Below are 59722 nucleotides of genomic sequence, written 5' to 3'. Positions count from 1 at the left end.
AGTGAACATATCTGTTTGTGTCGATAGCTTTTCATCAATTAACACTCACCCTCACACTTGGGTCAGTCGCATTAGAAAGTTATCCACCGTTTGAGCTGTTTTAAATGGCCGTCAGGCTTCATTCTGCTCATCATATGATGGTGTTCCGTAATGGCTGCCAGGGTATATGGTGGTGCCGCTCCGATGGAGGAACAGATACAGGAGTGTCCAGGTTTCCGCTATGTTGCATCATCCATATTTCCACCAGTTCATTTGCGTCGCGTGCAGTTGCTACTGAGCAACTGCGGATCAGTCGCTTCTCTCCATCGCGCTAGAATGAGATCGACTTTTGCACCTGGCCGGGAGTCGGTGCTGGATCTCTGTAAAACATAGTGTTTGCGCTGCCACATTTTACCATCACACAGCAATGCAGCCTATGTTCCTCGGAGTCGGAGACTTCCGACGCCAAGTTCAATCAGCGAATAATTCATTCTCCGGATCATGCTGATGAGTTGCGTTCATAATTTCATTTGCTTTGACTATATCATCATGCGAGGGAGACTGGGCACTACAAGGTCTCGATGTGACAGCACATCGCCCGCCTCTGCAATTCGTTTTTCCCTCGTATCCTTGCAGTGATCGACTCGTCGTTGTTTCCATGTTGGAAATAGTCTTTGTTAGCCGGTCGCTAGTTCGGTCTTATACAGACACAATTTACAGAGAAGATCAAGAGCAGGTAAGTTTCGGTTGCCGTTCGTCGATGCCACATACTTAGTACATTGTTTCATTGCGTCATTTTTCTCGCACGAACTGAGAAGGGCTGAGAAGCAAGATTAGCAAATGCAGGCAAATCAAATTTGGCCCATGAGGCCGTACTAAGTGAAGCTGCGACTGTGACTCGGCGGATGTAGCAGTACCGTCTCGAACCAGACGTTTGGTACCTCCAAGTCGGCAATCTTCAAGCTGTTGGCTCGGAAAGTGCCAGCGGTGTTTGTATTCGACACCGCTTCCCAGGATGTCCAGTAGTATTACTAGCTAGTCGCAATCTGTGAGTTATAACTTATACGTGTAACGTAGCCAGGGTCTCTCTTCTAAATGGGTTTGCAGCCAGAACTCAGCGATCAGCGTTAGGATCAACCCAGCTGTCACGTGAGAACAGGAATTTGCCGACGCATATTGGTGGAGGGGGCCCCAGTAGTGGATACGCGTCCAGTGTCGCGACTCGCGCGCCTATTGCCAATCCTGCCTTTCGACGACAATTCATTGTGCAAATAAGGTAATCAGTGCCGATCAGCATCTGCCACGTGGAAATCCAAAGTTCTGATGGAAGATTATATCTGTCGTTCAAAGGTTGTCCAACGATTAGATATGACTCCATTTGTATCCCCCATCATCTAGCCAGCTATATAGGCTGAGCCTCTCTCCCGCAGTGCCGCCTTCGCAGCAAGTACTGCATTAATATTATCGCTCGATCTCAGTCTCTTCCAGCCAACTCTAGCCATCGTTCATTGGCTTCTGTCCACGATCCTTATTCACTTACCACAAGCTTATCGTTCTTCTTGAGCAGCTGCTTGCTAGTATGAGTTCACCATTGGGCTCTGTAGCTTGTCTGCTTCCTGCAGAAAATCTTCGCTGCATTCCTCTGAACCCCATTCAAATTCACACTCTTACCATACCTCCTGTTATCGGGCTCTTTTTCTCCCTGTTTTTGATTTATACGACTTGGAGATCGAGGAGGTGCGTCAGATTTAATTTTAGCTGAAAAAGCTTGGATATCGAGTCCAACGTTTCTGCACCGTTCCTCGCGACGATACCCTTTAATATCTATCACCATCTGTCACATTGATCGGCTAATGACTTCACATCTAGAGAGCACCTATTGCTAGCCGCAGATGGTGTTTTTTATTTTATCTTGGCGCTTGTCGACCAGTTATTGTATCTATTACCCGCTGCGCGGAATTCGGTTGCCACTTCTAGAATGGCCGAACTATTCCTTGGTATGTGACCATGCACACCAGAGAGCCTGAACGCTGAGACCCACACCTACTCTTCCATTGCTGCAGGATCTGTTTCTTTTGTTCCTATGCTATCATACACTTCCTATCTAGCCTGGCTGAGTCTTAGGGAATTCATCCCCTACCTCCCTCGCCGTCACCAAACTGTAGCCAAATATCTATTCACCGGTTTCGTTCCCGTGATTGGAGTGTTGAATTTCGCAGCATCGCTCGGAATGTCTATCCGTGAGAGATCTAATCCATTCGTGTTGTTCATGACTGATGTATCGTCAGAAAATTTATCCTTGCCACAGACCCCGCTCATGATCGACTTCACCAACAAAAACGAATCGCTATGGCTGAGTCTCTGCCAGCTGTCACTTGCACTGTATACGAACTATCAATGTCTAACAGCCTTTTTCGCGTTGTACCGGCTCTGTACAGCCTTGTTCGATCAACTGCGCATCGACACCCATAATACCGACGAACGCCATTTTTTCAACGGCACTGGGTGGATTGCTTTCGGAATCAAAGTAGGAGCTGTTGAAGGCATTATTGGATTTGCAGCGGGCGGTTTCGCTATTCCACTTTCCAGAAGAATCCTACGAATGGTTTCCAGGGTTTGCATGATTATTGGCATACTAAAGGGGTGGGTTTCCTCGGAATCACATTTGTTCAATTTACTAATATTCAATGCACAGAATGGACGAAAATGAAAACTTTGAGTTCCTCAACAAGGAGCTGGTCTTGTGGCGTCGTGGCAAGCCTATATCGACCTCCCACTCGCTCATAGCCAATCGACGTATGACCATACGGTCTTCACAAATCCCAGACCCGACTTGCGAACCCACTTTAATTGAAAAGGATATGGAACGAGGCGAGGCAGATCAACGGGTAACAGTGCACGATGAAGTTGGCGAGCCGCCGGTCTTGCACACAGGCATGCGCTTTTCCGCACTCCCTCCTCCCGAATGGGTTATCCATGCAGATGAATTGCGGAGGCGATCTGACCAGAACACATCTGCAGAAGTGCTTACATCCCGCAATGATGCCAGGCGCCAGTCTGCGCAGACTATCTTCGACGATGCAGGCGTTGTCCTTGGACTGACCCCTGACTTGCCCCCGGGCCTTACTGGCACGTATCCCCAGTCTATGCTCAGTCAAGGACACGGGGATGACAAGTTCGAGCTTCCAGCTCTTGACCAACAGAGCACGCGTCGTAATGCTGCACAGTCATATGGCGAAGAGGACGCAGCTATCGAATATGCAGCGCTCTATGCTAGAAAATCCATGGAACGCAAACCCAAATTTCCGCTTATATCCATTCCGCAGTCCACGCATGCGCGCGTGGAAGGATCCATGCCAGCATGGACAAGACCTGTATCACAACAGCACAGCGGAAAATATCCGGTCCGTTTTCCCACAAGACCAACACGGGCACGAATCACTATTCATGCCCCTACCGCTCAGCTAGGAGGCGAGAGCTCGGACTCACTGAAACGCCGCAATAGACAGCTGTCATCCCTTCACTTGCTTGAGCGTGCGAGCAAATCCCACAGTGATGTCACTACGCATTCTTCACAGTGGTCAACCGTCGCACGTTCCCAATCGCCTGCGAGTACCAGGATGTATGATGGTGGAATGGCAATCAATCCACAACGCGCATCTACTCATCCTGACGATTTGATGTCCCCATCGAGCGCAGAAACCTTGCGCGACGGTAGGCTGCAGATCGTCATCGATCGGATGCATATTACATCTGCGGACGCTGTCATACACGAGTTCGAGAGCCAGGCAGCGCTCAACCGAGAGAAAGCTTTGCGGAAATTGAACGGGGAAGTAGGTGTATGAGATTCAAGACAGAGATGTAGGGAGAAGACAGTTGAGGAGCGAAGACAGTGTTTGACCAGACGGTAATTTCTTGCTTGGTGACTGGATTCCGCACCGCGACAGCAAATTTGACAAAAAAAAAAAGAAAAAAAACTACCTTCAGAATCGATTAGTTTCGCTGTATCTGTATAACTTTCTTTTTTACCTCTGCTCTCCGTAATAGTGTCTCATTCCTGTATTGATAGAAACTGTCATGGATAGAATGCGTAAAATGCAGAAGCTAGCATCATTAAACGAGACTGCGAGTACAAGAATCATGTAGCGCAATATTGGTTTAGTTCTGCACGGGACAATTAGTCTGTGAAATACGACGCAAAATTTTGTAACGTACCTCTGGTATCCTAAATATCGTTATTTCCTGTTTGTTAAGGTCAGGTAAATGTAGAGCAATGGAAAATAACACAACATACCTGTTGTTTGAAGTACCGCCGATTCTCCTCATCGATAAGCACAAGATTCAGGTAGTAACGTGTGCTAAATTTCTTGTTCACTTCGCGAAACGTCGGTGTGAGATCAAAGCCACCGAGAAATAGTCGAATAGGGATGGTTTCTCCTAAGAGTCGGTCAGTAATGAGCGTAGAAAACTGTGTGTTCGCGCCTACCTCTGACAGGAGCGCCATCCATGATTTCAAACTTTGTGATTGTCTCACTCTCGTTGTACTGATTTGGTGGGGAGCCAGTTGTCTCGCGTCGTATTATAGAAAGCTCCATATGCTTGATTTTGATACGAACAAGCAAAAAATATATCTTGCCAACAATCACGTCCTTCAGGTGATACCTGACGTATGGTCAGTACTCTGGCTGGTTGTGTAATAAAACATAACATACTTTGACTTGTTGTATTCGAATTCAATGTGCAGACAATCCTCAATGCCGACCTCCATCTTGATGGAATTGTTACTGTCTGGAGGCATGCGATATGAGTGTACCCAGATATCTCTCTCCTTCGTAACATCCGCCATTCGCCTTGCAACAGATACTCGTATAAAGTAGCTTTAGAAAATGTCAATTGGCATCTGCATAGCGCGAGAGATGTCGCACCGTAGCTTGACGTTGATGCCCTGGTAACTCTCGAATTGCTTCTCGACATTCTTGAAGAGGAAGTCAAAAGTCTGAGCTTGGCGCAGGTCCCCAGGCGATGCCAATTCTTGAGATAATGATAAGAATTCATGATGGTGCCCCCGATCGTAGAACAACTCTAAAGCCAAACAGCAGTGAGATGTCAATGAATCATGACAGGTAGGTGAATGCCCACCAATGCTGCCAACAAACTCAACCTTGATGCCCTCATGAGTCATTCGCTTTCCATCGCGAACGCGAATGGTCACCTGCAGCGGCGTGAGCATCTTGGACGTAATCATCCGGCGAAGATGCAACACATACCTGCCCTGTCACTGAGTCGCCGTCATAATAGACTGGAGATGAGGCTGTGCGGTCCTTGTCAGTCTTTATGTCCACTTGCTTCCGCAGCTCTTCCCCTTCCAATTTGATGTCAACATCGACGGGGGATGCGAAAAAGTATGCCATTGCCTAAGTTCGCGGAGGAGGAAGTCCCGAATATTTACTGTCTCGACTTGAATCACAAAGACTAATGGCTAGCTATGAGTGGCTTAGCTAGACTATCAAAATTGATGTTAGTCGGACGCTGACGGTGTAGATAATGAGTTTGAAGGAGATGACGGGTCGTCCATTAGGCACAGTACCAGTGATGATTACAGCACAGTGCAATTACTTCCAAATAAGGCAAATGAGTTACACACTCTCACCCCTCTGTTAGGGGTCATTGTAAATACACAGCAACACAGTCGAACAGCTTTCGAAATTCGTACCACACTTTTGCTTCCTTACTTTTTCCACCATGTCCGACTTCGAAGGTGACTTCGATGATGAGCTCCTTGAGCTTGCTGGCGCCACTGAGAAAAAGCGTAAACACCAAGCATCAAGCTCTAGGGCTTTCGCAGCCAAGAAACGCAGAACGGAGTGAGCCTTCTCCTTGATCCGGCTCACCGCTGTGCTCATTACAATTGTCGGGGAACCACAGAGTCTCAGATGACAGTGACGCAGAGGATGGGCCGGAGAGTGAAGAGGAATCGGACGTAAAGTTCCCGCTTGAGGGCAAGTACATAGATGAGTCGGATAGGGAGCGGTGAGTACATCTTGAACACATGTGCAAGTGTAACTTTGACACTGCCTCCATCAATCTATTGCTACGTGCTAGGCTACTTTCTATGCCTGAGATTGAAAGAGAAGAAATTCTCGCTGGGCGGCAAGAGGAGTTGATGCGAATACAAGACAAGCGAAAGCTACATGAAATGCTTCAAGCACAATCTGGAGATCCTGAGAGTATTTCGAAAGCTGCAAAACGTACTCAGAGTGCTTTATGGTGCAGGCTTCCTCTGATGCTATTGTTTTGCAGGCCAACGTACTTCCCGAGGCGCCACAAAAGAAAAGTCTCGTACACTAGACGAACTCAAGGCTAGGCGAAAAGCAAAGGACGAGAAGAAGCGTGTGCGTATGCTGATCAACAGTGTACTCACATCTCTTATATTTCAAGCAGACGAAGACGCACTCTCCCAAGCGAGACCGGTCCTCCTCACCCAATGACATGGACATGTCTTCGGGTGAGGAAGAGGATGGTCAAATAACGCGCTACGAAGAGGAAGAAGAGAAAGACAGGAAGCTATTTTCAAGGCAGCCTGACCCTGCGGATGAGCCTTCGTCGCTGGAGGACCTGATGGGGTGCAGATTAACGCGAGACCAACTTGCGAAATATTGCATGGCTCCCTGGTTCGAGGACTATGTGAAGGGTGAGTGCTGCAGTAGTCTATAATGTGCTATATGCTCAAGAACAAAGGTGGCTGGGTTCGTTATCTTGTGGGCCAAGACGAAAAAGATCAGCCACAGTACAGGATTTGTGAGATACAAAGTGAGTGTCAGAAATTGGAGCGTGAATGTTTTGCCTTATTTGAGCCAGACCTAGGAGTAAATCTCACGAAGCCATATAAGATTAATGATGTCACGGTGAACCAGACGCTTGAGCTGAAGCATGGCAAGTCGCTCAAGGCGTTCCATATGGACAAGGTGTCAAATGCCCCGTTCACACAGGTTTGTTTTCCGTCGCCAGTGGCCGTTTGCATTCACTCTATTATGATCTAGCGAGAATTCGAACGTCTAGGGAAAGTGTGCCTTGCAGACGACGTCAAGTTACCATCCAAGCGCACCCTTGAGAAAAAGGTTGCGCAGATGTCCAAGTTGATCACGCAGCCTATGACAGAAGTATGAACTTTTCCATTACCTTTTCAAAGTTGTCACTGCTGAACTGGGCTTAGAGCGACATCACCGCCATGTTGGCAAGGAAAAGCCAGCTATCGAACTTACCATCTGGTGCATCCCTCACATTGCAGCGTTCATCACTTGTGCAGGCCAGGACACTTGCAATCCGGCGACAGGACTACGCCGAAGTTGCTGAAATTGACGTCAAGTTGGCAGAGCTGCCCGCGGTAGCCACTCCTCGGAATGGGGGTGAAGAGTCGCTCAACGACAAACTCGCGAAAGTGAATGAGCGTAATCGCAAGGCTAATTTAGAAGGAATCCGCAAAGCGGAAATGTTGGAGTCCGAACGGAAACGAAGGGAACGCAAATTGAATGCCTCAGGCACCGCAACCCCAGCGGACCCGAGTGCGAGATTAAAAACTGTCCCAAGGTTGTTCAACGACACAATATCAAGGTTTGTACTCACTATTATGGTTGGTGTCACTTGGTCATCTGTCTTGCCCTTGATTGCATTATGCTTCGCTTCTCTGGTCATCAACTTCAAATGCAAATGGAATGTCATACAGATCGGGCACACCGAATATAAATGGGACTGGTACGCCTGCACTGCAGGCCCATGATGGGGCCGGTGGACGATCAATATCGCCGCTCCCACCTTTAGCATTGTCGGACCCGCGAACAGGCACGAAGAAGGACAAGAGCCTGGAAGTGTCTGTCATCGAAATGATAGAGGTCGATCTTGGAGATTTTTAGAATTGTGTTTCAAGCTTTGTTGGATTATGATCATCATCTTGCATTTGGGACTGTTTGTTGTAAATAATATTATTGTTCAAATTATAACCACCTCTTCACAGTAAGGTCCCAAAACAAATTTTGTTTGTTGATTTATGTAAAAATCTAAAAGCATGGAGAGAGGATATTTATGTATGGAATATTTAAAGTTCAAGATGGAGGAGCACTCCCCACTGGTACACTGGTTCTTAATCTCATTGAAAATATCTGGATTGTCCTCTCCACACCTCACCCTCAAACCCAACTGTTCACTCATGCTCCTTCATAATATTGATCCTTCAAGTGACCTCTGCAATGGAACATGTATGGTGTTATTGGAAATTTGGATGAGAGTGTTGAAATATGTATAAGATTTGGTTGCAAAAATTATGTTTCAGTGGTATAGATGGCCACATACACATCGATACACGTCGATACCCGGCAGGTGTCGGGGACTGGCGCAGCCGAGCGCTGTTACGGTACAGGTATCGAAGACGCCCCAAAGGAGCGCTTTGCGCTCCGTTTCCTGTGGGCTATGTAGTTATCTAACAATTAGTTCCGCTATTCTATGTCACGTGAGACAAGACACGTGTGGATGAGATTGCGCACGGTCCAATTAAACTTCCATTTTCGGACGATCATCTTTGACCAGTGCTCGTCTTCTTGCTTGCTGTCGCCCATGATGACAGGCTCTCCAGCCTCACTTGAGTCATTGAGCTCGCCCTCTCCATCGCCACCGCCCCAAGAAGATTCGGGTGCCGGCTTGGATGCCGAGTCCGAGCTATCAGAGCTTACGGACGATGAGCTCGTCCAGGAGTCTCAGTCGCCCAAAAAGAAGACTAAGACATTCATTGACGGAGATGCTGAAGATGGTTCACGTCGTCGTCAACCCCGTCGCGGAGGAAGAAAAAAGCGTGGCGGCCTGGTCCCTGCCCCGATGTGGGACTGGGCATACAAATCGAAGAACTTCAACTCAAATTCAAATTCAAAGAGTGAAGGAAGTGCTACACCCGGGGTCGAGGAAGAGGAAGAAGAAGAGATGGCTGGTCCGCCTCGAGCTATGGAGGAGGAAGAGGATGACGAGAATGAAGATGATCCAAGGGACGACCTCGATGGCGACAGCCCCGACGGGGATGCCGACGCTGACGAGCCTCTTGACGATGTTGGCGTACTTATCAATGGACGTGCGAAAGATTATGACGATGAGGACGGTGCTGCTGACCCGCAAAATTCTACCTCTAATTCGGCATTGGACGAAGAACCAGAGCCCTATGCCTCTGACGAAGACGAGCTGGCACCTGTCCCTCCAAAGCGCCGTCGCGTCGACGACCCAATTTCCTCTCCAAAGCGTCGTAACCTCCTTGCCCTATCAAACGGATTGCTTAAAGTAGAAGCCGACGGAGATGATGATGACGATCCTCCCGCCCTCAACGACCACGAAAACGACACCGAATCTGAGGACAATGACGGGCCCCCAGATGCGGGCTTGGACATAGACGTGGATATCGAGGCAGAGCCGCCCTCAGCACCGGTCAAGACAGTCACAACTGTTCCGTTGATTCCCATTGACATCACAGCTCCGCTGCCAGCGTCCGTCGCGCCCATCGCAGCCGCCGCCGCCTCACATTCAATAATGGCAGGTTCAACAGTCATTCATCCGCCATCTCCTACTCCGTCTGCATCTTCTGTGTCTGGGTCCCGCTCACCCTCCTCTTCGCGTTCTCCGTCGCCCAAACCCGAGAACGGCAGACCGCAACGTAAGAGTAAACGAGGCAAGAAGGACAAGGATGAAGACTGCGACGCTGCGACATTAACAGCTCCAGACGCTGAGTCCGCTCTCCTTGAAGCAGAGGTGGACGATGAACTAGACATGGAGATGGAGTTAGAATTGCAGCCTGCTCACCGTGCAGAAGCTCTGGATGTGCTTGCGACTATCGAGCTGAAGTTTGCACTATTACGGGAGAAGGTGTATGTCGAGAAAATGGAGGGGCTCGCGTGGGAGGAGGCATTGGTTTCCGAGGGTGTGCATGTTTACCCGTTTCAAACTTGTCCATGCTGAAGACCTGCTTTAGGAGCACACCCGGAGCTCATACATCTGCAGGCCGAGCTGAATAAACGTCGCGACAAACGTCTTGCCCTTGCTTGCAGAAAGCGCGTGTATGAGGTTGTATCCGCCAACAAACGGCGGAGGACAAACGAAGACGCGGTCTGGAGTTGGTGGAAGGTGCGTTTGATGCGCGTCCTGTCCATACCCGCTACTCACATTGTGTTTGGTGATTCGACTTAGGTCGCACGAGATGACCTACAAACAGAGATGATTGCTGAGACCAACCGTAAACGCCGTAAATTGGAGCGCGAACGCAGAGCTATCGAGAGACCTCAACCAAGTAAGATTATTTTCTCTTGCTTGTGTCTGTACGGTTCATGAATGTTCTTTTCGCAGTGCGCCGCATTCCTAACGCAATCCCCGATCCACCTCCCGCACCCACCATTCGTCAAATTGCACAGATATTACCTCTCACAACATCCCGACGCCACGTGCTTGCGACTGCATACCCCGACTTGAACGCGCTCCCTCAAGCAGATGCGGCTGCAGATCTCGATTTCCTGCATCAGCACCGTATGATGAATGCACGCATGGTTATGGGCCCAATGTATGGCGCGCCTTCCATGGATACTCTAGCATTCCATGGTGGCCCAGACGTGCGCATGCCGCCTCCGCCCCCGCCACCTGTATTCCAACAACCCAGCCAGGCGTACCCATTGGGTGCACCAGGACGCCTACAGCGCTTGCCGTCCGGACCTGCCCCAGCACAGTATGATGGCCTCCCTCCTCCCGCATACGGCCCGGGAATGCCGCCACCTCCTCATTCAGAACAACAATTTTTGAATGCAGCACTACAGGATACAACGCGATTTGCAATGCCCAAGCCAGCAGGTGGGATGGATTGGAATGTAGGAGCGGAAGGGCGTCGCCGTGAGGAAGAACTGGATCGTGAGCACCACCATCGACACCCGCACCATACGCATGCCCCACCACATCATCATGTTGGCGGTCACCACCATCACCGTCACCACCACCACGTGGTGCATCATCACCACCCGCCCGAGCCGCAGCCGCAACCGCAACCACAGCCAGAAATGGTTAATCATAAGCAGCAGCACTGGAATAAACATGGGAGCCGTCCGTCATCCACTCATCCACCTTATGAAGAACGTGACCGACCTGTTGCAACGCCATTCGTGTTGGCACCGTCGCATAATAGCATTGCAGGCTCGGCCTCGGGTCCTGGATTGTCAAGCGGGCCTGCGCCATCACCAAGGCATGGCTGGATGCATCAGGATGACCGCGAGCGCCCGCCCCCATTCCAAGCTCCGCCAGACCGCTACCATTCCCCTGGACCTCATCGGTACGCAGGACCTTCGTCGAGTCACTCTCAACATACACAATCTACCCTATCCCGTCAAAACTCATCGGGAGTTTCTCCACCTCGCGCCCGACCCCTCCCTCCCAGTCCGTCATCAATACCGCACCCTGGGTTGCGTTCGCCGTCACGCTTTGAATCTCATGCGTCTACGGCTAGTAGCCCAGTGATGAAGCCCAGGCGACCATTGTCTCCACCTCCGATGTCTTCGTCAAAGCTTGGCATGCCGCCTATTGGTCCAGCATCCGGGTTTTCTCCTCGCCTCGCGGGTCCAGGAGCACCGCCTAGAGAGATGGAGGGTGGCATGAACGGTGTCGCGTCGTTATTTGGTGGGGGAAGCAGAACAGCTTCCCCCCTCATTTCATACTTGCCAGCCACTCAAGGTCCACGACCTGCTTCATCGAAAGTGAATGCTATGCAAATAGTAGATGGACCCTGATTCTATACGTATTCTTCACCTTTCATCTTGTTTACTACAGCTATATCATCTTGTTGGGCACCGTACATATTGCATTTTTTTCTCCTTTTCACGGTAATTATGCCACGGAAACCTGGAACTTTGTATATTCTCTTGGGTCTTATTACAGAGCCTGAGGCCAGGATGGATTTCGTGATAATGTATATATGGGTCTCTCACTTGCCGGGACTTGGGAGAACATCGGCCGAGCGTGGTCGAATTATGTAATAGGGCACAACTTGTGTTTGACTTTGCAATCACACTGCAGCTGATCCGACCTTCGTCCCTGGTCGTACCCTCGCACTGCCTCTTTATGACTTGCATGCGCCGCCGGATCATCCCTACGTGCGAACGCCGTACGCATATTCAGCGCTGGTACAGCTCTATGCGAGATCACGCCAACTGGACTCCGCGAGTGTACGGTTTGCCCGTATGGGAGACATATCACCGTGGTGCCAGTTTGGGTGTGAGTGTCTGGAAACGCCGCATCATCTATTTGTCAAGTGTCCTCGTTTCGCGGAATCGCGCAACAAGTCGTCGCAGGAAGTGGTAGATACAACTTCCATGCTTCTTTTTGAAGCAAAAACCACTGTTCAAACAACGGATGTTTATCTACACTCCACACGGCGCTTGTTCGTCGACGATGCTTCGGTGTGGCCTTTGCGCGAGACTCGCTATTACTTAGGAACTGTACCTGCGATTCAAACACCTGATCAAATATCCAGTGTGTTGGCGACAAAAATTGCGCACGTATGGCACGGTGCAAGTATTCGTTTGGCAGGGCAAATTTGGGGGATGTACAAGTGTACTACGAATCCATTGGTCGGAAAGGCTGAACGTGTGTTTGATTTGCCTAGACATTTGCGGCATTTACAGTCACTTTCATAACGGCTTTGTATTTCGAAGAGCTGGCGAGGCACTTCTATATGTAGTACCTGAGTTACATCAGTAACGTAGTCAGCCAATAAAAGATCGTTTATTGTTTATTGACAATAATGCCAAAAATCTCAATATTAATCTTGCCTTAACTGACATTATTTGCAATGCGGCTAGCCTTCACTTTGAACAGCCACGGTGGATGACCTGGGCGCAGGGTGGTGCACACAAAATCATTAATCCCACCATCCGCATCCTTGTCCGTGAGACACATCAATTAGGGCAACTGATCGCTGCGACACGTGCTCACTGCATCCCCAAGCTAGCCTCTAAGGCTCCTTGGGTTGTCAATTATCTTCATACTCACGGATGCATTCTTATTGCTCAAGGGGACCAGGCGCCCCAATTTCTGCAATATCTCCTGTCCCTACGTCGCACACTCGCTCGCATTCGTTACGTTGAGGGACGTAAAGAATTGCGAAGTCGAGCCCAACAGTCAGCACAAGGTCATATTTGAGCTGTGCTCATGGGATCCTCTGCAAAAAAACTCTATCCCCGAATATATCATGGTGGTCCGCCTCTCGCCCTTGCTCATCTGGGAGATAGGATGAAATTCTTCACGTCCGCCGAGGATATCCAACGGGAGACTCAGACATATTTCACTGACCTTTTTACTCGGCAGGATCATCCCACAGTGCAGAAGCCATGGCTGGAAACACTGTCCGCGCTATCCATCAAATCATGAACATCACAAGACCCCTTTACTTGGCCAGTGGCAATGACAGTCGAGTCCCTGCGAGCAACTTTGCGCAAAGGCAATCCTCGCCCGAGCCCTGGACCTGACAACTGGGAAAAGTGGTGTGTGAAGTCACTCAGTGACACTGCACTCCGTCTCGTGCTTCAGCTCATCAACTACGAAATTTGCAACTCACATTTTCCAGCATCGGTGAAACCAACCAACATGACAACTATTTACAAACGAGGCCCACGGACATCACTCGCCAACTACCGTGGAATCTGTTGCAGTAACTTCTTGCTCAACATCCCTTTCACATGGCTCAATTCACTTCTTATCCCTTACCTCGCTAGACTTCGTGTCCTTCCCAAAGGGCAGGTTGCAACACAACTGGGTGTTCAAGGAAGGGACCTGACATCCTTTCTTTCGCAGTTGGAATGTTGGTCAAATCGTCATCACACACCATTATTCCTCCTTCGCAGAGACCAACAGAAAGGCTTCGACAAACTCGAACCTCAAGGATTTTATGACGCCATCACTGCTTACGGTCTTCCACAAACCATCGTCGATTTCGACTCGTCAGCACAGTCGGAGGTTCTGTACTGCGTGCATACCGCATATGGACTAACCGAACCCTTGACTATTACTGGTGTAACAAAGCAAGGTGGCCCGATTTCTCCCCTCAAGTCAACACTCACAACCAGTCTTGGTAACCACTGGCTTCATGATCTCTTCCTTGCGCATCACGATGGAGTCACTGTCTCCTCCATCCAGCATATGGATCATAGGGAGCATGTCCCAGCTGACCGCCTATCACTTGCGCTTGCAATGTGCGAGGCAACAGATGACTCCTTGCTTTTTGCAGGGAGTCTACCATCACTCGAACGGTCTTGTTTGGCAATGGAGCGTTTTCAGGCTGCCTATGGATGGCTCACCAATTGGGACAAATCAGCGGTGTTTGTTCTCAATGTCCCTGATCCTCCGATGTCTCTTTCACTGCCCTCTGTGTGGCCCGCTGACCCGACTTCACCAACAGTGTGTATGCGCTCTGTTCGCGTGATTACATCTCACGTCGAATTTTTGCGTGTGTCTGTCAATGATCCACTCACACAGTTTGCAAAAATACGTGACATCATTGTTTCATTCAGTTTCCCTCGTATGCACTGCCAATTACCACTCACTGCTCTACGTCGCATTATATCACAGTGTCTCGTGTCTCGTATTCGCCCCCTTCTTGCCTTCCAGCCAGTAACAAGAATCCAAGCACAACAACTGGATCATATGATTGCACGACATGTGCACGACTACTACCGCTTCCCATTCCATTTCAATTCCACACTTCTCTCCTTGCCCACTGACCTCTTTGGCATGGGCTTTCCCTCCATCTCCCGTCTCAATGACACACTCGCACTCCAGGGTATGTTACGTGACCTTAATCACCACATCCCAGCCTTTCGTACCATGGCAGCGATTACGTTGTCCGACTGGATGTGCAGCCTGAACCACTGCATGTACCCTTTGGATGGGCCTTCTTTGCAGCGGAGTTTTATACGGCTGAAGCGTGCTTTACCTATGACTTGGATTATCGCACATGAGACTCTGCGGCACTCTGAGCTCAGTGTACCAACTACCGATCAGTCATTCCTGCTTGGCGACATCGCTCTTCGCCATCTTTCGCATGCATGTCCATCTTCTTCCTTTCCACTCTCCCCATATCTCATTTCAGTTCTTGAGACTGAAGGGTACTCGTGGCTTGGTGACCTCCTCACTGCCCAACCCGCGGACCTTCCTCGTCTTAGCCTGCGACTTTCTCCCGCGACAATTTGCATGCTTGGCGGTTGGCTACAATCTCTCAATCCAGGTGCCCTGTCCAATATCTATCTTGGCATCCAACCAAGTGCCATACCTTTGCCTGACCGAGCCTTGCTACTTATTCCACGGGCTGTTAGGCAACATTATGCTGAATTAGCCCTACTTGGTGCTGTACATGTTTCCCCCCAACTCCCACGTCAGCTTCTGCCAGATTCCCTGATCGCTTGTGATGGTTCAATGGTACCGCCCCATGCGAACTTCAATTGTGTATGTTCCGTAACTTTCGTAGTAACCGCCGCAACAGGCTCACTTGTGGGGTCTTTGGATAACTACGCTAACGGAGCAACCATCCTCCACGGGGAAGTGTACGGTCTTATCGTATCCGCTTTGTTGGCTCGTTCAGGTGGTGTGCCAAACACCACAATTCACAGTGATCATCTAAATGCTGTACGCATTATGGAATCAAGCATCGTCTCGCCCCTTCTACCCCACTCCTGGTCTACATTACCCACATGTTCACTCTATCGTTGGCTATCATCCATTCTATCATCCTCTTCTAATCCTCCCACTCTCTCACACATCAAGGCTCACACCACTTCATCCTCCCTTCCTGCCCAAGCTAATGTGATTGTCGATACATTTGCTCGTGATTCTCATACTCGATTAATTCGCCCTTATCCTGTTCCGTCCGCGACATTTACACTCAATACTTTCTCACTATATTCTTCGACTTCAAAATTCATTGAGTCTTCTATATCTTCTTTACTTACATACTCTTGCGCAGCGCTGCAGCTGATCCGACCTTTAAGCCTCGCAGTACCCTTGCGCTGCCTCTTTATGACTCGCATGCTCCACCAGAACACCCATATGTGCGCACACCATATGCATTTGCGGCATTGGTACAACTCTATGCACGGTCATGACAATTGGCCACTGCGAGTGTGTTTTTCACTCGTCTGCAAAATACCTCTCCATGGTGCCGCTTTGGATGCAAGTGCTTGGAGACTCCACACCATCTATTTGTCCAGTGTTGTCGTTTCGCGGAAACGTGCAATAGGTCGTCGCAGGAAGTGTTTGATTCAACTTCCGTGCTTCTTCGCGAAGCAAAAACATCTATTCCAACAACGGAATTGTATCTGCGCTTATCGTTTCACAGGCTATAAGACTTATAGTTGACGTTATAGTTTTAGATTCAGAGGCTGATAGATAGACGCCAATAGGAGAGAATAGAACGAATTAATTTCTGGATATCTCCTAAGTCCTATATATTCTCTTTACTCTCCGACGATCTCAGACACTCTGAAGTTCCGCTACCTTCGGCTTATTGACTAAGGGTGAGCTTGGCTTGTTATTCTCAACACTCCCCCTCAAGCCGAAGTCATGCCTAAGTTGCTGACAAATTTGCAGTGCTTCGGCTTATGTAACGACTTCGTCAGAACATCTGCCACCATATCATTGGTGCGGCAATACTGTTCGTGGATTACTCCATCTTGTATTTTCTGCCTGATATAATGATCTTTTACATCGAAGTGCTTGGACCTCGAATGATATTGTGAGTCTCTAGCAATTGCCAATGCGGACATGTTATCGCCATGGAGAACGGTTGGAGCATCCTGAGGTATGTTTAATTCCTCAAAGAGGTTCCGAAGCCATACGGCCTCACGTGTTGCGTGTGCCATCGCAGTGTATTCCGCTTCTGTCGATGAGAGGGATACTGTGTTTTGCTTTTTGGAACTCCAGGTAATTGCTCCTCCTCCCAGTTTGAATACATATCCTGATATCGATAGTCAGTCTCTAGGATCGTTCGCATAATCTGCATCTGACCATCCGACGACTTGAATTTGCCCTTTATCAGGTTTTCCGGTCCCTTGGTACTTGATTCCAAGTTCTCGCGTTCCAGCTAAGTATCTTAATACACATTTTGCTGCTACCCAATGCGCTAATCCTGGGTTTGCAGTAAACGAGCTAAGTCTTTGAATAGCGTATGCGATATCTGGACGCGTCGCTACGGCCAAATACATCAGCGATCCGATCAGTGACGCATAAGTATTACTCCGGTTGCCTTCCTGGTCTGTTGCTTCTTTTTCGAGCATAATTTTTGGATCTAATGGCATACCTACTGAATTACTCGACTCTAGACCTTGTTTTTGCAGGATCGATTCAATATATTTTGTTTGTGAGAGTTTAATCGACCTGTTCAGTCTATCTCGCGTTATTTCGATCCCAACAATCTTTTTCGGTTCTCCAAGGTCAGTAATATCGAGTATACTCTTTAGTTGCTCTTTTAATTGATCCATCAGACTCGAATGGTCTGCGAATAGCAACAGGTCGTCAACCCAGACAGTTATTATTTCCGTCCCTTTTTCGGATTCTCTGATGTAAGTGCATGGATCCGACTTTAGTCGTCTGAATCCGATTTTTGTTAGGCGTCCATTTAGTTCAAGGTTCCATTCTCTACCCGATTGTTTAAGGCCATAAAGGGTCTTCTTTAATCGGCATACTCAGCCGGTTCCGTCATCATAGCCTTCGGGCTGTTTCATGTATACTTCTTCTTTCAGTACGCCGTTTAGGTACGCTCCTTTTACGTCCATCTGCTGTACTTCCCAATCGAGGGATGCGGCTGTGGACATTACTGAACGTATTGTTTCTAGACGCATGACTGGTGAAAAAGTATCTGTGAAATCCATGCCCGGTATCTGTGAGTACCCTTTGGCTACCAACCGCGCCTTGTATTTGATTATTTCCCCTTCTTTGTTTGTTTTCTTTACTAGGACCCATTTATTTCCTACTAAGGTGCGATCTTTTGGGGGGTCAACCAATTCCCATGTACCCATTTGTTCTAATTGAGCGAGTTCAGTTTGTACCGCTTCTTCCCACTTTGGCCACTCATCTGACACTTGCGCGTCCTTTAGTGACTTTGGCTCATGTGGTTCGAAGCTGCTGTTTGCCATGTAGGCGGCTAGAACTACTTCCTCTTCATAGAGCTCTTCGTCAAGCTCATGTCTTTCATGTGCAAGGTACGCCCATTCTGGTTCTGGGTCATTTAATTGGCGATAATCCTGTCTCACCGTCTGTCTCTTTGTTCTTCTAGGCGGTTCTATTTCATCTGAATCTGTCAGGGGACGTTTCCTCTTTAGAGTTGAGTTGTTTTCATCTTCTCCCTGCAGATCTTCACGCTTATTTTGATCTTTAGGATCCTCTATGGCATCTTTAGGTAATATAGCGCTATTTTGTGATGTCTGCGCGTCTTTCCCTTCTAACTCCCCCTCGCGCTGCACATCATGTACTTGCGCGATGTTATCTAGGAACTTATAGTTCCTTGATACGCGGATTTGGTGCGTCCGTGTATTATAATATTTAATTGCTTTTGGCCCATCCGCAAATCCAACAAAGATTTGTTTTACAGATCTTGGGCTCATTTTCGATTGATTTGTGCCCTCTTGGAGCACATATACTGGCGCACCAAACTCCTGTAGGTGAGTTATATTTGGTTTTTTACCATTCCATAGTTGTTCTGGCGTCACGCCTTGTAGTGCTCGCGTAGGCGCGTGATTTCTTATATATGCGGCATGTGATACCGCTTCCGCCCATAAAGACTCCAGTAAGTTTTTTCCTATTAGCATTGCTCGTGCGAGCTCCGCTAACATTCTGTTTTGTCTTTCAGACACGCCATTTTGCTCTGGTGAGTAAGGCGCTGTCGTCTGAAGTTCTATCCCCTCATTTTTACACCATGTTATTAGATCATTATTGATATATTCCGTTCCATTGTCAACTCGGAACCTTTTTGGTTGGTCTGTCCAACGCTTCTTTAGGTACGTCGCATACTGTTTTACTTTGGTGGACGCTTCATTTTTATTCTTCATAAATTTGACGCTGCACCTTTGGGAGCAGTCATCGGTGAAGGATATATAATATCTTGATCCACCAACAGATTGTACCCGTGCTGGTCCCCAGACATCACTATGCATTAATTCGCCGAGTGATTTGGAATGTTCGTCTTTTGCATGCGGGAATGAACTTCTCGCATGCTTTGCTTGGATACAAGCTTCGCACTGTGGCATAGGTGAGTTATCGTCTAATACTTCCATTCCTTCTACTAATCCTTCTCTATATAGGCGTCTGAGGCCACTATAGGCTACATGGCCATATCTTTTGTGCCAGGTGAGCCAATCTGCGGGTATATTTTCACGAGCGTTATAACTTTTTATTGTTTTATTTAGTTGCGCTCGGGTATTTTTTAATAAATATAACCCGTTTTGTAGCTCTCCTTTGGCTATTATGCGTCCTCCTCGTGCTTTTAGAGTTATCCCGCCATTTCCCATAATTGCATGTCCTCCCTCTCTGTCTAGACGGGTCATAGACACAAGGTTATTTGTTGCAGTCGGTACATACAATACATTTTTTAATTTGCACCTTATTTTTTGTTTACCTACACTGCTCACGAGTTCAACCATTCCTCGCCCTTCAGCCTTAATAGACTGGTTACTAATACCTGTAACCTTATGGGATTTTAATGGAACATAATCCGTTAATGCGGATTTAATCTTCGTGATGTGTGATGTGGTGCCTGAGTCAGCAAGCCAATCGCACGTGATCAACTTCGCTGCTTTACCTTGGCTATAATTTGCCTCGGTTTGAAGTCCATTGTTTTGTTCATCGATGACCTCTTCCATATCGTTGCCAACAAAAGCGACATCCTCCTCCTCGTAATATTGCACGTCTTCGACAATGTCTTCAATGACGTCTTCGACGACATTCGCGTTGTCTTTCCTTGCGCGCTTAAAAGGAGGCTTTGACAGTCCTGTGCCTGCCTGTCCACCACCCTTGCTCCAGCACGTTTCAATAGTGTGCCCGCTCTTATGGCAGTTGGAGCATTTGGTCTGCTTGTCCTTGAACCAGCAGTCCTTTTCAAGGTGACCGGACTTCTTGCATACTCCGCATCTCTTCATTTCCTTCCTTTCTCTCTTCTTTTTCGGATTCTTTTCCTTCATAGTGAGCGCACTCTCTTTTCCTTTTCCTTTACCATTGAGCTTTTCCTTCCTTCGCGCATTCTCCTCCATTATTAAGGAGATTAACTCATGTGAAGTAATCGCTGTCGCGTCACCTATCCTGTTTTGATACGTCGTCGTGAAGGTGTCCCAAGACTCAAGCAAAGATGAGATAAGTACTGTGCAGAAGTCGTCTTCTGCTACTAAACTTCCCATCATATGCAGGGTCTCCTGGATCTCCCTCATGTGCTTGACATGTGTTGGGATATCTTCGTCATCGTCGGCGAAAGTTCTATGGAACTTGCGCCTCCATGTGGTAATCGCTTGTTTGCCTCGCGACTCTTTCACGAGCTTTAGCTGATCCCACATTTCTTTTGCCGTTTTAGCTCCAGACAGATGAATCATTTGGCCGTCGGCAACCGACAGCTCTATCACAGTCTGTGCCTTGCGGTCATTGATTTCCCATTTTGTTATATCAGCTTCTTTTTGTGCCGACGCAGGCAACGGACCTCACGCAGGCTTAGGGACAGTACCCTCGACATATCCTTTGATTCCTTTTTGAAGAGGATGGCTTTGACGCGACGCTTCCAGCCCAACCAGTTCTCGTCATTCAAGTGTTCGATACAGTACAACGACGATAGAGAGGAACCAGTAGTTTGGTCCGGCATATCAGGGGTTTGTTTCGATTAGATTCTGTAGTGTTTTGATAATGTTTTCATTTGCGTACGGCAGGGCTCATAACCTATCGTTTCACAGGCTATAAGACTTATAGTTGACGTTATAGTTTTAGATTCAGAGGCTGATAGATAGACGCCAATAGGAGAGAATAGAACGAATTAATTTCTGGATATCTCCTAAGTCCTATATATTCTCTTTACTCTCCGACGATCTCAGACACTCCGAAGTTCCGCTACCTTCAGCTTATCGACTAAGGGTGAGCTCGGCTTGTTATTCTCAACAGCGCTCCGCACGATGCCTGTTCGTCGATGATGCTTCTGTTTGGCCAATGCACGCATCCCGATATTACCTGGGCACTGTACCGTCGATCAACCCGCCGTACCAATTTTCAACAGTGGTGGCAACCAAAATTGCGCACACGTGGCATATTGCGAGCATTCGATTGGCAGCGCAAATATGGGGAGCTTATAGGCGTATAGTCAATCCATCGGTCGGACATGCTCAGCGCTCATTTGATTTACCTGCACACTTACAATATCTCCATCCACGCTCATAATTTCTTGTGTAATTTTCTCTTCAATGAGCTGTAGTGCTGCCATGGTCCGGTTCGGTCCGGTTCAGAGGGTCCTTGACGAGAACCAAGAACTGAACCATGGTTTGGTTCTTTAAAATTGTCGAACCCAGAACCAGACCATTGAGAACAGTTCTCAATGGTCCGGTCCGGTTCTTGTCTGGTCCGAACGCAAACCGAACCGAAAATTTTTCAAGCAACGGAAAAAACATTCACAAGACATCAACATGACATTGGGTAGCTAGTCTAACTGCATACCAACTGCATACCCTTCTGCCTCTACTGCTGCTGACACATGTCCATTGTTATAGGCTGCCTTCATCAATTGTAGCGCGGAGAAAGTGGATGATGCGAGTGTGTTGCGGCGCAGAGTTGATGTGATGCCCGCGCTGGAGAAAGCGCGTTCAGAGGGAACGGAACTGCCTTGAATGGGCAGGTAATCACGCGCAACACGAGCTAGTGTTGGGTACTGCAGCGAATGTAACTAATCAAGAATGTAAGTGGGGAACAATGAATTTGAGGGCTGACTTACACCCCACCATGCCACAACATCATCAGTCTCCTCCAATGGTGAAGTAAGGTATGCAGAGAGCTCTTGATGAGGATCGCGCATGCGATGGTCTGTAGCTTGACGTTCCATGATAGCGTCGCGCATCCAGGAAGCACCATAACGAATCGAAGCTTTCATTGTTGATGACGTGGCCTCTGGCTCCTTGGGATGTGGTCCTGGGGCTGGAGGCGCTTGATAATATTTGTCAAACTAAGAATACATCTGGAGTTAGAGACCGGTAGGGTACTTAAGTTTGAATAGTACTCACCACTGCCTCAAAACGAGCCCTCCCATTTGCGACCTTCGTCACAGTCCATCGCTGTTCGATGTATGCTAACTTATAGTTAGGGTCAAGAACTGTAACAAAATGAGACATGGACTGACTTGATAGTTTCCGTTAACTTGGTGCGATGCGGAATGTCCTTTTCAGTCAGGGTGGGACGCGCATACTGTAATAAACGCCGAAACGCTGGCTTGTCAATTAATTGTATTGCCTGGTGTGATGTAAATAAATTGATGCAAATATATATATATAAATGTACGTCGTCTTCCGTCACGATAAGTTCCATGATATATTCAAGGAACCCTTCCTTGGTGAACGCAGGTGGTTTGCAAACAAGCTTGCCGTCGAGAGTTGTTTGCGATTGTGTCATGATGTCGTCTTCTCCAGGTGGGATCGCACGAGAGTGCATTGTGATGCCTGCGGCCTCACAACGCTCCTTGTAGACTTGAAAATGCGACTTCTTGTGGCGGACAATATGTGTGCGAAGTGTCGAAGTACCTCCACGAAAGGTGTGCTTCTGCACTGGTTCACCAGCGGACCTTGTTTGAAAGTTATTAAATGATATATCGAAAACAATATGGACCACTTACTTGCATAGTGTACACACCCACCCATCAGGTAAACGGGTAAATATAGTCCTAACGTCCGCTGTGCGTTCGCTTTTTGAAAGCTAAATACAGGTGTTAGTCGAGACTCAAGGAAGACAATAAACGAGTACATACAGTCGAAGCGGTGCACCTGTTCTCGGATTTAGATTCATCAACTTCATCGTCGTCCTCTGGTTGGGGGATCAGCTCGTCAGCAGACGACTCTCCCAGATCAGGTGTAGAGGGTATGTCTTCATCTTCGGAGTCAAGAGGGGATAAGATTCGCATGGCAGTTTTCTTGGGGGCTGGATGATCCGTAGCACTAGATAAAGCACGTTTCCTTCGGTTAGTTGACGAAGACAGACCGCAGGCATTGTCAGCATCGTGAATACGAGCCGATGGTTTTGAGGGCCGGCCAGAGCGCCTAGATCCAGCTGCAACTGTTGCTGGGGTGCATCCAGCCTTGAGCAGAACGGAGAAGGTGTCCTTTGCGGATGTAGTGGAAGAGGATGGCTGGGCAGAAGATGCGACCTGGGGCAATGGTACTTTATTGTCAGGATCATTAAAAAAGGTAATTTCAGAAGCATCCTTGAGGGTGCCATCAGCGTTCAGAGCACAGCAGTCTTCAGACATCGTCAGGCAAATAACTCACAGTTTTTTGGTCGGCACCCCGTTTTATGCATGGCACATAGCCTAACACCACAGAGCGACAATATCCAAGGAGATCTGTTAGAGTTGAGAACCGGTGGAGGATCATGACTATCCAGGAAGCATATAGACTAGAACAAGTAGATATCTGTGATATAGGTAAACATATGTCAGAGTCTTGAGAATAAATTGATTAGTACTTACCTTCAAAAAGGCTAACAGTAGCCTGATTAACAAATAATGCAAATCTCGAAGACGGTGTTTTGATGTCGACATGGACACCGACGTCGTCGTGGTTGGTGTCGAAGTCGAGGGAATTCGAAGGTCAAGGAACGGTTCGGGAAGGTTCGGGAAAGTCGAACCAGAACCGGACCACTAGTGAAGGTCCAGAACCCAGAACCGCTTTCCGGTCCGGTTCTGGCTGGTGAGGGAACCATGGACCGAACCACAGAGAACCGGACCAAAAGTCCGGTTCGAACCGTGATTCTGGACCGGACCGCGGCAGCACTAATGAGCTGACGAGGTACTTACTATATGTGGTGCCTGAGTTACATCAGTAGCGTAGTTAGCCAATGAAAAATCGTTTAATCGTTTGACCACACACCGTAGGCTCGTGACCAGCCTGGCCTAATACTACCACGGTTGCACGAGTGGTGTAGCCACACACACCGTACATATTGCATTTTTTTTTCTGTAATCATGCCACGGAAATCTGGAACTTTGTATATTCTCTTGGTCTTATTACAGAGCCTGAGGCCAAGATGGATTTCGTGTATATGGGTCTTTCACTGCGCACTTGTCGGGACTTACTAGAAGAGCGTCGGCCGAGCGTGGATATCCTGTATGTGCTATGTATATAAGGTCGAATTAATAGGGCACTACAACTTCTGTGAATCAGAAGTTTAGAATGTCTAACGACCCCCCATCTCCCGTATCCTCACCACTTTCTTATCTTGAGCTCGTCGAGATATGCGACAATTTCCGCCTACCACCTAACTTTGGCTCTACTGATGTCTTTCAAAAGCCTTCCGACACAGACTCTTTCGTGCCCTGGACACTATCGCAATCTCCAGGAAGTCCTGCTGTTGGGCTCTTGAGGCTTGACATAGTAGATCTCCTTCGAAAGGAGAAACCTGGGACATGGGTCATTCCAGAACCTCAGGCCGGGTACCGTGTCAGCTTTGATGCGTTAGTCAATACCCCGAGAAAGCGCACTGCAGTGCTGAAAGAGCTCTGTGAGCGCTGGCGCGATACTGGTGCGTTCCCTGCGAGCATCGGGCCCCGAAAATGGCGGAACGAGATGTACCCTGTGTACCGGAATCCCTTTGGAGTGCACGACTACTATCCTGAGAATGATTCCGACGAGGGAGGAGAAAACTATGCCTTTCAGATGGAGCGCACTGCGTGTGCTCTTTTTGGTGTCATAACCTATGGAATACATATGACTATCTATCAAGGGATAGCTAGCAGCCCACAAGTGAAGATCTGGGTTCCGACGCGGGCGAAGACGAAGCAAACGTGGGTTTGATTGGTTTATATTCATAAAGTACATAACTGAATGGCCACGTCAGGTGGCCGAGCTGGTTGGATAATAGTGTTGCTGGCGGGATACCCAGTGGCATGCCTGTTTTCGAGAGCCTCGTCAAGGAGTGCGAGGAGGAGGCCAGTATGGAAGCAGACATCGTGAGGAATCATGCGAAACCCGTCGGAGCAATCAGCTATTTCTTCAGGTATCGCTCTGCAAGGCTTTGGGGTGAATTACAAAGTATAACCATGAGATGATTGCAGGAACAGAATGCACTTCTTGCAACCAGAGGTCGAGTAAGTGCTGTCTGATCCTGTGCGCGAGATCTTAACAACATGCTCTCTAGATACGTTTACGATCTTGGGGTACCACATGATACTCCGTTCCAGCCCCGTCCATTAGACGGTGAGGTGGAGTCTTTTGATGTACGTATATCTGTGTGTGTCTTGACCATGCCAAACGATCTTATGGAATAGTTGCTGTCACTGGATGAAGTAAAATCAAAGTTGAAGCAGGGAATCTTCAAGCCCAATTGCGCTGCCGGTAAATGCTAATACACATGGCCTACAAAATCTTCATTAAATCATTGACCCCACAGTCCTCATTGATTTCTTTGTCCGACACGGCCACTTGACACCCGATGATGAGCCCGATTATATGGAGATCGTCTCAAGATTACATGGGAGATTTGAATATGAAAGATGGTGCCGACAAGTATGATAGGCAAATGTTGGTTGCACCATTACAACAACTGCGACATATAGAATGCGTGCGCTGTATGTTAGTGATTAGATGCCAATGTGTGGAGAGTCTCCGAAGACAATGAAGTTCAAGATCTACAGACCTCTATCGTTATAGTTGATTGGTCACGGTAGAACCGTAAATGGACATGGCTAGCACTTTACATAAATTCATCGACATATTTATTTTTGGCACAAACGTCGGCGACCAGCTGTCGAGGCTGCACAAGGAGCAGGCCATCTTTCTTCTTACCCTTCAGGGCCATTTGTTGGCATCTGCGAGTCAGACTTGACTGCTGTCGCAGAAAACCCAGATACCTAGTCTGTGGCTCGGGAAAACCCACATCTCAGTCTAAAGACGTCTACTTCAAACACTCAACCGATGGTCACGGCAGACAACCTAAATCTCGACGTGCTCGAGTTAATTTTTGCATTCATCTCTGGAAATGATCTCGTCGCTGTCTCGTCTGTTAGCAAGTCGTTCCTCGCTGGCGTTATTCCGTGTTTATATGCCACGGTCTCTTTCACCGCAAAGCATGCCAAACGATATAGACCCGAAGGAGGAGGGGTAAGTCGAACGTTCGTGAAAAAGAAACATGCATGTTTCTCAATAACTATGCATCAGATCATGTCACCATTCCTCACTCTTCGCAATCACCCTGATCTAGCTGTCCATGTTCGTCAAATTGACATACATTGTGCACCGTCCATCGCAGGCTTCGCAGCTGGACAAATACATCCGAAATTCCTTTCGGAAACTGCGGATGCGCTACAAGTTTGCAAAAACCTAACATCATTTGTGTGTGGGCCGAGGATCCTCCCAGCCCTGCTCGGCTCCCTGCAGGGAAAGGAACGCTTGCAGGATCTGCACATCTATGCTGCGCTCACAAAGACGCAAGGGGAGATGCTGCAAAAAATCACAACGCTACGCAGCCTGACTCTGGACTACCCGACCTGGAATATTGTGGATTCGCTGACGAGATGGGCTCAGCCGCTACAGCGGACACTTTCGCACCTCACGATCTTCGTGTGTTCCTTTCGCTTACTTTCAACATTTCACTGAGGTTTGGTTAGATGTCTCAAGAAGTGAATGGCATATTATTGGAAGCCTTGCTCCCTCTACTGCCTCGTCTTCGTGGGCTGCACCTCATTGGATGTCCGAAGGCTCCTCATACAGTGGTCATCAAAGCTGCTACAACACACACCCCATCGTTGAAAGAATTCTCTTTTACTATATTCGTGCGTCTTTCCTTCATTGGATATCTTTGATACTCGCTTATTTTCTGCAGGAAAATACCCCTTCGCCAAGCCTTTTTTGCCTACCTACTATCACCTTACCCAGCCTGCAGCATCTCGCCATCGACGTGCGTCCAACATCTGATGCAACGGCTATGACAATGTCATCGCTCTTTGTTTCACTGACCTCTCTATCTACACTTGTGCTCAAGTTTGCGGACCGTCAGCTCCCTATATGGAACTCTGTCATTGATCTCATTGCTCCACCCAGTGCCGTCACAGTGCCTTTGAAACGTCTTGCTCTCATGGACTGTGCAGTTCCAATTGACATGGTTGGAAAGCTAAGCTCCAAGTGCAAAGATCTGGAAATGTTGGAAATACCGCTGCCAATCAAAGACATTGTACGTTTTTTTCCCATGGCTGAGATACATCATCACAGGAATCATTCCAGCAAGCCTTTACTGCAGCAATATCAAGTTTGAAAGAGTTGCACACGTTGACCGATGTTGGGGATGCCCACGCAAGTCATGGCCCGCGTGCGACTTTAGCAAGGAACGACGTAGGATACATGATGCGGACGTGCATGAATTTAAGGACGATAGTGAGTGATGGGCGGATGTGGACGGTGAGTTCTCGCATTCTCATTTGGCGGCATCCTTTGGAGGTAGCGCATTGAGCTGACTTTACCCACAGGGACGTCCAGATTGTTTCATCGGTGTAACAGTCAAGCACCAGCGGTACAAGGCCAACGCCACACAACATTGGTTTTCCCCTTTAAAAGAATATTCATATTTGAGTTAATTTTTGCTGTTGTTCATCATGCTAAGATCAGATGACCGCGCTTATAATCTACGGCATACTGGTAATTGATGTAGGCTACCGAAGCAATTCGATTGAGTGCTGCAGCCTGCGGTGGATGAGCTGCCGAGGATCAATGCACGCTTAGCAGCGCTTTTTTCGAATCTCTTCCAGCACTTAACGACTGCTTGCTAATTAATCGTACCATTCCTTATTGAGGACACTGGTGGACTGGGCAAACTATCTCAAGTATGTTTGTAGAATTTGTTCAAAGCTACCTGCCTGTCACTGATGAGAGCTTATTGTGTCTGCGCCACTTCAGCCTAAAGACATCTCTTAGCTGCCTTCCTTCTGTGTCTCATGAGTTTCTGCTATTCTGCATCACACTACTCACCTCCATTGCGCTTCCCCGAAGGTCATCTGCTCTATCTCGGTGACCTCCCCTCTTCTGAAGACAATCGTGGTGGTTAATCGTACTATGACTGCATTGGCAATTACTGCAACTTGCAAGTAATAGACTTACGGCCATGCCGCAGGATGATGCACATGTGGATGTGGCTGAGCGTTGTGGGGGAGATTTCGGTCCGTGAGGTGTTGCTCCGGTCGCGTCCTGCACAATTACTAGTCATAAAGATCTTGCATGTCCTCCTGCTTTGAAACAGCATGGGCATTGTAGCATAAAATTTGGAAACTGAGTGTGGGGAGTGGTGGATTATCCCCAGTGAAAATCGGTCCTAGCCATATCTACGGCAAACGACGATGATATAAAATATATGCCAGGAATATTGTAATAACTACGCAAATCGATAAATGTAAACAATATGTCAACAACGCTCGATCAATTATCAAATGGGTTTCAAATACGCATTGGCAATGCGCTCATCATGATTGCGCTCAGCGCTGAGTAAATGTTGAACATGTTGAAATTCTTTCAACTTTGACTTGACTTTGCTCAATATTTGAACGTTTGAACATTCTTGCGCATCAGCTGCGCACGCACCATCACTTCACGCGATGACGTCGATATGCAGTGGACCAATATTGGGACATTCCATCCCTACTCGCTTCACCTCAGCTTTCTTCTTCCCCTCCATCATCTCGTCCTCCTCTCAGCAAAACCTTGCCGTTGACCTCAACCATCCTGGCATCATCTGACGCGTGACTTTCTCGCTTGGCCACTAACAAGATAAGTACTAGGCCTTTTCACGGCCCAATCCATTTACTGATCCCACCCACTCGACAGTCGTCCGTTCTTGTGACAAGTAAGTGCTATTTACGGTGCATATATGCACACATTTTGAACATTGTGAGTTATCTGGCATTGTCAGGTTCATTCACTGACTGTTTTACTACATCATCGCTAGCTCAATACCATTGTCCCGATGACCGACACGTCCAGCGGCTTCAACAGATACATCGTTACAAGACATCTGACAGTCAATTGGTGAGTTCCATTAAAAGCTACCCAATGTACTTCAATTGATATTTATTGCTGTAGAAACACGAGAACGAGGCAGCTGCCATCACACGGTCAGTACTGTCTGCTTGCCTGGCAAGTATATCTAACAATGATCTGTTTCGGTCAAGGACTCCCATGTGCCAGAAGCTGGCGGGCTACGTCATCCTGACGCACGGGTGGGGGTGCCACTGCTATTGTATATAGAGTACACTCTTTATTGCATTTGTAATTTTTTCGTAATACAATTGTTTTTGGTCGATTTGCGTCGATGAGCAAATATGCATAAGTCAATTGGGAGCTACGGGAATATACTAGAATCTACGGTACACAAACACAATCGATGATACAATATCTCGCTCGATGCGAGTCGCTAAAAATCGACTATAAGTCTCATCTTTCTCCGGAAATCGACGCGAATATTGTCGCAATATTTCCCTCGTTTTCCGGAGATATGGCTAGGACCGTTTCTCACTGGGGATTATCGTCGGATGTACATGCACGCATAACGCAGTTCATGGCGAATCTAGGGGGAGAACTTAGCAGTCTCACTCGGGTTTCTGGCATCTATATCGTATTAGTATATAGCTATATAGTAGTACAAGCAGTAGTGTGCAATATGAATGAATTGCCCTATCACGCCGTAGTCACTAGCCACGAGAAACGGTTCACAGTGGGTGTTAATTGACGCGCTCGAACATATCTCTGAGGCCTGAGCGATAAATGTTTACTACTGTGAGACCTAGTATTGTGTCAATCGAACCTTCTTACATATGTAAAAGAGCATTCGAACTTCGGAAAATAAGCCGGTGCACGGTAGTATCTCTTCCAGCAGATAATGTTTATGGCGACAAGGAGACTGGTACATCTTGATTGCACTTGCTAGGACAATGATACACATCTTACAAAGGCTATACTTCTGATAATGAATAAGCTATCGATACACACCATACAAGTTAAAACAGCACACGACTCTAAAATCTGCGAAAGTGGTTCATAAGCTGTGAATGCCCCCAGAAGGCGTCAAACACTACGTGAGATCCGCAACGCAAAGATAAGAACACCCGACGAGAAAATCTAACCCCAGACACGCATAGCCGTATGCCTAAACGCCGCATCGCTGAGCTTGAGAGGCCGTAAGCCCAAGCTGTGGGCTGGGCCCGCGCGTTTCGCAGTTCCATATGTGCACATATCTTGGCGCGAAACGATACTTGTTCCGAGCCCAAACATAGCCAAGAATTTGACACCCGCTTATGAAGATGTCCCCATTCCCTGCTACTATTTATCGCCTAGCTGGTCCTTCATCGCTAACCAGCCAAAGGCTCCAGAGATACCCAGAGCAAGGCAAACATATGGCCGAGATGAAGACTAAGAGGGAGTATGTATGAGTGTGTGACAATTTCAAATAGAATCTGAAGTACCTGTGAGGACGATGTTGAATATTTGTAACGGGCTTTTCGCGAAGGTCCATCAAAGATTTCATATACAGGTTCTGAGGTTGATATGAAAGGGGATGAAGGTGTGTGTGCCTGTCTGTTATGCGATAGAGATGGGTATTGCCGTATTTTGTGACGATTTTCAAGTGCTCGCGGTAATAAATATGCTGGACGAGCAGGGCCATCGAATAGGATGGGGGGAGGTAGTGAGGAAAAATGTTGAGCTCGAGTAAAGTTGCTAGCGGCATTGCTTGATTTTTCATCGTTGCGTTTGAGAGGAGCGATACGAGTTTTCGTGACCGTTCGTCTAACAAGCGCGGAAGATTCTCCCAGGCGCACCGGAGCGTCAAAGATGTCAAAGATTGGTGGAATAGTGAGTGCCTCGTATCCTTGCGTAGTTATCGCAACTGACATAGATGAGGACAGACGCGTAGGTAAGGATTGAGTGACTCTTCCATATGATGCACTTTGTAGTGCAGTGGCAAATGGGCGCCGCAGCGAAGACATGGCTGGATGATGAGTGAGATGCTAAGTATCATAACTTGTGGAACCTGCCTTTATATGCAGTGTATGATGCATGGAATGACCGGTCCTGAGATCATCTTGATCTGCAAATACAGGAGAAAAGTCAAGAGAATAGCCTCTGAGAATAGTGAAGTCTATTAGAAAAGTACTTGTGGCGGAATTGAAGCGGCTATAGTGAAATGTGACCCGCTCATCTGTTCAATCGTAATACTGCGCTGACCTCGGTAGAAAGTCTAGAAACTGCGATTTCTGATGGTGCCAAGCACTCTATGATTGAAGTACCGGGCCACTCTACTCTTCTTGGAACAAACGGTAATAGAATGATGCCGGCAGCATATCTAGACGGTCAGCGGTTTGCCTATGCCGGCTTCTTTCGTTGAAGGCGAAAACAACTTTGTTACTTAGCTGCCAAGATGGAAAGGTCCGAATACCGGACAACCGCTTAATCATCGTTAGTAGTTAAGTCATGATTCATCACCAATGGGGAGCTGTGGAAAAGATTTGCGTCAAGAGAAAGATGGACGATTGCCGCATAAACGCCGCCGCTATTAACCATAGTACCCAATTGCAGATCCCCCTACATACTAAATGGAAGCTCTCGATGTGCCAGTTGCTGGAATTGTGGTCACATTATCCAAGGTGGCGAAGAGATGAGGAGATTATCGAAATAAATGGTTTCCCATGTTGAGGACACATTTCTGGAAATCTGATATACTGTTAGCACTAGTGACATGAAAGACGTTGGACGAATACACAGAGGTTGCCAAGGAGGATGGGTATACATCGTCACCATTACAACTTGCTATCGGGCGCACCATGACATTTTGACAGATACGTCCATTTGGCTGTCGAGGCCAAGTGTATTTTCCCCACAAGCTCAGATTACAGCTTGGAAACTGAGATACGTATTCTAGCCGCATCAATCGCATGTGTAATCTGAGTCCTCTCCGAGATGCGGCCTAAAGGCTGTATCGGATCGAATCGTGCAGCTTCCATGCTGCAAAGCATCTCGCCAAGCTTGGTACGTTGATGGTGCTGTGCAAAGAAACGATGTATCCTCGTTGGGTTCTCCGACGAAACGTTGTAGATGCATGTTCTCACCCGCTTTAGGACTCGGAATTAAAGCTCAGCGGCATCCTCAATTTGCCCTCAATATTAACGGTCATGCTCGGAATAACTTGTGCTCGACCTACGGTGTCAAACGGAATATAAAACTTCATTCAAGAACACTCATTCAATATTTGTCTGTAAGTTTAAGGTATATACATCCAGGCATCTACACGACGCAGGAATTACTGTCCACCCCAAGTTTGCCTCCAGTCAAGAACATTGACGATTTTCGACTCATATGCAGCTGTCACTCTGGTGAGCAGAAAGCTCGTCAAGTGGCAGCTGTCTGACTCCAGGTGATATCCGGTGCCTTTGCTTTCCATTTCAGACCTGTACATGCAATTAAAAGCCTCGTTGAGTCCATGTGTTTGTCTTCATATCCATGAGCCGGATCGATAGGGCTGGATAACACGAGGACGATTCCAGTTTCTAGAAAAGCATTTCCTTCAGCCCAACTTGCTGATCTATATCCACTGGCCCCTCGACGTTACATACGATGACCGTCGTTCCATCCCCACCTCCGAGCCCAATTTCAGGTGGTCCGCTACCTCAGTATGGGTATGGCTCTGATCATACCTTTGATCGCCTTATCCAGGACAACCCCTTCTTATTTCGCGTATATACTCCGAAGCAACGCTCCCCATTCTTTGATGCTACTGAGCCCTACTTTGTAGGCCAGAAGTACAACGAGCAATATAGAGAGGCCGCAGAGCGGCTTCGACAGCCGTTTACAGGCAAGTCAGTAGCTTCAACGAGCAGTTATGCAGATGTTGCCCAGCATATGGACTGGACGCAGAGACACATGTCCCCCTACATCTCGACTACGTTCAGCTTTGCCTGGGCTATTTGGGAGGCTACCCGCAGGTACCGGGTTGGTCTTAAACACAACATTGAAATCGCCATAATCGATTCACGTCAGCTCGCTGGTCGAGCTGCGACTGCTCTAGAGCTACTAAGAAAGGGCTCACCCAATGAGTCAGTGTTTTTTGATCGGACTCTTGGCTGCTCAGATAAGCTGATTTTGTGACGTAGAAGGCATCTGGACTACTGGAAGTGGTACAGATTCGCATTGGAGTCGCAAGACGTCCTTGTTCATGGATCTATCCCCAGTTCGGCTGTTCTAGCCTCAGTCCCCCTTCTGAGCATCATCGATAAACTCCCGTCATACTTCTTCCGCCAAGATACCATTGTCGATAAGCGGTCGTCTTCATCGCAGTTAGATATCCTATCATGGGATACCATGGATCGCAAGCCTAGTTTCCGCCAGTTCTGCCAAGATATGTCAGATCAGTTCTTGCGCCTTCCCACTGAGCATCGTCTTCGCGATGCAACCGGAAGCTCCGTTCGCTTGGCAATGTCATTCCTGCGTCCCTGGTTCCATAGTGTTGTCGTCGACGATTTCACTGAAGCGACTGAGACAGTCTGCAGCCTTGCCTTCATAATCGCACAATGGCCAGCTCAGTGGTGGTCACGAGAACACCTCGAGATACGGGATGTCATTCGCTCCCTTGTCCAATCTGTCGGCGAGGAAGTCCGAGAGAAGCAGAAGGGGGTGGCGGCAGAAGAAGTTCGGAGATTGCAAGGGATGTTCTCCAACCTTGAACGTGTTGTAGAGGACTACGAAGAGACCGAAGTTGGCTCATCAGTCGGTTCCATGGACGACATGGTAGAAGCCAAGGTCGAAGGATCCGTTGTTATGCCCCCCTCCCCCCCAGCGTCTATCGTCGAATGGTCGGTGGACGAAGATACTCTTATCTTAGCGCTCCCAACAGCTACCGCCCCACCAGCTGCATCTTTTTCGCAGGCTGCTTTGGGTGATGTAGCCACAGCCGATTCTGAGAGTCCAGATAGCAATCGGCCGAAGACACCCACCTTTATCTTTGCCCCCACGATTGTTGTTCACCAACAACAACGGTCCGCCATAGAGCAGACTCGACCTACACCAGAATCGGAATCTCCTCATGAAGAACCTCAGCGACACCCAAAGCGCCGACCACATTCGCTGGCCGAAACCGCAACCTGTATCGTCACAGGGCTGCTTGTTGGCGCTTTCATAACTCTCTGTATAGTCAACTCTCAAAAACGTACCCTCATCTACGTTACGTAAAGCCCTAAGGCAAAGGACGAGATAGGAATAGTGCAATGGAGAAGTGTTGTAAGATGACTCGTGAAGTAAAAGAAGATTGTACCGTTACAGTATAACCTATTGATTATCTATGTATGCGCAGTAATGTGATTTCTATCAGAAACCAAAGCTTCCTGATATAATCGACAAACTCTATCTGTTCTTTCAGATGGACGTGCATGTTTGCCAAGGTTCTCGTTATAGCCCAACCCATGTTCTGTATTTTGCCACGTCTCCTACATGACGTTCTACAACAGCCTGCACTTCGTCTCCCCATACAGCTCCCGGGGTTTTTCTTGGATGCATTTCCTCGGTCCGCGGTGTCAAACACTCTCTGACGTGCTTCTCTGCTTCCGTAGATTCAAAGACCACACAGTTCTCTAGAGTAAGTGGCTTGGCTGGATCCCACCGCAGAAGTGTTGGGTGTGCAGGAACAGCATGAGGAGGCACGACAGAACGACCAAGATGCAGGTCCTCGAATATCAGCGCAACATCATCTTCGTCGATAGGCAGTTTACTGCAAAAAGTGTAAGGCGGATCAAAAGATGCGACTTGTGGACTCACTTGATCGGCTCCCCAGTGAACTTCGATTCACGATGCAAAAGATCACGAAGGAGACGCTCATAAAGCTTCTTGCGATTCTTTATGGGCAAAGGGTTCAAAATCGGTTTTCCGGCCATCTCACAGAGGATGTAGGTCGCGATGTGCAGCCCGAAAAGAGATGGCAAGGAGCCTGACCCGCAGAAGAACAGTAAGATACAAGAACGCCAGTTTGCAAAGAATCAAGACATACCGAGGACTGGTAATATTCGCACCCTGAAATCATCGAACACTCCAAGTTCTTTGACAGCACCTTTCTGGAATTCTTCCTCGGGAAGGGGGAGTAGCTTCACATCCCCGGGCACTTCTGTGGAATAAACGACGGGAATCCCCGAGGATACACCCTGCAGCCGCAACCTGCGTCGAACAGAGCGTGCGAGAGGGTCGTACATGGTGTACGAGATGTCACTGATCTGAATTCTTGTAGGATCTGTCTTTGCACTAGCTCCCATAGACGAGAACACCTACAATAGCATGAGTTGGATACGATTAGATATCAGTCAGTAACTAGGGCGAACTTTGATATGGTGCTCATGGCAATACTTCAGCAAATCGACTTTTGTGGTGATGTTGTCTATTGCATCTTTTCATAACAAACTGAATTGAAGACGAAACGAGATCGAGGAGCGCATTGACATACCGATGACCCAGTCTGCTCCCTCTAGCAACCGTCCTCCGTCCTCCTTCCTCCAGACCTCAAGGCGGCTGTCTACCTCCACACACCTACTGATCTGCTTGAGAGTCCGCTCAATACATCCCACCTTCGGCGTTCCTACATCCGCAAGCACAGCCGTGGCATGTCTGTTCAACGAGGAAAGCGTCACATAGTCGAAGTCCACCAATCGGATCTTTGACACGCCTCTGCACATAATTAGTGAGTTACAATAACACGGATAGTAATGGTAATAAGCACGTACGACCTCACCAACATGACTGCCACCCAGCTGCCAACGCCACCGCAGCCGACGACAACGACAGATTTTTCCCGAATGCGTGCCATGCCCTCATCTCCGAAAAACGCATAGCACCGCGCGAGCTGCTCTCTGATCAGCTCTTCGTTATGTCCATTAGCTCCAATGCGGATAATTTGTTCATCCAATAATCCATCGTCCTTTGGTCTTAAGTGCTGTTTGGAACCTTCATTCTGGTCTGCTATTGACCTAAGGATGTCTCGATCGAGGCCACGTCTCCGTTCACGTCGACTGTAGGCATTATATGCAGTAAACAGACCTGATGTCAGTAAAGATGCAGATACAGCTGCCAGAATCAGCTGTGTTCTGTGTGATTGTGCAGAAAAAACATTCATGAATGAGAGATCGTGAAAAGTTCCAGGGTCGAGTGCAAAAGTAGTCTACCAGGTCATGTGCATGAGCAGATCACCAGAAAAATTGCTACTTCATTATGCATCATCATGATGTTTCAATATTTCAATAGTAATGTTAGCAACGTTCGTGTCCACTGTCCTTGTGCGATATTCCCGCTGCATACGTGTACGTACGTGGTGTAGAACCGGTGGAACATCACATTCGAACTCACATCCGGATTCAATCGTCGGTGACCAAGCAAGAGACTTGAACCTGAATATATAACTACACCAAATTGATATCTCGTCAATGAATCAATGGGAAGGATATGTCTTAGTCTACTACTATCAGTGCATGTGCTAGCTCAAAAGCACGAACTCGTGGCACACATATATAGTAGATTGCCAACGGATCTTTCTCCATAGGGTGGATCTTAGGTGGCGGTCTGCTGGCATTGCAGACGTTATCTGTTCGAAATGCAATTTCAGGTGCACTACATTGTAATGAAGGTCAATACTCGGCATATGAAAGCAAGTCGTCTTCCCACTATCACCTTCAGATTTACTCAATCTCATACCACATCCTCACAAAGAATGCGTCTCTCCTTTGTCCTCGCAACTGCAATTGCTTTGACAGCAGCAATATCTGTCAACGGGGATGAAGACTATCCTCATTGTCCTTGGTTTTGCTTGTTTGATGCCGACTGCTCGGGCTGCGCATATGCAAAAAGTTGCGTGAGTATGAGAAGTTCGTGTCCTGGATCTATTCACATGACTCGCCGGCATTGTAGATCATCTATACGTGCTGCGAATAGTGTGGCAGTGGTTCGTGTTTCTGCTCTCACATCCGTGCATAGCACGCTGCGTGAAACCTCGATCGGTTGCCCGACAGTTGTGGGTGCACAAGGACTATGGTAGCGGCGAAGGTGGCGTAGTTTGGGGTGGCCGGGTAGTCAGTTATTTAGAAAGGAAGCTCGAGAAACAATGTGGTATCAGAGCCATAGCTAGCATATTGTACAGAGCCGGTTCTCTATGAGCTTGCTTGGCGAACTATGATTGTGAAGGGATATGATTGCTTACCATAAATAAATATGACTGCAACTTGAATAGAGCAGAGAACGACACCGGTTTTATACCTCTCGACAGGCGGGGAAACGATAGCCCAAGGACGACTGTGATCGTGCATTGAAGCCATCGATTTGACATTATCCCCCGACAACACGTCGGGAAAAGGCAAGCATCTGTGGACACATTCCTATAGGATATGCACCTGTGGAATTCACTGCTTTGTAGCGCCACGTGTGCATCAGTCCACAAGAACACAGATATCGTAGAGAAACGGCAGACACGGAGGTGCGTCATGGTAGAATCACAAAGATCTGAAAGTTTTGATGCGTAGGGTCAGTCGCATTTTTATTGTAAACGTGCAAAGACGCTTACCTTGTGTGTCCACTGCGTCGCGAACCAGCGTAGTCCTTACTTTTGATGCAGTAATTTGAAGGGGTGATATAATGGAACCATCCGAAACATCATACCGCAATACTTGTGAAACAGAGGCCATGGTTTCGACCTAGCGCTTACATGGAGGTTCCACGAGCTAACTGGTGATGGGAAAGAGGAGATACATCCCGTAATAGTTCCATATAACGCAAGATGAAGGAATCATTATATGTGCTAGATGGTCCGTGAACAGTTATACTGTGAGGAAAATCATGATACATTACATATCGGTTTGAGATAGCCATCAACGATACACGCTTACGATAAATTTTCAGGGCTGCACGAATCACGCGTGGGTTGTATTTATATCAGAATTCGCTGTAGCCCTCAGCCGTGCCAGACCAGTGCATGAGAGCAGAGTTAAGACGAGGGTACTAAGTGTTGTTTTGGTCTGTTGTGCAAAGGCTTTGAGGACTTTACTTGTTCGGAAGCTTTCCACTTTGCAAAACTTGGCCGCTGCTGCCTATGCGATATCCCTTCTTCATCCCAGCCTGGTGCACTGGCGAGGAGTGCCTGGAACAAGGACCTTTCAAGAATTCGTCGGTCCGAAGTTGTAATCTTCTATCAGACGGATTGGTCATTATGTCTCGACGATCGCTCTCCTAACCACAAAAAGTCCCCTGCAATGATGAAGGAGTTGGAGGATGCGACAGAGATAGATGCATGGGCCCTGGTGACCTTTCGTCCAGGTATGAACGGCGCCCGAGAGAAACTACAACGGGCATCGAAGCGCGTCACCACTGTGCAAGAAGATGTTGCGTACTCATTATTTGGCATCTTCGGCATCACTCTATCTATCATCTGTAGCGAGAGGAAGTAGAGCGCGCTCGGGTGGCCACTGCAGGAGATCGTGGCCCGGTCAGGTGACATCACTGTCCTCGACTGGATCGGACAACCTTCCGAGTTTAATAGCTGTCTTCCAGCCCATATCGCCTCTTATAGCACTACTCCACGTACCCTTTCATCTTTGTCCGAAGATCATATCCACGCACAAGTCTTTTCGCTGCGACAATCCATGCCTGCAGATCTAGCATTGAAGTTTTATGACCAGTTTGAATAGCTGAGCTCCTCGCTTCGCAAACTCCAGACTTCATCTGCCTTGTATTTCATTCCATGTCACGGAAATCAGACGGAGGCGCGGTCTGGCCAAGGAGACTCTCATGACATATGGAATAAAGGCGGGCCCCATGGCCTGCTGATCACCACTGAAGAGACCCTAGTTCAGTTCTCGCGGGCAAAGCCCATTCGGCAGACATTCTTACTTGTCCGTCCATGGGATCGGTATCTCCTCGGGGTACCTGACTTGGCAGATGACACGAAGAGCACGGAAGGTCGGACAGAGCCTGGGTCCCTGAAGGATGAGTTTGACGAGTCACCCGGCGGTTCACCTGTTGAAGAGGAGCCAAGCTCACTGGCGTTGCAGTTGCTGGTTCACCTGAGACAGCCTTTCGACGCATTTTTGCTAGCGCAGCAGGGTGTATGCTCCAAGTCAATAATATTACTTTTAAATACAAATCTCATCTATCCACCGATGGGCCCAGCCCACCCTTGCGCCTCAACCAACACTCGCCTGATGAAGAGAATCACTTCCGAACTTCCTACGCTAGTCGAACCAGAGCTTAGTGGACGACAAGAAAAACTAGGCATGGTTGATCATTCTCAGATAAATCCAAACATCCACATTGCTCGAGCTGGTACTACAATCATTTATGCAAACTCAATTGTACTGGTTGGCTCCGAACTAGGTATTGCACCATCGGCCATGATGCCAGCGCGAAAGCAGAAACATGACACACTGTCGCGATGTACCCTTTGGCCTGCCGGCTCAATTTTCAACCCTGGCAGGTCCTACCTCCACTCTAAGGCTCGCAGATGAGTCATGTGCTTAAATTCTGGTTACACAGCGAGTTCCTCATACGCACGTCACTATCGACACAAACACCAACGCAGCAATCGTAATCTGTGTTGCAAGGTTGATTGTCGCTCACACACGCACTGACAAACATAGATGCTGTCAAACTAACAATAACGGCGAGGAGGGGGAAACACATTTTCTGTGCGAGCTGATGCAGCATTTTCTGAGGAGGATCTCGGATGATATCTCTGAAGATGGGGGAGCACTATAGGATGACGACCAGCTTTTATATCCTGCATATACGTACAGCTGGCACGATTCTGATCAATTTGGCAGAATTGTCATTGCTGTCAGATAGCACACATTTCAGCAGATGCCGAAGCGTATTCATTTGATTGTGACTATTGAATCAGAATCTGCCTGCAGGCATCGATATATCTTCCGCGCTCCTTTGATTTGTGCCGAAGGCACAACGGGCGTGAGCTCGTTGGTTCTAACTAGATGGAGGGTTTTCCTGATGTAACTAGCCTGAGGTCCATCGTCAACTACAGGAATGCTACGTCTGAAGATCGTTACAAAAGTATGAAGTGTATCACAAGTATCGTAATCAGGAACTACAAGTGCGGTACCAAACCAATCCACGACACCGCCTGGTATGCGTCACCAGGAAGATGACGTAAAGTGGTGAACATGAGTACCAACAGAATGGCACGAGCTGTAACGTACAATATGATACATAAAAGTCCAATCGGGATATTTAGCTGACGCAGAAGACCTGGAGACGCTGCACCGAATGTGAAAGCCACACAAAAGAAAAGCCAGGGTGTGCCAGTTATACCGAGAGCACATATGTGCCATAGGAGCTGTTCCTGATGTGTGACGAAGGTAAAAAACCAAGCCAGACAATGGATGCCGCCAAATATGGTCGCCATACTCAATGTAGCAAGTCGAACAACCATCGTGTCCAAACGTCCGAGTCCGATGCTACCATCAAATGTTGGAACTCGGAGCATTAGGGATATGGGTATGCCAATGTAGCCTATCAGCATCAGGAAAACCACCGGTTCCTTTTCTCACTTAATTTCTCACTTAATTACGTGAAAAGGACCATTAAGTCATTTGAGTGAAAAAGCGTGTGCCACTTAATTAAGCGCACTCCATCTCTGAATTTTCGCTTATTTCACACTTAATTTACTTAAAAAAGCAAATAAAGCAACCTGAAATTGGGCATACATGACAACGACGTAAAATTAAGGAGACCAAAAAGTAAAGTTAAGGAAACCGAAAAGCAAAATTAAGGAGACTGAAAAGTAAGAACCGGCTGGGAGATACAGGAAAAAAGGGGGCATATGATCAAGCAGTGACAGCGGCAGCAAAAATGATAGAAAATAGCCTATGATTGCAGGAGGACTCAGAGTTCAGCATAGGACAGCGATATTCGTGCGAAGAAAAATCCTGTAGTCATGAATGTCAGTGGGATGAAACCTGAATGATAATCACTTACAAAGCATGGCACGCTCATCATCCTCAGACTCCTCATCATCAAGCGAGCCATGTGGTGTGTCCATCACATCGTTTAAGGCAGCACAAGTACGTGCCATCTCTACCGTGGTCTCTACATACCCAGCAGGCTTGCTTGCGATAGACTTAATGAATGAGGTAGTGACTTTAGTCCAGCGAGCCCCTGAAAATAAGAACGGGGCATTGGTCATCTTCCCAGTAGTTTTGTTGAGGACTTTTGGTAGCTTGAAGGCAAGTTTACCTCACGACCCAGACACCAAGACTTGCTTGACTTCCAAATCCTTATCCGCAAACAATTTGAAGGCACGCTCAATCTAAAAAAATAAGTGCAAATCAAACAGTCTAAAAAATGAAACTTACTGCTGCAGCAGAAAGGGCAATAACACCCAACATCCCATGTGTCGCGAGTGCATGCGTATTGAGTCTGGGAACCTCCACATACCCATTGATGGCATTGAGATGCGCTGTGCCTAACAACTGCAAAACAAAGGGAGAACGATATGTTGTGAGGGGACTTGGCATTTCAGGGTCCTCAAACAAGAATGCATAACCTGCAATCAACGATTTGGCGAGTTGAACTGGATCGCAATCGGAGTTTTGTGTCAAGAAGTCCAGGATAATGACTATGCCTGTTGAGCCGAAATTGCTGCGCCATTTGGATATATGCTGTGCAGTCTAATTACAACTATAGTTAGTCAAACTCGACAGAAAATAATGGACTTACCAGGGAATGTATCACACCACCGTGAACAATGGTAATGTCGAGGTCCTTGTATACCGCGTTAAAAATCAGCTGGGCATGAAGGAGAAGGACTTCATCTGGGATATTCCAGATATCGTCGTAACTCCCAGCCCACAACATGACAGTGGAAAGATATTTCTTTGTCCAGCATTGGTCCACCTGCATCGTGGCAGGTAAGTCAACATTGCGATAGGAGCTACAAGGTTTCATGTGGTCTGGCGTAGTATCCACGTTCAGCTGGTGTATGATGGCAGGAGCACCATGGGCACGTGCGGCGGATGGCTTGACTTTGACCTTTTTCTGAGGAGGCAGCTTGCTGTCAGTGACAGAAGCCACAACAGATACAGATGTCTGTACGAGTGTCAGAATGAATGCTAGTAAGTTCAGTGTCCTTACCGAAGATGTTGTACACTGAACCTTCTTCTTCACTACCGCAGGTTCAGGCTCAGAAGCGTCCTCAGAATTTTCAATCGCATCTTCAAGATCTGGGCCTTCAATGTCCATGGACCAGTCGGACACCACAGACTCCTCGTTGTCATCTATGAACTCATCCACACAAGCTTTCCGCTTGAGAGGGTTGTCCACCTGTGTAAATGGAGCCTTAGGCTCAAGTGAGTACTGTTCACGTTCTGTGGGCGAAGTTGCAAGATCATCATCTGACTCATGCGCTACTGGAGCTATAGGCTCGTTGAAGTCCGAGTTGTCATCAAATATGGAGGCAACCTGTGAAGCAAATTAGCGGATACTGACACTAATAAACAATAATGGCCGATTACCTTGGATTTCCCTTTGCCTTGTGCGATAGTAGCCTCATGCTCCAATGTATCGTTGATGTCATCTTCAAAGCTTCTGATAAGGATTTCTGCATTTGGAATTCGAGTGTTAGCCACAGGCTTCTGAATCGAGATCTGTAGATCAGAAGTCGCCGTAGTGGAGGCAGTGCCTTGTGAGAAAATTGTTGTTGGAGGCACTAGAGTTGAACTGGTGCCAGTGGGTGGTGCCTGCAACCTTGGCTCTGATTTTTCGGACGCGATACTTGAAGCCCATTTGGCTATACGCCCACCTAAAGCGATTTTCTGGGTGCTCGCATTGATACTGGAAGTAAGATTTAGGAAATACAACATTGATTCAGTGAGGAGCAACATCATGGATGGTGAGAGAAGGAAGCCTTACAGTGTTGGTGTTATGCACTCAAATAGATCTGTTATGCGGAGCCCTAAGAGGGGCATCGTCCACTAACATTCGTGATGTAACCGGAAGGATCCGGTATAGCAAGTGAGACTGGCGACGACGAGTCGGCAGTGATCACAGTATGCGCATGTCATGTGACTTCTAAGACGGATGTCTTTGAAGTCGCTCAAGGTTAGGATGGTCTTGTCCGAACGATGAGGTTGATTGAGATAGACTTAGTCGCGATGAGCAACTAAGAAAAGATACTAGAGACTGAAGCCAAAGGGGCGTTCAGAGGGAAGTATGTTCCAGGGAAGATTGAGTAGATTCAAGTTAAAGAATCTAGTACAGAGTGACCGACTACTTATACTAAGTGGAGAGGGTTAAGGGCAAGGCTACCGCACTGTAGGTAAAGGGTAAAGGGGAAACGGGAATGGTATAGGTGCGTTGGCAACAGAGCCAGATTAGGGGTGAATGGTTGATTGTGGAATGAGACTGAGAAACGTTGGAACGGACCAACGGTAAGAATACAACGTGCGGGAATCCGCAGTCAGAAGGGAACAGGAAGGGAAAGCCACATTGGTGGCATGAGTCAGACCGAGTCCAAGGTGCGGGACCACATTGGTGGTTGAGTCATAGGGAGGAACATGCGTGCACGTGTAAGGCGGCGGATGATGCAAGGGACGGGAATGGTACTGAGGATCCAGTCAACGGTAAGTCAGTAAAGGAGGGTGAGCCGGTAGATGGTGAGGGCAAGGATGAAGGGAAAATGATAGGGGGGCCACGTGACCGATGTTACTTGTAACATTACCCCCATTTCAAGGCTGAGCTCAATGAGCTCAATCATCTTGGTTATCATACCAGCCAGGGTCAAAATCGAGGTCGGCAAGCCATTCGGCAGCCTCGAGTGCATTCTCCTCGCGTTCTTGTTCGACGCGGGCGGCTTCCTGATCATACGCTGCTTCGAGCTGGCGCATATTGGAATAGAATCTGTCCGAGGAAGGTCCTCGGCGCAGGAGTCTTCGTCCATCGAGTCGTGGACAGAAGGGGGTGAGATGTTTTGGGGCGAATTGCCCACAGATGCGACAGAAGTACTGGGCACAGTGCTTCTGTTTGTGTCCGTATACACGGCACTGGCGGCAGACCACGTTGGAGCGGTAGGTCTGGGTGGTTTCCGTGGCATCAATGCGCGCACGGTTGAGGGCATCACCAGCAGCCTCTTCATGAGTGTAATGCCTAGTGAAGTTCTGGGTACGAGGGCGGTGTGCATGAGAGAGGGGGAGTCCGAGGGACAGCACAGATTGTGCGCGGGCACGGCGTCCTCGGCGACGGGGGGCAGGGGGAGAGTTCGGATTCTCAATGGGGGAACCGATGGACAGAGGAGGTACCTCCCGAGTAGGTACAAAGTCGCTGGGAGTGATGGTGGGGGCAGGGTGAGATTCGTCTGCCTCCAGGATGGTGACAGGAGACTCGTGTGGTTCGAAGAAGACAATGGTATTGGCTTCAGGGGTGGGGTTTCGTGGCGCATAGCGTTCACACTCGTATTCGTTGTAGAGACGGTCAATCTCTGGATTAGTCAGCTGCGTGATGTTGGGGATGTGTTTGTCGTCGGATTCGACAGTTGGTTGCGGCATGAAGGGAGTCGGAGCTCTGTCAATGACAGCACGCTCGATGACGGTGACAGGGTCGGGAGGGGGATTAAATGCCCGCTCCTCCTCGACTGCCAAAATGACAGACTGGAAGTTCCTAAGTTCAAGTAGGTTCAGTGAGGCCTGCTTGATTTTACCCTGGTTGTAGCGGGTGGAGATAGTAGAGATGGTGGTATCCCTCTGAAGGTCGATCCTGGCGATGTCGCCAGTGAGGGCATCCGCACTTCTGAAGGCGTTGATGATGTTGTAGGTGACGTCATCGTCGGTGCATTCGAGGTAACTGTCGATGCGGAGGGCGTACTGAGGATCGCAGATCACTGCTTCCCAGTAGGCACACATTCTGTCTTCCTGGACGGAACGCAGGGAGGGTTGTCAGTATGGGGTGAAGGTGGGCCTTTCAAGGCCAGGCAGTTGTCGGGGCGTCTGGGTCAGGCCATATACAGATGCAGGAGAGGAAGCGGAGAGGGGAGAGGAAAGCGACAATGCTGAAGCCGACATATTTGAGGGGCTTTCCTTGGGTATTGGCATAGGTAAATTCTTGGGTGACGGGGCGGTGCTTGTCGAGGGGTTTAGTGGAACAATGTCGGTTATGGATCTGTTGTCGATGGAAGTATTCAGGGGTCTGAGGCAAGGGTTTGTCGCGGGGGGAGGTGGAATAATGGGCCTTGGTGTGGAACCGCTTGGTCCTATGGTTGCGGTGTCGTTCTTGTAGAGGGGCTATGGTGGTAACAGATCAACAGTTGATGGCGATTGAAGCGATCTTGAGTCGCTTTTTATACGCCTTTAGCAGCTCCGCTGCGGACTTCAACTCCTTTTCAGGGAGCCACGTTTGTTTGGAGGGTGGGTAGCCTACCCATGACACGAGGTATCGGTGGCGCGCACCGGTACCCTTGTGCTGGAGGATAGCTTCCACTTCGAAGTGTTCTTCCCCATCGATCAGGTCAGGGGGAGGTTCAGTGAAATTCAGGCCATGCACGTCCATCTCCTGATAGGAGGAAAGTTCCGAGGCGTGGAACATGGGGTGGATATGCCAGCTGTCAGGCAGCTTGAGCTGGAACGTGATGGGGGAGAGGACCTTCTGGATTGGGAAGGGTCTGTATCGTTTCGGGGCGAGTTTCCGAGAAGGGAACCCGGTGATCAGGTTTATGGCAGATAGCCAAACTCTATCACCAATGTTCCATGGCTTGTAACGCTGGCCAAAGGAACGATCAGCCATGCGCTGTTGTGCAAGGCTGTGACAAGCGAGGGCTTCCTCGCGGATCTTGGTGAGGGACTTGACACGTTCCTCAGCGGTTGGTAGGGTAGAGTCGGGGAAGAGATGGGGGATGCCTCGTGGCTCATATCCCATCATCAGGAAGAAAGGGGAGGCGTTCCTGGCAGTGTCTTTGGGAGTTGTGGACAAACTCAGCCATGGGCAAGTGCTTTGCCCATTCGGAGGGGGTTGTCCGGCAGTAGATCCGGAGGTAGGTTTCTAGCTCTTGGTTGAGCCGTTCAGTCTGGCCATCCATCTGAGGGTGATAGGCAGTGGAAAGTGCGACTTGGTAGTTGAGGAGTCGTCCTAGCTCTCTTGCTAGCTTCGAGGCAAACTGGGGGCCTCGGTCCGAGATGATTTTGTCGTAGAGTCCAAAGCGCATGAACACTTTCTTGAAGAAAAGTTCAGCTACACCTTCCGCAGTGATAGTTTTTCTGCAAGGGCAGAGAATTACCCCCTTTGTAAGCCCATGGTCTACCATGACCATGACAGAATCGTAGCCGGCGCTCTCCGGGAGGTCAGTAATCAGGTCGACAGAGACCTGAGAGAAGGGGCGGAGGGAATTCGAGGGTATGGGGGTCAGGGGAGGGGTCGTCGGGTGGGTGTTAACCTTCATTTGCTGGCACATAGCGCAGCCGTCCATGTATTTTGAGGACGTCAGGGAACTGGAAATTGCGGCTCCGCCCGGCCGTCCGGGTTCATCCGGATCTGTGCGACATCATATCACAACTTGATAAGGTATGCTATCTACCTTCAACCTGTACCATCACCATCTTACCGCTGCACCTACTGCGCGTGCCTGCGTGCCCGCCCGCCCGTCATAGGTATGTTTCATTCACCACACTATCAAACATGTGAGTATTTGATTATATCTCCGAATCTCGGCGCTCACTAGTATTTTGTAGTATGTCCAGCGCTGTTTCTCATTGCGCAGATTTTTTCTGCACTCCTACGCATAGATTACACATGTAAGTGTACTTTCTGTGCATTCTGGATTGACTCTCACCCTTGTCAAGACTACTGTGGTTCCTCTTCAAGCATGAACCCGCCCATGTCAGAAGCTGCCAGTGCATTATCCTGGCAGGCCACACTCGCTGCCCGCCTTGCACAACCAAAACCAACATTCATTTATTCCTGCGACAACTGTCACGAAGAAGTCCCATGGACGCGCTGCAAATCTAATGAACGTGGAAATGAGGGTCACTGGATGGCAATGGTGAGTTGTCTTTTAAGCCAGTCAGATCTTATTCTCATTTACTGTTCAAATGTAGTGCAACAAATTCTCTAGCAATACGCAGGCCAAATGTAATTTCTTCCGTTGGGCACGAGGCCCTTCTGGTTCACCCACGCTACCCTCGGGTAACTTTGCACCTCCTGTGATACAACTCGACCCTGTTCCTCAGCCTACATCATTAGGTGCTGCAGCCATACTGCTGATCTGTGTGGCTCTTATCTGCAAGAAACGTGCTCATTCCCTTTGTGAGAATAACACTTGTCGCACTCATTGTGGCCTTCTAGGCGGCTGTTCAGTAAAGGGCCATACTGCAGCTGCGCAACTGGACCCAACTCTGGAGCTTCGCACTCGTCCATCTTCAGAACCTGCTGCATTACTGCCACCCTTACCTGCTGTTGTCACTAAGCCTGTCCTTGCCCTCACTCAGGGCGATGTCGAGCCTGGTCTTGATCAACCTCTGCGGGTCGACAAAGGCAAGGGCCGGGCTCTCGAGTCTCATGATTCCAACATCGACCCTGCCCTTCTCTTTCTCCCTAACCCCAATCCTGCTGGTCCTTCCCGCACTATCGTTAGCTCATCACAACCTAAATGGGCCGCCCCTCGATATGCCACACAGATGCCTGCAATATTCACTCAGCAAAATGCTCATGAGGAAGAGCTGCAGGAAGATAGATGCCAGCAAGATCTCGAACGTGTTCAAGCTGCTCAGCGGGAGAAGAACACTGTTGTGGTCTATGCTTGGAGTGAGGTAAGATCTTGTTTACTGTGTCCTATGACTCGTACTAATGTTGTCTTGCTAGGATGGCATTGAGCCTGTCATATACGAGTTCCAGGATGGTTTCAAGTTACCAAACTTTTCGTTCAGCCTCGACATACTTCGTAAACTTGGCATGGTCTCACATAGTGACAACATACTCACTGCCACCATTCTCCCCATTCAACGCTACAACCGTCTTCTGGGCACCTGGACTCGCTTTGATGTTGATCACATGGTGTCACTCCAAGAACGTGACAATGGTGTCCTGCTTGTGAAGGATGCACACGTGAAGGACTGTATAGACCTGGAACGCCATCTGCATCAGCTTGCTCAGCCAGGAAGCCCCAACATGATGATGAGTCTTGCTGAGGAGCGCAAGTATATGCGCGCTGCATCACGCACACATAGCTCACGTGCACCATCCTTGCTACCGACAGATCCTGCCATAGATATTCACCAAGTCCCCACCATGAATCATGGCTCTCATGCACCATCATTACCCTCCGCTGCTGCTCATCGAGTCCCCACCATCAATCGTGCTTTAAAAACTGGTGGTTGTGTACCTCGCGTCCCTTTCCATCCTCATAATGGAGGCTCTGTGTTATCTCTTACTGATGATGACAATGACAACGAGCCAAATCTCACTTCAAAGCGCCGGTATTCCTCTGCATTGTCCCTCACAGACAGTGATGACGGCAATGTGACCAACACTGTCCGTCCGGTGAAGCGTCAGTTAAAGCAGCATCGTCGTTCACACTCCGAGTCATCAAGCTCATCGTCTCATTCTCCCTCATCTATCATCTCAGTGCCAATTGTGAAGAGGGAGAGTGCTGGAAGCCTGCTTTCACATGGAACCTCACAAGCTAATGCTATCGAGGTTGAGAAAGTCTCGATATGGCCAACAGACTTTTACATTGTTGACATTGCTGATGGATTCGCGATGTGCAGGATGGCTGCCATGGGTCGACGAAGCATGGCAGATGTATTCGCTGGTCACTTTGGTGTCCCTTTCAAAGCCTCAACCTTCTATGACAATCAAAAGGTTTGGCAGTTCAGTGCTAACCATGGGCTCTGTGAGCGCTTCATTGAGTATGGTCGCACGGAGAAAGGGTCTTGGTCCGCATTCATGAAGAAGGCAAGGCGGCCTCCGAAGTAAGGTCTGACTTCTTTTTTATACATTTTCCTCGATTTGCGTCTCTTCATAACTAGTCATACTGTACCATCCATTTTACTCTTGTAGATGTACCCCACCACCGGATCAAGTACTTACCTTGGTCCAGTTCAAATTTTGAGGCAGTTCAATGTACATTAGTTTGTCATTGCTGGTCCAGTTCGCGTTCAAACCATGAGACTTGAGCATCGCACACGCCAATACAGAGGCCTAGATTCTTTTGTCTGTTTCGGCAAAGCTGAAAGTCATCAGAAGGATATAGAGAAATGTCTTCATCTTGATCATAGAGAAACGCATCCCGATGCATGACTGAAGGTCTAAATGAGCGATATATATTGACAAAGACTTGAGAAAGCTTACTCTCGGCCCAGCGGAGAAAGTCAGAAGATTGGAATACAGTCCTGGAAGTGACAGCACATCCTCTGAAAGATGATCCCATCGATCAGGGCTGTAAATTCATTTTGTGAGGTGGTTCAATTAAGCAGGCGTAAAAAGCTTACTCAAAATCCCAGGCGTTAGGTCCCCACATACCCTTGTCGAGGTTGAAAGCCTCTACTGGGACATGCACGAAGCTCCCCTTCGACACGCTTATAGACTTTTGCTCCGAGATCGTGCCATCGCTCAAGTGGACGGGGTATGATACAGGTATCTCGTCATCTTGCGTTGCAGCATGGAGGGAAGAATGGACTGGAGGGACCAGACACAAGGACTCCCGGCAGACGTTGTTCAAGTACAGTAGGTTCTGAAGGGTGTTGTGTAGAGACTCAATTTCTTCAGATGACAACCGGGATATTGGAGTAGTTGGCATCATCAAGGATCAGCTGGTATACAAAGACTGCCAAACATACTATTGTGTCCCTCATGTATGCGTTGTTCAATGACGGCGCGCATAGGTGCGATGCCTGTCCCTGGACCCACACACACCACTGGTGTGTTTGGATCCGTAGGAAGTGAAATGAAGCCCTTTCTGAGACCGATACGAAGGGTATCTCCTGGAGATGATATGAGTGCAGGGACTACGCTAGAACACCATGCGGACCTAATTTGAGCCCTGATAGATAACTAGTACAGACGCCTTTCCGATGAATTTTCAACTTCGTGCGATAACACACTATAGCAACACAGAGATGAATTTCACGGGGATGGAGCTGACAAAACTCAGAGGTGAATTGGACTGCAGTAAACACATTCTAACTCAAACTCGCCTCGATGGAACTAGCAATTGAGAACTCTCTTGGTCTCAGCGGAGGGAACAAGTCAAAGACATGCTCTCTCGGTATCCTTGCGGACCGGAACTCGGACAATACTTCCCAGGTCGTACGTTTCATGCGTTGACAATAATCATACATTTCGTCCAGCACGTCTTCAATAAAAGAAAGAAAACCGAGGATACCTGACGTACCGCTCCTTCTATCGATACAAATTCATCAAGTTTTTCGCATTCGAGCTCATCGGTAGCGAAATATCGCAGCAGTTGGAAAAAAGAGCAACGAGGCACAGCATTAAAATCAAGATAGCGTGTAAATAGAATTCGAAGGGAAACAATTTTTGGTAGATGGTCGGGCAACGTTTGATCTGTAAGATGTCAGATGAGGTTTACTGGGTCCTGTGTTGTCGTACCTAACATTTTATGTTCTACTGTGAAGAAATCGTCGGCAACATTCGTCCAGCCCATGGTGACAAGGAAAGAGTTGACTTCTGATGCAGCTGCAGATGGATGGATCACAGCAACATCTCCAGGATTATATCTGAGGTTTCCCATCAGTAGCCGCAAATCCCAAAGGCAAAGACTCGTACTTTATATCGTCTTTGAAGGAGAACTCGAAATGGTGCTTGGCGCTCTATTCAGATGGCCTCGGCGCGGCCCAACCCCCTTGCAAGCGCAAGTGCAGTCCGCTAGCTCCACCCTGTTATGCTTTTCGCCCCCCGGCACACCAAAGGGAGTTACATGGCAAGGTGGGCAGAGCTCTGGGGGCACATGAGCGCAGTGCGCTAGCTCTGCCTTGTTATGCTTTTCGCCCCCCGGCACACCAAAGGGAGTTACACGGCAAAGTGGGCAGAGCTCTGAGGTGCGGCGCAGCAGCCAAAAGTGCACAATTGATACTAAGAGCGCGTGGATTTAAGAATATGAATAGCGGTGGATGAAAACTTAGGACATGTGACTCTTTCTTTACTTTTTTGAAGTGTTACTTTTTTCATCCGCACTTATGTATCGAATACTCTATACTTGCTCTATACACAGACTTGGAACAACATTGATATGAACACCGTCTACAAATCGCCAGGTCTCATTGTCATTAGCATTACGATGTTTTGGGGTGTTGCTCTCAAACTCGTACGCTACAAGAAAGAAGATCCTACTGACATTGTAGCTATGTTGCACCACGGCACGAAACTCACTGGTGTCTTTGGAAGTTGGTACGGAAGGTATCTTGGGTGGGCAAGCGTATGTTCCCGACGTGCAGGGCATGTGGAAGGTAGGATGTGACGATGCGAAATGACATCATTTCTGACGTTCGCTACAGGTTCTTACAGATAACGTCAACCTCATGGCTATGAATTTGACCAACCAGGTGCGGTCGATCGCAGAAGTGACAAAGGCTGTTGCTGGTAGTGACTTGACGAAGAAGATTGAGGTCGACATGCGTGGCGAGATCAAGGAGTTGAAGGAGACTGTCAACAGCATGACCGAGAGCTTGAGTCTCTTCGCCGATGAAGTCACTCATGTCGCAAGAGAAGTCGGCACGGAAGGACGATTGGGAGGCCAGGCTCATGTAACTAACGTCGGTGGTACATGGAAGGTGAGTACGTTGCACAGACTTGTGAATCAATACTTATCTCAAGTAGGACTTGACGGACAACGTGAACATCATGGCTGCTAATGTGGGTCCATTCCATCTTTTATGCTCCTAACGCTGATTGTTCGGTGTTGTAGTTGACCTTACAAGTCCGAACCATTGCTGTCGCGACCGTGAGTGTTGTTCACCGCGACCCAGTCCTTATGTTGAATTTGTCATCAGACTGCTGTCGCTCGTGGAGACTTAACTCAACAAACCACTGGTGTCTCTGTATCCGGAGAGATGCTAAGCCTAGTCAACACTATCAATGACATGATTGCTCAATTGGCAATCTTCGCCAAGGAAGTCAAGAAAGTCGCATTCAAAGTCGGTACAGAGGGTAAATTGGGTGTCCAGGCTGAGGTGGGCAATGTCCAGGGTATCTGGCAAGAAATCACATAAGTAAGGAACATGATCCACGGAAATGGGTGTTGACATCGCTGTAGGATGTCCGTCAACACTATGGCCGGTAACCTGACCACGCAAGTGCGTGGTTTTGCCCAGATCTCAGCAGCTGCTATGGACGGAGATTTCACTCGCTTCATCACTGTTGAGGCCAGCGGAGAGATGGACTCTTTGAAAACACAGATCAATCAGATGGTATTCAATCTACGTGACAGCATCCAGAAAAATACCGCTGCGAGGGAGGCACAGATGGTTCGACAACGAGAGTGGGTCTATGTCTCAATTTGTCGCAAGTAGCTGATCATCTCATAGGAGTATGGGGGAACCGGTCTAGGCCTCTCCATCTCCAAGTGCCTCGTTAACCTCATGCAAGGCAACATGTGGGTCGAGAGCGAGGTCTCGAAGGGAAGCAAGTTCTTCTTCACGATCACATCGCAGATTTCCCAAAGCACGCTGGAGACCACACTGCAAAAGATGCAACCATTCCACAGGCGTGCTATTTTGTTTGTTGACACCCTCAACGACACCACTGGGGTTGTCCAAAGGATCCAGGAGCTCGGGCTGAGGCCATATGTTATTCACGATGTCAGTGTATATGGCGTTTCGCGCGACCTCATCATATCTCAAGATAGTGCTGCAATGTATGAATGTTGGATGTGATTCAAGCGAGTTGTCGGTATTACATATGCAGCACTGAGCATATTTTCAAAGAAGGTATCCACAACCGAATATGGGGTAGTGTATATGATTCCGAGCATGCTCAGGCAGTCTAGAGTCGTTCTGTGTGACCCGAGAGCTATTGCACATTTCTACGCTCGCGAGACTCGGACATATGTGCAGACCCCCCTTTCGTTGGCGCTTCTGGAGTCATCAGTATGTTGAAACCATCATCTTACCTTGTCTTTCTTATATCTCTTGTCAGATTGGTAAAGGGTTGCTATGGTCTCATGGAGAAACCCACAGGAGGTGCTGTTCAGCTCTTGTCCTTGCGCAAGTGACTAATTGACTTCCTGTGAATTAGGCAGCGGAAGGCCCTCGCGCCAGCATTCAGTAATGCGGTGATCCGGAAACTCACATCGGTGTTTTATGACTCAGCATACAAGGTGAGGATTTGCGGTGCGAGAAATGTTTCATTTCTGAACTTGATATTATACGTTACAGGCCAAAGGACAATGGGATAATGTTATAGAATTGAGTAAAGATGACGATGCGGTCATTGAGGTCCAGAACTGGTGCATAGCTTTTCTGACTTGCAAGTGCCATTCCTAATCGAAACGATTCAAAGGATGAATCATATATCATACGCGAAGATATTTTGTCGTTGACGCCTTGAACTGACAGAACATCAGTTTGGAGTCTTGGACATGGTTGGAATTGCTGGTTTCTCCCATGATTTTGGCTCTCTCGATGGAAAGCCCGCCAGCGTGACCGAAGTGTTTGATACATTCGGAAGCAACCAAAAGGCTTCAGCATCCTTCGTACTGGGTTCGATACGCCAATTACATACGTGTACTTCATGGTTACTCTACTATGTATGACTATGGCGTGGCCATGTGCGAGGGTCCTGCCCATCCTGTCTCAACTTTTCTTCTGTCCAACGGTTCCTTCTCAAGATCAGCTCATCGCAAAAGAAGTTGAACTTGTGGGCCATCATCTCACAACAGATGGGATGGTAGTCCCCAAACCAATTGTTTGTTTGCTCGGCGATAGAGGAGTTGAAGCGCCAACCATTTCCATCATCAGCGATGAGCTCGGGAAAGGCTCTGGGATTGCAATTTTCCTGACAGAAGGTGTCCGTTTCTGAATGCTTGCATTGGAAGTGAAAAACATCGACCGACAGACCAATGTTATTGAAAAATGGTTCGTCTTTCACCATTTTGGCTAGCGTGCAGTTGTTGTCGAAGAAAATATGGTTGGGCTTGCTGAATGAGTCCTCACTAGCATAGACCTCCTTGATGAATTGCTATACCAGAGATCAATTATAAGTCAGCATGGAGCTGATATGAACACGTACGACAACACTTGCAACTCCCTCTGCCCCAAAAATGTTCGACGAGCAATGATCATCCCACAGGGAGCGACAATCAGCTGCTCATTGTGGGTGCGACGACGACCGAAGGTTGCTTTGAGTTTTTTTGTTTAGGCTGTGCTGTAGGATCTCCCTGTGTTGGTTTCGAGGCTGGAAGTACTCGCCCGCTTTCGTCAAGTTCATACTCTTCTTGTACATCAGGTTGAGACTCTGCATCTAGTTGGTTTGCATCCCTCTTCTCTGCAATGGCAGCTCGGGCACGGGCAAGTCGTTCTTGAAGCTGAAATCGAGACTGTCTGCGCAAAACATGTGTCTCCTCGACTCGTTGATGTTCTGGAGTTGAACATGTGCGATGACCTCCAGCGATGGGCAGTGTACATCCGATAATAGCACACTCATTGTTTTGGCTGGTATGAGTAGGACAAAACCAATGATGATTGTTGGAAAGTGGAATATGGCAATTATAAACAGCACAACATGGATGTCCGACGGTAACACCATCTGACAACAATAACAGAGACCTTATGGACTAGTTTGAATAGTTCAATGATACTATGATATCGCACCTCAAGCTGACAGTACTTACAATTGCCCTCAAGATCAGTGTATATCCGAGTGCATTTGCCGCAGTGGTGGCAATGCACATCATCATAGCCATAGAGCTGTGTGCGACGATTTCTTCGCGATCATTGCAGCAGTGAAGCGATCACGTTGTTCACCAGTGTGAGGGATGGTCAAAGAGCTTTTTCGATTTTTGCAGTCTTCAAGGAGCGAAGAGATGACATAGCCGTCCCATACATGGTCTACATAGACTTCGAACTTCACTCCATATGATGCTGGTGCTTGCTTGCCATGCGAAAGACAAATATTATAGAGCCGTGCGCAGTTGGTAGCTGATGTCCTGCAGGATCATATATTAGGTCCAGGATCACCGTGACACTACAAGTTGAGGATAACTTACCATGCAAGGTCCATCGCAGTCTTAAAGAGCTCGATGACCTCCTTTGCCATGTAGACATGTTCAGCAACTTGTATGTTAGCAGGTTGGTTCTCATAGTACGTTCGCTCCCCTTCAGATACACTGTAATTGTAGTGATAATCGATCTTACATGCTGGGAGTGTACAGTGAGCAAAATCCTAACAACAAGCGACCACTAACATTCACAGTAAAGATAAACTGATTTCGCAGTGCAGGGGCCACTAGCAAGAGTAAAGAGGATGACATAGTGCTGCTTCGCCTTGTTAAGCATCATCCCTTTGGCACGACACGAGCAATTTGGTTGAAGGCAGTAGCTGCTTGGGGGGTAGAGGAGATGCTCGGCTTCAGGTACAGGTTCATTAGGAATGAGTAATAGAAGGGGCAAATATCGATGCAGTACTTACCTACTCCCCTGTGTATCCCCTCTGTCTTCCATAATTCTCACATATCCATTTTGATCCCACCAGTCCAGATGATGTCCTTGAGCAGGGTCCATGCATCACTCACTTGAGCAGGGGATATAGCACACCCTGCACCAAGGAACCTAGCGATTGCAGGTGGGAGAACACTTGGAGGGTCATTGATTGGTGCTGAGGATGGTTCTGCAAGGATAATGTCGTTCTTAAGTGTGGTTCCAATTGTGATGAAACGGAAAAGAGAACTGAGTGAGTTACTGGTGATTGCATCAGGACTATATTCAAGCTGTTGGATAAGAAGTTGGAATGAGCTCATTGTGCTAGTATTGTTGATTGTATGCTACAACGGACAAGGACAACAACGGTGAAGGAAACAGCCGGATAGACCCGGACGGACCCAGACGGACCCAGACGGACCCAGGCAGACCCAGGCGGACGGTGCCGGAGTTTCCAGATCCCTGACTTTCTGCGTATTTTCGGATAAAGGAGCCCATACCAGGCCACCAGTAAGCTTTCTTGATGTTCCATTCAGTGACAGAACGGCCGGGGTGACCTGCAGTAGGATGATCGTGGTGCAGCGCGAGCACACAATGCTGGAGGTCGGGAGGGACGTAAGCACGGTCTTTGTAGAAGAGAACACCATCAGTGAACCTCCAATCAGAGAGTGCAGATTTCATGGGGGGTGCGCACACCCCGGAGAGAGCATCCAGAGCTGTTTTCACAGTCTGGTTGGAGGGGTCGTCTGAGAGCCGCTGGAATTCGTCAGCGAGCTCGGTATCGATAAGACGGGTAAAGAGGGCGTCCGGAAGGAGGACACAGTCTTCGTTATCATGGCCAGACTGGTCATGGTCCAGCCGACGGGACAAGGCGTCTGGTGCAGCGAGTTTCATACCGGGAACATGATGCAGTTCCAGGTCGAAATTGGTGAGCGTGAGGTGCCACCGGGCCTGTTGTCGGGTGAGGCGTTGAGCAGAGCGGAAGTAGATCAGATTCTTGTGATCTGTGAACACAATGACCGGGTGGGCGTTCCCTTCCAAGAAGTGTCGCCAAGCTTGGAGGGCACGAATGATGGCGAGGAGTTCCCAATCATAGATCTCGTAGTTGCGTTCTGCTGCGTTCAAAGACTGGAAAAGGTAGCCACAGGGGTGGTAATCCCCATTGCTATCCGTCTGGAGCAGTACTGCTCCGGTTGCAAAGAGGGATGCATCAGTTGCAAGCGCAAACTGATGCAAAGAGTCGGGGTTCCGCAGAACCGGTTCCGTGGTGAAGAGCGTCTTCAGATGCTGGAAGGACACTTCGGTTGAGTCTGACCATGCGAAGGGGACTTCCTTCTTGGTGAGGTCCAGAAGAGGTCGTGCGATGTCAGAGTAGTGGGGGATGAAGTGCCGGTAGAAGTTGCAGAACCCGAGGAAGGATCGTACATCCTTGACAGACGAGGGTTGCTGCCATTCGCTGATACCTTTCAGCTTGGCGGGGTCCATGGCGACCTGTCCTGGTCGGATGATCATACTGAGATATTCGACTTCCTGGGAGTCGAAGGTGCATTTCTCGGGTTTGAGGAAGAGAGACTCCTTGCGGAGTTTTTCCAATACACGACAGGTCCGTTGTCGGTGTTCATCCAGATTATCTGAAAAGATTAGGATGTCGTCCATATAGACGATTAGCCATCCTTTGTTTAGTTCTTCTGCAAAAGTCTGGTTCATGTAAGCTTGGAAAGTTGTGGGAGAATTGTACAGTCCAAAGAACATTACCTTGGGCTCGAAGAGCCCATATGAGGTGGAGAACACAGCTTTCCACCTGTCGTCGGGGTGTATCAGGATGTTGTTGTATCCTGAGCGTACGTCGACCTTTGTGAACCACTGAGCCTTGTTGAGTTTCGCAAGCAAGGGTGGGATCAAAGGGAGTGGGTACGCTGTCTTCTTAGATAGATGATCTATAGATAAACACCTACAAAATCAAAAATCTCCACGGTCAGTGATTCAGACAAATACCAATGACTGATAACGTGGTTGTTCGTGGGTGGCTGTTTACACTTCCCCAAGCTATGTTCAGACAAAAGTACTTCCTGTGAGGTCAGTAGCAATACCAGTCAATCCAACAGTATGGACGCAATAGAAAATAAAATAAACAGAATGTAGTTAGCCCAACGGTCTGGTGATGACAAAAAGAAATTGATTCACTCCAACGGTATGGCAGTGTTTAGAGAACAGAGAAAAGTCAGCCCAACAGTATGGTACTGATAAAAAAAAGAAATAGATTGATAAGAGAAACCCTTCCTTCAGTAACAATGCTTTTTGTAATAAATTTACTACAGAAAGTCGTGCGAAATTATAGCAATCACCCCCTCAGCACAAACAGGTAGAATCAAAGGTCAGGACTAATCAGTGATCAGTAGAACTCTTAGTTCACTATTGAACCTGCTGCCAAGGAACTCACGATGAGTATTAAACAGAATCAGGAACGGACGTCCTTGGATTTCAGTACCAAGTCCCCTATTCAACAACTAAAGTCTAGCAGACAAAGAAAACCCTGGCTCAGTATCACTACTCCGATGAGTGAGGTCAAGCGTCACTATCAACTTCTGAAGTCTTCCCACTAAGCCGGTGCTTAGATGGACGTAAAGACAACACAAAGATCTTGAAACAAATTCAGACAATAACACTGAGACGTGAATGAACTAAACAGAAAAAGAGACAAATGAAAAGAAACAAACAAACAAAGAAACAGAAAAAGAAAGAGAGAGAGAAGAAAGAAAAGGAAAGAAAAGAAAAGAAAAGAAAAGAAAAGAAAAGAAAGAGACTAGAGGTTCACCAATAGAAAATCAAAGAAAAAGTTTGCTCACTGTTGAGCACAGTGAGCTCAAGATATTTCACAGTTGTTGACGATGAGCTAAAGGTATTGCTGGATGTTGCTTACAATGACCTCTCAGTTAGTTGCTTAACAGCTCTTGTCACTGTTGTTGATACTGATCACACTTCACACTCAAATTTATTTTGTGGGGCTTAAAAGTTCCCTATATACATCCTTTTATTGGCAAAAAGTGGGGTCTTATATAGATAAATTATGGTGGCTGTGTTACTATTTCCCACGTTCTAAGGGGAATAGGCTTAGTCAGATTGTACCAATACTATTTACTGTAGTCATGTGCTTTATCATTTGTGTCATCAAGCTTTAGTCATCTCAAAAGGTTGCTTTGTCATGATTTGGTTTAGGGTCATAGGTCACCTGACTGTTAGAGTCATATAACTTAGTATCGTGTGACAAATATTAAGTAACAGACTGATTATGTTATTTGTTGGTGTCTTGTTATGATGTTGCTTTATTGACCGTAGAAATGACGCGAGCCGTGTATTTAGAGTGTTAAGAAAGTTCCCACAAGGCAACTTATGCAAGAACTATTTTACACTGTTACTTGACATGTGTGGGATTCAGTCTGAGTCATTGTTATTGCTGACTAAGCAGAATTTTACCGCAAAATTAAATATACAAGAATATTCAGCCTATCTGAGTCTGTCTGAGAAATGAAAATACTATCTGAACTGCAGTCTGAACCATAAAGTAAAGGAAGATTGTTCATAATGATTTCTAGGGTATCGGGCTCGTGAGAGACCATTAGTCATCCATGCACCGAACCGGTTTGGTGCAGGTCATCTGGTGGAAACTGAGAAATCAATCGTCCCCGATTGTGAATTTGCAGGGGGTGGGTGTCTAGGAGCTGGCTGGGTTTAGCTCATCTGTGGTATTGGGGAATGGGTATCGTAATGGGTTGGTCATCAGATTGTTACTTGGTAGTGGAGGGAGCTCCTCAAGGATATCTACTTGTTGGGATTCCC

At 48.0% G+C, this 59722-nt stretch overlaps 20 protein-coding genes across 20 annotated transcripts; 11 read left to right on the top strand and 9 right to left on the bottom strand.

Annotated features, from left to right (window-relative positions):
* Positions 1-1257: 1257 nt before the first annotated feature.
* F5147DRAFT_717777 (uncharacterized protein) lies at positions 1258-3962 on the top strand. Its single transcript, XM_041438668.1, has 5 exons — positions 1258-1716; positions 1849-1976; positions 2043-2219; positions 2268-2622; positions 2675-3962. The coding sequence occupies exons 1-5, from the start codon at positions 1559-1561 to the stop codon at positions 3822-3824; spliced, it is 1968 nt and encodes a 655-aa protein (XP_041287936.1). The 5' UTR covers positions 1258-1558; the 3' UTR covers positions 3825-3962.
* Positions 3963-4011: 49 nt separating this feature from the next.
* On the bottom strand, positions 4012-5546 carry F5147DRAFT_717776 (vacuolar protein sorting-associated protein 26-domain-containing protein). The gene is made up of 8 exons (XM_041438667.1): positions 5247-5546; positions 5119-5191; positions 4905-5061; positions 4692-4856; positions 4466-4641; positions 4274-4416; positions 4195-4221; positions 4012-4143 (listed from the first exon to the last, which is right to left on the bottom strand). The coding sequence occupies exons 1-8, from the start codon at positions 5388-5390 to the stop codon at positions 4138-4140; spliced, it is 891 nt and encodes a 296-aa protein (XP_041287935.1). The 5' UTR covers positions 5391-5546; the 3' UTR covers positions 4012-4137.
* Positions 5547-5678: 132 nt separating this feature from the next.
* Positions 5679-8007, top strand: F5147DRAFT_717768 (uncharacterized protein). Its single transcript, XM_041438666.1, has 10 exons — positions 5679-5843; positions 5905-6009; positions 6082-6227; positions 6280-6371; positions 6421-6670; positions 6718-6789; positions 6838-6968; positions 7020-7139; positions 7193-7590; positions 7703-8007. The coding sequence occupies exons 1-10, from the start codon at positions 5722-5724 to the stop codon at positions 7887-7889; spliced, it is 1623 nt and encodes a 540-aa protein (XP_041287934.1). The 5' UTR covers positions 5679-5721; the 3' UTR covers positions 7890-8007.
* Positions 8008-8542: 535 nt separating this feature from the next.
* Positions 8543-12093, top strand: F5147DRAFT_717765 (Sds3-like-domain-containing protein). The gene is made up of 4 exons (XM_041438665.1): positions 8543-9928; positions 9980-10131; positions 10195-10294; positions 10351-12093. Exons 1-4 carry the CDS (start codon positions 8587-8589, stop codon positions 11769-11771), a joined length of 3015 nt encoding a protein of 1004 aa, XP_041287933.1. The 5' UTR covers positions 8543-8586; the 3' UTR covers positions 11772-12093.
* A 23-nt stretch (positions 12094-12116) lies between these two features.
* Positions 12117-12587, top strand: F5147DRAFT_553095 (uncharacterized protein; the record flags this gene model as incomplete). Its single annotated transcript, XM_041430438.1, has 2 exons — positions 12117-12300; positions 12343-12587. Coding segments are annotated over 2 exons (429 nt in total), but the record flags the coding sequence as incomplete, so codon positions are not given.
* An 856-nt stretch (positions 12588-13443) lies between these two features.
* On the top strand, positions 13444-16423 carry F5147DRAFT_747684 (uncharacterized protein; the record flags this gene model as incomplete). The annotated part of the gene is made up of 7 exons (XM_041439972.1): positions 13444-13523; positions 13692-13948; positions 14156-14818; positions 15503-15959; positions 16031-16129; positions 16154-16245; positions 16398-16423. 7 exons carry the CDS (start codon positions 13444-13446, stop codon positions 16421-16423), a joined length of 1674 nt encoding a protein of 557 aa, XP_041287931.1.
* Positions 16424-24143: 7720 nt separating this feature from the next.
* F5147DRAFT_717746 (NUDIX hydrolase domain-like protein) lies at positions 24144-25977 on the top strand. Its single transcript, XM_041438664.1, has 6 exons — positions 24144-25036; positions 25090-25248; positions 25307-25339; positions 25390-25468; positions 25520-25586; positions 25642-25977. The coding sequence occupies exons 1-6, from the start codon at positions 24426-24428 to the stop codon at positions 25761-25763; spliced, it is 1071 nt and encodes a 356-aa protein (XP_041287930.1). The 5' UTR covers positions 24144-24425; the 3' UTR covers positions 25764-25977.
* A 5-nt stretch (positions 25978-25982) lies between these two features.
* On the top strand, positions 25983-28232 carry F5147DRAFT_755052 (uncharacterized protein). Its single transcript, XM_041440314.1, has 7 exons — positions 25983-26351; positions 26409-26810; positions 26858-27022; positions 27073-27420; positions 27471-27644; positions 27713-28066; positions 28140-28232. The coding sequence occupies exons 1-6, from the start codon at positions 26166-26168 to the stop codon at positions 27818-27820; spliced, it is 1383 nt and encodes a 460-aa protein (XP_041287929.1). The 5' UTR covers positions 25983-26165; the 3' UTR covers positions 27821-28066; positions 28140-28232.
* A 2180-nt stretch (positions 28233-30412) lies between these two features.
* Positions 30413-31370, bottom strand: F5147DRAFT_397348 (uncharacterized protein). Its single transcript, XM_041429593.1, has 2 exons — positions 30695-31370; positions 30413-30641 (listed from the first exon to the last, which is right to left on the bottom strand). Exons 1-2 carry the CDS (start codon positions 31214-31216, stop codon positions 30552-30554), a joined length of 612 nt encoding a protein of 203 aa, XP_041287928.1. The 5' UTR covers positions 31217-31370; the 3' UTR covers positions 30413-30551.
* Positions 31371-32737: 1367 nt separating this feature from the next.
* F5147DRAFT_397337 (uncharacterized protein) lies at positions 32738-34503 on the top strand. Its single transcript, XM_041429592.1, has 2 exons — positions 32738-33319; positions 33377-34503. The coding sequence occupies exons 1-2, from the start codon at positions 32841-32843 to the stop codon at positions 34449-34451; spliced, it is 1554 nt and encodes a 517-aa protein (XP_041287927.1). The 5' UTR covers positions 32738-32840; the 3' UTR covers positions 34452-34503.
* A 56-nt stretch (positions 34504-34559) lies between these two features.
* On the bottom strand, positions 34560-36427 carry F5147DRAFT_397313 (uncharacterized protein). The gene is made up of 6 exons (XM_041429591.1): positions 35987-36427; positions 35710-35930; positions 35588-35652; positions 35263-35533; positions 35034-35202; positions 34560-34986 (listed from the first exon to the last, which is right to left on the bottom strand). The coding sequence occupies exons 1-6, from the start codon at positions 36373-36375 to the stop codon at positions 34668-34670; spliced, it is 1434 nt and encodes a 477-aa protein (XP_041287926.1). The 5' UTR covers positions 36376-36427; the 3' UTR covers positions 34560-34667.
* Positions 36428-40124: 3697 nt separating this feature from the next.
* On the bottom strand, positions 40125-40771 carry F5147DRAFT_717715 (uncharacterized protein). Its single transcript, XM_041438663.1, has one exon. The coding sequence runs from the start codon at positions 40738-40740 to the stop codon at positions 40342-40344; it is 399 nt and encodes a 132-aa protein (XP_041287925.1). The 5' UTR covers positions 40741-40771; the 3' UTR covers positions 40125-40341.
* A 367-nt stretch (positions 40772-41138) lies between these two features.
* F5147DRAFT_656781 (uncharacterized protein) lies at positions 41139-43037 on the bottom strand (the record flags this gene model as incomplete). The annotated part of the gene is given in 8 exon segments (XM_041434157.1): positions 41139-41212; positions 41232-41472; positions 41506-41562; positions 41609-41923; positions 41973-42341; positions 42387-42713; positions 42767-42933; positions 42962-43037. 8 exon segments carry the CDS (start codon positions 43035-43037, stop codon positions 41139-41141), a joined length of 1626 nt encoding a protein of 541 aa, XP_041287924.1.
* A 4063-nt stretch (positions 43038-47100) lies between these two features.
* On the top strand, positions 47101-49208 carry F5147DRAFT_778570 (uncharacterized protein; the record flags this gene model as incomplete). The annotated part of the gene is made up of 4 exons (XM_041442150.1): positions 47101-47277; positions 47333-47540; positions 47580-48043; positions 48096-49208. The coding sequence occupies 4 exons, from the start codon at positions 47101-47103 to the stop codon at positions 49206-49208; spliced, it is 1962 nt and encodes a 653-aa protein (XP_041287923.1).
* Positions 49209-49433: 225 nt separating this feature from the next.
* On the bottom strand, positions 49434-50031 carry F5147DRAFT_584528 (cytochrome P450; the record flags this gene model as incomplete). The annotated part of the gene is made up of 3 exons (XM_041431795.1): positions 49434-49532; positions 49584-49671; positions 49724-50031. 3 exons carry the CDS (start codon positions 50029-50031, stop codon positions 49434-49436), a joined length of 495 nt encoding a protein of 164 aa, XP_041287922.1.
* F5147DRAFT_818907 (uncharacterized protein) lies at positions 49626-51055 on the bottom strand (the record flags this gene model as incomplete). Its single annotated transcript, XM_041443625.1, has 6 exons — positions 49626-50215; positions 50263-50397; positions 50425-50586; positions 50622-50798; positions 50844-50971; positions 51021-51055. Coding segments are annotated over 6 exons (819 nt in total), but the record flags the coding sequence as incomplete, so codon positions are not given.
* Positions 51056-51483: 428 nt separating this feature from the next.
* On the top strand, positions 51484-52462 carry F5147DRAFT_778568 (nonidentical kinase-1; the record flags this gene model as incomplete). The annotated part of the gene is made up of 6 exons (XM_041442149.1): positions 51484-51558; positions 51596-51700; positions 51749-52024; positions 52071-52106; positions 52159-52194; positions 52244-52462. 6 exons carry the CDS (start codon positions 51484-51486, stop codon positions 52460-52462), a joined length of 747 nt encoding a protein of 248 aa, XP_041287920.1.
* Positions 52463-53191: 729 nt separating this feature from the next.
* Positions 53192-54003, top strand: F5147DRAFT_818902 (cytochrome P450; the record flags this gene model as incomplete). The annotated part of the gene is made up of 6 exons (XM_041443624.1): positions 53192-53338; positions 53388-53431; positions 53487-53568; positions 53627-53697; positions 53751-53782; positions 53822-54003. Coding segments are annotated over 6 exons (558 nt in total), but the record flags the coding sequence as incomplete, so codon positions are not given.
* A 546-nt stretch (positions 54004-54549) lies between these two features.
* On the bottom strand, positions 54550-55008 carry F5147DRAFT_584426 (uncharacterized protein; the record flags this gene model as incomplete). Its single annotated transcript, XM_041431792.1, has 1 exon — positions 54550-55008. A coding segment is annotated over one exon (459 nt), but the record flags the coding sequence as incomplete, so codon positions are not given.
* A 134-nt stretch (positions 55009-55142) lies between these two features.
* Positions 55143-56205, bottom strand: F5147DRAFT_584431 (uncharacterized protein; the record flags this gene model as incomplete). The annotated part of the gene is made up of 4 exons (XM_041431793.1): positions 55143-55395; positions 55456-55606; positions 55654-55872; positions 55938-56205. 4 exons carry the CDS (start codon positions 56203-56205, stop codon positions 55143-55145), a joined length of 891 nt encoding a protein of 296 aa, XP_041287917.1.
* Positions 56206-59722: the final 3517 nt, after the last annotated feature.

This window comes from Suillus discolor (genome assembly GCF_016758755.1).
Source record: "Suillus discolor strain FC423 chromosome Unknown F5147scaffold_73, whole genome shotgun sequence".
In the NCBI taxonomy this organism is placed as follows: Eukaryota; Fungi; Basidiomycota; class Agaricomycetes; order Boletales; family Suillaceae; genus Suillus; species Suillus discolor.
The sequence above is the reverse complement of the archived record's forward strand: the minus strand, read 5'-3'. Positions and strand labels throughout refer to the sequence as shown.

Excerpts from the sequence above, each read along its gene's own strand:
- F5147DRAFT_397337 (XM_041429592.1), top strand. The coding sequence starts at position 32,841 with ATGACCGTCGTTCCATCCCCACCTCCGAGCCCAATTTCAGGTGGTCCG. Across the intron at positions 33,320-33,376 it reads AGAAAGGGCTCACCCAATGA|AAGGCATCTGGACTACTGGA; the intron begins GTCAGTGTTTTT and ends TTTGTGACGTAG.
- F5147DRAFT_717715 (XM_041438663.1), bottom strand. The coding sequence starts at position 40,740 with ATGCTCCGAGTTCCAACATTTGATGGTAGCATCGGACTCGGACGTTTG.
- F5147DRAFT_397348 (XM_041429593.1), bottom strand. The coding sequence starts at position 31,216 with ATGTCTTCGCTGCGGCGCCCATTTGCCACTGCACTACAAAGTGCATCA. Across the intron at positions 30,642-30,694 it reads ATTCAACATCGTCCTCACAG|TCTTCATCTCGGCCATATGT; the intron begins GTACTTCAGATT and ends ACTCCCTCTTAG.
- F5147DRAFT_717777 (XM_041438668.1), top strand. The coding sequence starts at position 1,559 with ATGAGTTCACCATTGGGCTCTGTAGCTTGTCTGCTTCCTGCAGAAAAT. Across the intron at positions 1,717-1,848 it reads ACGACTTGGAGATCGAGGAG|AGAGCACCTATTGCTAGCCG; the intron begins GTGCGTCAGATT and ends CTTCACATCTAG. Across the intron at positions 2,220-2,267 it reads ATCGCTCGGAATGTCTATCC|AAAATTTATCCTTGCCACAG; the intron begins GTGAGAGATCTA and ends ATGTATCGTCAG.
- F5147DRAFT_717768 (XM_041438666.1), top strand. The coding sequence starts at position 5,722 with ATGTCCGACTTCGAAGGTGACTTCGATGATGAGCTCCTTGAGCTTGCT. Across the intron at positions 6,228-6,279 it reads TATTTCGAAAGCTGCAAAAC|GCCAACGTACTTCCCGAGGC; the intron begins GTACTCAGAGTG and ends ATTGTTTTGCAG. Across the intron at positions 7,140-7,192 it reads TCACGCAGCCTATGACAGAA|AGCGACATCACCGCCATGTT; the intron begins GTATGAACTTTT and ends AACTGGGCTTAG.
- F5147DRAFT_717776 (XM_041438667.1), bottom strand. The coding sequence starts at position 5,390 with ATGGCATACTTTTTCGCATCCCCCGTCGATGTTGACATCAAATTGGAA. Across the intron at positions 5,192-5,246 it reads GCGACTCAGTGACAGGGCAG|GTGACCATTCGCGTTCGCGA; the intron begins GTATGTGTTGCA and ends ACGCCGCTGCAG. Across the intron at positions 4,417-4,465 it reads GGATGGCGCTCCTGTCAGAG|GAGAAACCATCCCTATTCGA; the intron begins GTAGGCGCGAAC and ends ACCGACTCTTAG.
- F5147DRAFT_755052 (XM_041440314.1), top strand. The coding sequence starts at position 26,166 with ATGGTCACGGCAGACAACCTAAATCTCGACGTGCTCGAGTTAATTTTT. Across the intron at positions 26,352-26,408 it reads ATAGACCCGAAGGAGGAGGG|ATCATGTCACCATTCCTCAC; the intron begins GTAAGTCGAACG and ends ACTATGCATCAG. Across the intron at positions 27,421-27,470 it reads CGCTGCCAATCAAAGACATT|CAAGCCTTTACTGCAGCAAT; the intron begins GTACGTTTTTTT and ends GAATCATTCCAG.
- F5147DRAFT_717765 (XM_041438665.1), top strand. The coding sequence starts at position 8,587 with ATGATGACAGGCTCTCCAGCCTCACTTGAGTCATTGAGCTCGCCCTCT. Across the intron at positions 9,929-9,979 it reads GGAGGCATTGGTTTCCGAGG|GAGCACACCCGGAGCTCATA; the intron begins GTGTGCATGTTT and ends GACCTGCTTTAG. Across the intron at positions 10,295-10,350 it reads TATCGAGAGACCTCAACCAA|TGCGCCGCATTCCTAACGCA; the intron begins GTAAGATTATTT and ends TTCTTTTCGCAG.
- F5147DRAFT_717746 (XM_041438664.1), top strand. The coding sequence starts at position 24,426 with ATGTCTAACGACCCCCCATCTCCCGTATCCTCACCACTTTCTTATCTT. Across the intron at positions 25,249-25,306 it reads GCAATCAGCTATTTCTTCAG|GAACAGAATGCACTTCTTGC; the intron begins GTATCGCTCTGC and ends AGATGATTGCAG. Across the intron at positions 25,587-25,641 it reads CAAGCCCAATTGCGCTGCCG|TCCTCATTGATTTCTTTGTC; the intron begins GTAAATGCTAAT and ends TTGACCCCACAG.
- F5147DRAFT_397313 (XM_041429591.1), bottom strand. The coding sequence starts at position 36,375 with ATGAATGTTTTTTCTGCACAATCACACAGAACACAGCTGATTCTGGCA. Across the intron at positions 35,653-35,709 it reads GGGAGCAGACTGGGTCATCG|ATGCAATAGACAACATCACC; the intron begins GTATGTCAATGC and ends TGTTATGAAAAG. Across the intron at positions 35,534-35,587 it reads GCCATGAGCACCATATCAAA|GTGTTCTCGTCTATGGGAGC; the intron begins GTTCGCCCTAGT and ends ATGCTATTGTAG.